General features: G+C 36.5%; 1 protein-coding gene and 1 pseudogene across 2 annotated transcripts; both read right to left on the bottom strand.

Moving 5' to 3' along the window:
• Nucleotides 1-2886: 2886 nt before the first annotated feature.
• LOC114098483 (protein tyrosine phosphatase type IVA 1 pseudogene) lies at nt 2887-3489 on the bottom strand (annotated as a pseudogene).
• Nucleotides 3490-12304: 8815 nt separating this feature from the next.
• On the bottom strand, nt 12305-50703 carry Ccdc81 (coiled-coil domain containing 81). Of its 2 annotated transcripts, XM_027942780.2 has the most exons (15): nt 50625-50703; nt 43936-43997; nt 42420-42573; nt 38357-38613; nt 35999-36078; nt 33767-33885; nt 32272-32389; nt 25892-25985; nt 25344-25490; nt 24557-24661; nt 21711-21883; nt 20421-20499; nt 19982-20202; nt 14753-14878; nt 12305-12446 (listed from the first exon to the last, which is right to left on the bottom strand). In XM_027942780.2, exons 1-15 carry the CDS (start codon nt 50701-50703, stop codon nt 12305-12307), a joined length of 1956 nt encoding a protein of 651 aa, XP_027798581.2. The 2 variants fall into 2 exon arrangements, with proteins under 2 accessions (XP_027798581.2, XP_071473259.1); XM_071617158.1 differs by lacking the exon at nt 38357-38613 and having other exon boundaries at nt 35999-36080; nt 42435-42573.
• Between the last annotated feature and the right edge of the window lie 21386 nt (nt 50704-72089).

Raw genomic sequence — 72089 nt, 5'->3', positions numbered from 1 at the left:
AATCCTTGGGACTTGAATTGAGGAGAGTTCTTAGATGTTATTTTAAAAGCATGATTCATAAAATGAAAAGTGGTATATGTCACCAAAATTTAAAATTTCTACACTTTGAAGCATAGCATTAAGAAAAAAAACAGCAGAGTAGGAGAAAATATTTCCAATTCATGTATCTAATATAGGCATTAGATCCGTAATTTATAAAGAACACTTACAACTCAATGATAATCCAGTTTTTTAAAATGGGCAAAATATGTGTGTATGGCTAACAAGCACATGAACAGATCATTACTCAAATGAAAACTAAAACCAAAATGGAATACCATTCCACAGACACCACAATGGTTATCATTTAAAAAATAATAATGTATTGAGGTTGTGGAGAAATTGGAATTTCTTCCAGTGTTCTCTCTTAAGCACTATGAAATTAAGGGAATTTTCATTCTAGCTCCTCAGCTTCCGATACATAGCCCTAGAACTCAACAAGTGTTGTAATATAATGGATGCTGTGGTGGCACCACTAAGGTCTGAAATTCTCATAACCCCACTTAAATCACTAGCTGAGAGCTCACAGCTGCATCCCTCTCTGGGAATTGCTCTTACTTAGCTAAAGGAAGATGCTTCCCCCAAGGTTATGCCATCATTCCCAGTTGTGGCCTGCATCCATTGAAGGGCTGATTCTAAAGTTCAAAGGACCTCAGTTGCAGATGTCTCTAAGTAGCCATCCCATTTGCAGAGCTCCCCATGAAAGGGAATGAACTGTAACTATGTATCAACCATTCAACTTCCTAAACCCACTCTGCTTCTCTCAATTCCTTCACAGGTGTTATCCCTGAAAAGACTCCCCAATAAATCTCTGAATGCAAATCTGAGATTCAGTGTCTGTTTCCTGAGGAACTCAACTTAAAACAGATAGAAGAAACTAGTCAGGCTTTTCAAATTTCCAAATTTTCTGCACTAGTACCACATGACCAAAAGCTTTGCTAGATTTCTCTTTACCTCAGGAGAGAACTTCTGCATAAACCAAGCCTGATCCTTTTTAGTCCATGTCCAGAATCAGTAAATAATGCAGAAAAGAAATTTTTCCTGAGGTGGATTACCTCGGGAAGGTTCCTCCCTCTCTGGAATTCCTAGTCACCTAGTCCTAATTGCTTTCATAACTCTCACATATCTTTAAATCTGAGTTTTGTAATTTTTCCACATTTTTCTGGTTGTTGCAGTGTGCGCCTTGGGCTTCCATAATGTAATAAAGCCTAACTAGAAGTGAAAGTCTCTAGACATAGATTTTTCAAAATTACAAATGTATGGATTTGGTTTTTGTTATTGTTTTTTGGAGGTGTGCTGAGGATTGAACCTACGGCCTTGTGCATGTGAGGAAAGCACTTTACCAACTGAGTTATACCTGCAGCCCTTTCTTATTTAATTGACTGATGGTCCGAAAAGTTGTTCTGAATCATTCAAATATTTTGAAATTTGCTTACAAATTTAATATTTTTTTAATATTTCATATATCTTTTAAAAAGAACACATTCTCATACTGTTGAATGCAATGCTCCTTCAATATTCATGGGATCAAACTTATTGGTTTGTTCAAATCTACATCCTTACTGATTTTTGTCTACTTGTTTCTGAAAGTTATAGTAAAATTTCCCACTGCTATGGTAAACTTTTTCTATTTTCCCTATAGTATTCTCCATATTTGCTTTATGTATTTTGGATTAATGTTATTAGATGCATAAAGTTTAGAAATGTTGTAATTTCTCATGAATTCAAACTCTTGAAGCTTTCAGTAATGATTTTCTTCATATCTAGAAATGCATTTGCTGCTACTTTTACCATTAACATACCTATGTCATCTTAAAGTCTTTCTCTTGCAATTCTTTATTTAGATATATAAACTCTTGTACTAGCTGACAAGTTATTTCTCCCACAGAACTCTACCATTTATTCCAAGACAGTATGAAAATATGGTTGTACTAACATTAAAACACATCACCATTTTATCAATATCATAATAAAAGTAATTATCAAGTATCCCAATATTATAGTTCAAAAAAGCATATAAAATTTTAAAGTTCTAATTAATTCATTAATAGAAATCTACTTTTTTTGTTGGGAAGACAAGGAAAAATATCACAGTTCAAACTAAAATAATAGTTAATAAGTAACTTCAATGGGTATGGGGAAGAATTACAAGATTTTCAGAAATTTTATAATTAAGCATTGTTTACCTTTTCTTTTTAACTAAAGAGCCTACTGTCTACTTCCTATACAAGACAAAGGCAACATTTACTAGAAATATTTCATATTCTCCTCCCATTCTGTCTGTCTTCAGGTCCCCAGTACAGGCATCCCAAATGTAAACATTTACTATAAAGCTTCTTTATCTTAAGACATTAAACATATATGCTTCTGTACAATGTGGATTTTGCATGAACTTTTAACCAGAAGTTGATTTTCCAAAATGGAGGTTTTCATAACATAAAATGAGATCTACAGAGACATAAAATAATCACCATGAGACTTGTAATAATTGAACAAAATCAATTGTTGCACAAATCTGATGTATACCCATACACAAGTGAGGTGGTAAGCATAAAGAAGCAAGCAAATAATTATATAGACCCTACTTGCAATGTTGAAATAACTGAAGGAATAAATCACATAAGGTCTAGAGTGCTTATAGTTCCTGGGATTTTAATTCTGTATAACTAAAAATATACAAGTATTGTGCTGGGTATCTTGGTACCTCATATCTCACTAAATTTCTTATATATTGTTTCTGGCATGGGATAGTAGTAAGAAAAACAGAGGTTGCAATTTTGTCAAGCTTGTGGCTTTTCAATTTTCCTATGGAAGCTTCATTAGACTTATATTCACTAAGCCTATATGATGACTAACATGTACGATAAATTAAGTCCTGTCTCAAGCTCCACTTTCAAGGCAATGGCATCAGCCAGCCAAGTTTTATTGAACGCAACAGTTGTTTCTGTGACCATTGGAGTCTTTGAAGCGCAGCCGCATTTTAGAACGATATTTCTCCAAATATAAAAGTTGCTTGCTGTTAAAAGCTCCGCGCCGCTTTTGTCTTATAAACTGTACTGCATCTTCATTTTTCATTCCACTTTCAATTAATGCTAAGGCAACAAGCACTGGAGTTCGCCCAAGACCTGCAACACAGTGAACGGCAATACAACAACCAGGTTCTTCACGAAATTTAATGTTTACAAGACTTAACCAGTCATCAACAATCTGGTTGGATGGTGAGGAACCATCATCAAAAGGCCAATCTAGAACCTGGATGCCTTCTTTCTCCATAAGAGCAGTGTCATAAGTTGCTTCACACACTCTTACTATTGTTGTAACTCCATATTTCTTAAGTTCCTCTATAAATCTGTTTAAGGTTGCACTGGTCGGGTTGTGTGTAATAAGAAATCTCATGTTCCTGTATGTGACTTCCACAGGAGCTGGGCGATTCATTGGAGCCATGTTAATCTAGTTTTTCAAAAGTCACGGAAAAAAATTACAATTTTTTGAATACAGTATTGGTGTCAGGAAACTGAAGTCTACTCCAACGTACTCCAGATGAAATTCTCAGCGCTCAGAATATGAAGTTGGGAGTGACAGGAAACGAAAGGAACCTCCTAACAAGCCACAGCAGCTCTTCAAGTCCTTAAAACGGAGTCAATAGAAAGGAAGTGCACGGAGGTTTACCCCATCCAGTCAGAACTCTTGTAAAATGCTCAGATGACTTCAGCACTTCTGTGTCCAGGTTACTGGCTTCCACTAGGGCTTCCTGCCGGAGTGGTAATATCTTCCTACAGTTCACTTGTCCTCGTAAAGGTCGTGCTGTGCCTGGCAGTAATCTCCAGGGCCCTTCAGAAACTCCATAAATGCGTGACCAAGAACACCACAGAAAAGAATATGTTTACTCATGAAAAATTGTGGCCTAATCATACAGCCAGTCCCGTGGCGGCGACACAGGCGGCAGCGGCGGCTGCAGGCCCAGAAGCGGTAATGGGCGTCGCGGGGCGGCGGCGAGGGCGGGACACCTAGCTCTACCCTGGCCGAGCGGCTCGGAAGAAAAGCCTCGAGGGAGGCAGTGCGCGCGCGCCCGGCCGGCCCTGCGTCACAAGCCCTCCCTTTTATAGCCGGCGCGACGTGCGAACGCCCGCACCAATCGCGGTCGAGCGGACCGAGAGCCAATGAGCGAGACCCGTCCCCCCCACCCTGCAAACGTCACCACGGCCGCTGCTCGGTGAACCTGTGCGGAAGGAGAAGCGCCCAACCTGCATTGTCTCCTGCTCCTGGCAGGAAAGAGTGGCGCAAAAGGACGCAGGGAGGTGGGGCCGAGTTTGGAAGAGGCTGAAGAGAAACGTGGGTGACAGGAAGAGAAGATTCCCAGCTACGGAGTCTGTCAGCTTCGTGTTTTGACTATCTCTTGGGAACGTTTTTTTTTTTTTTTTTTTTTTAAGTCTGACAAACTTTGTGTTTAAACTAAAATATTTAGTTATCATTTTTGCCCTATTGTTTAGTAATGTTTAGTAGTGGTAGTAGCGGCTGCAGGTTATCAGAGCCCACGAGGAGTAGACAGTATTCCCTACTAAACATGTAGGGACGGCAGTAGTGATCAGAGATTACCCACGAGTTCTTCAAGTACGACGTGAAAAATAATAGGAATCGGGTTTTTTACTGTCAGAAACAGGAGTTACAAATATGGAAAGGAAAAAAAGTAGAATTAATTCTGATCTTAGATTGAAATTCGTGGTATCAGTGTGGATTCCCATTTTAGAGATGGGAATAGAAATATTGTGTGTGTGTGTGTGTACGTTTGTGAATTCCTTAACTTCCTCTACAGCAAATAAAGAGGGCCTGAAGCAATGACCGTCCCATAGCAATGAACACAAGTACTGCCCCATAGTGATTTTTAAATACCACTTTCTATTAAAAAATTACAAGTCTCCGTGGAGAAATCATTGAGTCCAGACCCGGGGCAAGGAAAGTACAAGAGTAGCCCTGAAAATCTTGTTATGACAGAAAGTAAGGAAGTATTCAAGAATGAACAGAATATGAAAAACAGACATACAAAACAGACCATAAGAGGCTATGGAGACATGACAGCTGTAATGTGGTATACTGGATGCAATCTTAGAATAGTACAAGGACATTAGGGAAAAGTAATGAAATCTGAAGTGTAAAATTTAGTTAATAGTTCAATTTCTTTAATTGTGACAAATGTATCATAGTAATATAAGCTGTTAACAATAGGGAAAAATGGATTAGTATATAAGAAACTCTCTTAATATCATTGCTACATTTCTGTTTATCTAAAACATCATAAAAGCCAGCTTAAAGGGCTCCCACTGGCCAGATCTCTATCTAAAAATTATAGGAATGGATTATATCTCATCAAAATAAAACAAATCCATGAATCCATACTGATATAAATGAGAGAAACAAAAGTTTTGCCTTACAGTAGAATGTAAACTAAATAAATATAGCAGAAATGGTGGAATTAGAAAAATGTTTATTTAGCAATCATAAAGAGTGTCATTTGTTTAGCACAGAAACATCACTTATGTAAGACTAGGGGTGAAAGTTGATGTGAAATTGGATATTTATTTTCATAAATGCCTACCACCAAAAAAACTAATTTGTCACCAAAGAAAAAAACCAAAACAGTGGGAAAACTTACAGACACAAGCCTTAAATGATCAAAGTTAAGATAACCAGTACCAAGACAAACTGAATTGTGTACCTCCTGAGAGGATGGAGTACAAGGAACATAGCATCACATCTGTGATATTCCTGCCCAAAAATATGTTCCTGGAATTTATGAGAAAAAAAATCAGATAAATCCAAACTGAACTGTAATCTTTGAGAGTGTCAACAATGAAAGTCAAGGAAAAGTTGAGGAACCGTTCCAGGTTGACAGAGATTAAAGAGCTATGACTACTAAATGTAATATGTGATCCTTTTGCTTAAAGGATGTTATTGGGAAAATTAGCAAAACTTCAATGGACTCTGGATTATATAGTACTAATGAATCTATGTTAATTCTATCATGGTTCAGAGGAGAACGCCCTTATTTGTAAGACATGTATCCTGAGGTACTCAGGAGTAATGAAAGATACATCAGACACCTGCTCCCATATAGTTCTGAGGGAGAAATTATTTTTACTATTTTGAATACTCTTTGTAAGGTTGAAATGAAAGTTTATCTTTTAGCATTAATTTTTTTAAAAATGTCTAGGTCCAGTAAAATGAACTGGACATAACATTCCTATGTTCATATATGAATCCCACAACCAGTGTAACCTCATATCATGTACTACCACAAGAATGGGAAGTTATACTCCATGTATGTATAATATGTCAAAATACATTCTACTGTCGTGTACAACTAAAAAGAACAAATTTTTTAAAAGATCTAGGTCATAAGAAATCAGCTGATACTCTCTTTTCTGGAATCTTGCTCTCATTTTTTGCCTGTTTCTGGAGACTTTTCTTGAAGCTTTACATTTTTAAAATATTTTAGCCAACATTATTAAATATCTTGTAGCTCCCTTTCCCCATAATTTCATATTATGGTGGATGGACAGTTGCCACTACAAGCTATTTTTTCCTAAATTTGACTTGAATTCCCTAAATGTTCCACTGGACACAGGCTATTGAGCTAAATACTCATTTCCCAAACTTCCTTTGAAGTGTGGTGTGCCCATGTGACTAAGTTCTGTCCAAAGAGACACAGTAAGAAATAGGGGGATTCCTTCCAGATCATACCCCTAAAAGAAACTCCCACATGCTCTCTAGCCCCCGCCTCTCTTTTGCTTTCTTTCAGCCATGAGGTGAGCAGCTTTGTTCTACCATGCACGCCCCACCATGATGTACTGCCTCACCAAAGGCACCGAAATCAATGGAACCAACTAAGCATGGAAACTGAGCCAAAATAAACCTTTCCTCCTTTTAAGTTACTTGTCTCAAGTCGTTTGTCACAGTAACAGAAATCAAACACAAATGGACACAGAAAATATGGTGAATATATATATATATACACACACATACATGATGGAGTATTATTCTCCATAATGAATGAAGTTCTGTCAATTGCAGCAAGATGAATTGAAGTAGAGGAAATTACATTAAAATAAGCTAGACATGGAAAGAAAATAGCATATGTTCTCTCTCATATGTACTATAGAAGCTAAAAAATGTAGAATAGTAATTACTAGAGATTGGAAAGGGTGGAAAATAGGAGGTAGGATCTGGTCAGTGCATGCTGGATGCATGTATGAAAATGTCACACCAAAATCTATTAGTATGTACAATTAATACATATTAATCAAAAATTTAAAGCTGGGTATGATGGGTCATAAGGAGGCTGCAGCAGGAAATCACTTGAGCCCAGTAGTTCAAGGTCATGGTGAATAGCATAGCAAAACACCATCTCCAAAATGTTTTTTTTAAAAAAAATCAATAAGTCTGAACACTTATTAATAGAAATTCATATTTGAAAAAGAGAGAAAAGGGGGTTAAAATAATGAGTAAAACCTCAGAGACCTTTTGGACTATATTAAAAAGTTTTGTAATTCATCAACGTCCCTAAATGAGGGAAGAAAGATACTGGACTAATTCCAAAATTTAGTGAAAGACAAATTAATTAAAAAAACTCAGTGTGCTCTAACATAATAAACTTTTAAAAAGCCACACCAGGGGCTAGGGTTGTGGCTTACCAGTGCTTGAGGCACTGGATTCCATCCTAAGCACCACATAAATGTAAAATAAAGATATTGTGTTCACTTAAAACTAAAAAATAAATATTTTTAAAAATTAAAAATTAAAAAGCCACACCAAAAAAAAAAATACATCATAAACTGCTGAAAACCAAGAAAAGGAGAAAAACATGAAAGCAGCCAGAAAAATATTACATTACCAATAAAGAACAATGATTTAAATAACTGGATTCTTTTTTTTTTTTTAATCAGAAATCATGGAACCAGAACTGTAGGCTAACAATTTTAAAGTACAGGGAAATAAAAACTGACCACCTAGGACTCATATATATCCAGTAAAAATCTCCTTCAGTAATAAAGTCAAAATGAAGACATTCTCAGATGAATGAAAACTAACAGATTCTGTAGCCACCAAATCTACTCAAAAGAAATGCTGAAGGAAGTTCTTCAGGATGAAAAGGAAATCATACCAGAAAAATAACTGGACCTTCAGGAGTGAAGGAAGAGCAAAAGAAATAGTATCTAAGCAAAAATAATAGATTACCTTTTTCCTTTTTTTAAATTTTTTTTAGTTGTCAATGGATCATTTTTGTTTTATTTATTTATATGTGGTGCTGAGGATCAAACCCAGGGTGTCACATATGCCAGGCAAGCGCTCTACCACTGAGCCACAACTCCAGTCCCCACCTTTTGTTTTTTTAACTACATGAGTTTTAAAGCAAAAATTATAACATTGCCTTTCGGGGTCTTCAGTGTATGTAGTTGTATTAAGTCGTGTTTAACCCAAAGAAAGGATAAAATGGTCAAGTAATTTATGTGATTATAAAGCTGCTAAATGTTACTTGAAGAAATAAACAAATTTAATCAGTGAAAAAATAGGGTTCATTCCTAAAACAACCACTAAAAAACAAAATCAAGAGATTTATCCCACAAGAATCCAAAAGATAAATTAAAATAGCATACTAAAAAATACACAAAGGGGACAAACAAAAGAATTCAGTGTCCAAAATCCAAATTTATCAATAATTACAAATGACAATTTAATAAAAATAAGATTGTCATATTGGATTTTTAATTGGATTTGTATGCTATCTATAAGAAATCCATTTAAAATATAATGCCATAAATAGAATAAAAGAATCAGCCAACCATACTGGCACACACCTATAATTTCAGCTATTCAGGAAGCTGAGATAGGAAGATCATAAATTCAAGACCCTATCTCAAAATAAAATAAAAAGATTGGGGATGTAGCTCAGTGGTATAGCACTTGCCTAGCATATGTGAGGCCCTTGGTTTGTTCCCCAGTACCAAAAAAAAATGGAATATACCATTAAAGCTTTATCATAATACAGCTGGAGTGGCTATGTATTAACACCAGGCAAAGTAGATTTCAGAATAAGGAATACTGGCATGGATAAAGGAGAACATTACATAAAAACAGAGTCAATTCACCAAGAAAACATACCAATCTTAAATGGTGAGCACCAAGCAACAGTGTCAAAATATGTGAATCAAAACTGATAGCACTGAAAGGAGAAATAAACAAATCCACAATCATACTTGAAGATTCAAGCACTCCTCTCTCAGAAATTAAGAGAATAATTAGAAATTTAGCAATGATATAGAAGATCTATATAACACTATCAATCAACCTGACTTAACATTTATAGAACACATCACTCAATACATATTCTTCTCAAGTACACGTGGAATGTTCAGCAAGATGTACTGTATCCTAGGTTAAACAAACCTTAACAAATTTAAAAGAATTAAAATCACACATTTTTAAAAATCACACATTCAATATTTAAAAACAATAAAATTAATTAGAAATCAATAATAGAGTATCTTAAAAGTTCTCCAAAAATTTAGAAATCAGCAATGTTCTTCTAAATAAGCTATGAATTAAAGAGGAAGTCCAAAGTCAAAAATTAGAAAATATTTTGAATTGAAAAAAAAATGAAAATGAATTACATCAAAATTTGTAGGCTGCTGCTAAAGCAGTGCTTAGAGGGAAGAAAATTTATAGCATTAAATCTTTATATTAGGAAAAATTTCAAATCAATAATCTGAGTTCCCTCCTAAAGAAGCCAGGAAAAAGCTGGATGCGGTGGCACACACCTGTAATCCCAGCAGCATGGGAGGCTGAGGCAGAGGAATTGCAAGTTCATAGCCAGCCTCAGCAAAAGCGAGGGGCTAAACAATCCAGTGAGACCCTGTTTCTAAATAAAATACAAAAAAGAAAAAAAATAAACAAATTAACCCAAAGCAAGCAGAAGAAAGGAAAGTGTGGGAATCAGAAAAATGGAAGCAAAAGTTGACTCTTTGAAAGATCAATAAAATTGAGATAGCCCTAGCTTGCTTTATGGAACAAGAAGGACTCCACCTTGCTGGTCCATAACAATCAATGCAGAGTGCTACTAAGTTTTTACCTTGTTATATAAAGCTTCTATCACATCTCACCTCTGCACTAGACAGAGCTCTGAAAGCAGGAAAGGACTGATGAACTGGGTTTTGTTTCTACACAATTTTTTTGTTTTTACATATACATGACAGTAGGGTGTATTTTAATACATTTTATAGGGAGCACAACTTCCCATTCTTGTGGTTGTACCTGGAGTTACACTGGTCTTGTCATAGGAAAGTTATCCCCCCTCCTTTCCCTTCATTCCCCTTTGTCTAATCCAATGAACTTCTATTCTTCCCTCCCCCATCTATTTTGTGTTAGCATCCACATATCAAAGAGAATATTCAGCCTTTGGTTTTTGGGAATTGGCTTATTTCATTTAGCATGATAGTCTCCATGTCCATCCATGTATTGGCAAATGCCATATTTTATTTTTCTTTATGGCTCAGTAATATTCTATCATGTATATATACCACATATTTCTATCCATTTTTTGAAGAGCACCTAGGTTGGTTCCATTGCTTAGCTATTGTGAATTGAGCTGCTATAAACCTTGATGTGGCTAAGGCATACTATAGTATGCTGATTTTAAGTCCTTTGGGTATATACCGAGGAGTGGGATAACTGGGTCAAATTGTGGCTCCATTCCAAGTTTTCTGGGGAATCTCCATACTGCTTTCCAAAGTGGTTGATAAGGTCTTAATCTCCAAGTCACCAAAAATTACCTTAGTACTTGACATATAGTAATAGTACTGCTACTCAAATTATAGCAAATTATAAGTTCAGTTCCTCCAGTAAAAATGTCATAGATGTTCAGTCAGTTCACTGTGACATATCAAAATTGTATTTTTCCTTAACTAAGCAGTCTATATTTTAGTTAATATTAAAACAACATCACTATTATAATAATTTATTATATACTAGAGACTTGTTTCACAGGTACACAGGTTTGGGTTCAGCAGATGGAGCAATCTTGGTAAAAGGCTATTGTTTTAAATATAGCTTGATGATGCTTAGACCTCCATGGAGTGATCATCAGAAAAAATTCAAGGAGATGGCACTGTAGGAAAGTTGGGGAAAAGAATTCCAGTCATCAGCAGGCATGTTTGATTCCATCCAAAAAGGTAACATTAGCAATATGCACGAACAAGTTCAGCTTGCATCAGTATTTTCTCTTTAACTATTCAGAATTCAATATATTCCTATTTTGCATTGTAAAAAAGCAAAAGAAAGTTTATAAACATTCACAAATGTCTCCTCATTTTCTAAGGGACAGATGTGGCAGGCAGAAAGCAAGTAGTATAGGAGACTTTCTTCCTGGCATTTGCATTTCAGAAATTCAGATGTCACTCTAATCACTGGGCAGAGGGAGAAGAGGTAAAATGGTAAAGATAAATGAATAAATTCTTTGAACATACTTTACCAGGGAGGTAAGTCCTCTTCAGTAGCTCATAAAGAGTTAAGAATGGATACAAGTGAAGCAGTGAGAGAAGATGACACCTGCCAGGCCAGGCACTCTCCTCATGGTACACACACATTTATTGCCATAATAAATGTATGGTGTAGAAATGGCTGGACAACAGAATGTTTGATTTGGAGGTCACCAAGGGAATTATATTCCTTGGGGACCTGACAGAGTCCCAGTTTGTCATCAATTAGAAAACTTCAGTCACATTGTTCTGAGCTTTTAAGGCCAACAGCCTAACCTACCTGTGATGTCTACACACACAGTCCTCTAGAAAAATAAAGGGTTGGGGGTAAAATTATGAATTATAATGCACAGTCAAGCACTTAGAAAATATTTATTATGACATTGATTCATTATGGATGAAAAAAATGAAATTTATGGCAGGGTTGTGTCAGCAGTCCCTCAGCAGCCAGAGCAAAGTTGGGTTCCGTTCCCAGGGCCTATGGCGATGGGTTCCAGTCCTCAGAGCAAATCAGTTTCATTGCCATAGAAGGGAAATTACAGGAATAAGTAGTGGTGGGAAGGCAGGAGGGAAGAACCAGCCAACCTGAATTCAATGAGAGGCTAAATAATCTAATGAAAGCATAGAACCTAAACAGTAATTTTTTTTCCTCTGAGGTAAAAATATGCAGTTTCAAAATCCCTCCAAACATGTAAAAGATTTAAATGTTCCCCAGGAAACAAAAGTCAAACTGAGTTTTATACAAGCAACCGGGAGCCTTGCAGGAACTTGTTCATGTACCACAAGTTGCTCTTGCCTGTATTGGACATGCACCTCTGGCACTGTTTGCAACGCTGATACTTCTTGCACTGGTCCAAAAGGAACAGCTTGTTGGAAGCCCTGAGGAACAGGAGAGGAGAGTGAAAGCAGCAGTTAGCAGTTGTTATGCAAGACTCTGGAGACCCCCATCACATTACTGTCTGCAACTCAAACCCTGTCCAGGCTCTCCCTGCTTGCAAATTGCCACTGTCTCCTCTTCAGTAAATCTAAGCCCCTGACTTGGTACCTTCACAGCAACAGTCTGCCTGACCCTCTTTTCCAGTCACACCCACCCAAACCCACTGAGAACACAGTGCCCAAAGTCACACAGTCAGCAAAGAATGGCTTCAAAGCCTCTTTGTTTGCTGTTTTGTCACTTGGATGCACCTCTCTTTCCTGGGCTCCTGGAGACAGGAGACAGCATTTGAGAGAGAGATCAGGCCATTAAGCTGCTGGTTAACAGCACCTGTGGAGCACTTACAATGAAATATCTCAAGAGGCCAGAGCTTCTGGAGAGTTAAGGGCAGGACAGAAAGTGAAGATAAGTAGAGGGACAAAATTGGATGGCATCAGAGAGGAAGGGGCAGCAGTGACTGATCTACCTTGACAATTCCCAGTTATGCAAGCCAGTCCCTAGTTGTTCCCCTACCCCATCAACAGTGTCTACAAGGGTAGAATTCTGGACAACCCAGAGCATCAGAGGCAGTCCTAAAAGGAGAAAGTGTAAACAGCCTTGAAAGTGGGTAAGGAAGACCTACCTTGCTTGCCTTGTAACAGGACAGATTGCATGTGCTAACTGCATGCATGTGAATCGTGTTTTTGCCTTTGTTTTTTTTTTTTTTTGTCCTGTCAACACTGTAGTATTTGCTATGATTTCTTTTTTGTTGTTGTTATTCTAATTAGTTACACATGACAGAAGAATGGATTTCAGTTCATTGTACTTTTGAATTTTACATCAACCACTTCGTTCTTCCTATCTGATGCCTGCTTCAGTATCTACCCACAACTTGGCCTAGCCTAGGTCCTCAGAAAACAAGTCTGCTCCACCATGTCCCAGAGCAGGTTGGCCAGCCTACACTCAAGATTAGTTCCTGTATATCCTTTATCACTGTGTTGACCAAGCATTTTACTAAATCCAAATAAAATTTCCCCACCATTAGTCTCACTGCCTTTTACCTGCCTTTCTACAACACTGAAAAAATGGCTTGAGCTCTCCAATTCCCCTTTCCTTCCTCTTCTCTAGGCCAAGCAACTCCATTTCTTCTTTGGGACCTATTTTCCACATCATCCCTCATACTTTCATAGTCTTACAATATGTTTCACACATTAGGAAAACAGGTGAGAGGGCTGGGGTTGTGGCTCAGTGGTAGAGCACTCGCCTCGCACATGTGAAACACTGGGTTCGATCCTCAGTACCACATAAAAATAAATAAACAAAATAAAAAGGTATTGTGTCCATCTACAACTAAAAAAGAAGAAAAAAATTAAAAGAAAAGTAGGTGACAAATGACTTACAAGAAAGTCTAAAAGAAAAGGAGTTACAAATCAAGATCATTGTAACAAAATTTACCCATGATAAAAATGAGTTGGCAATTGAAAGTATTATTTTGATATATCTGGGGTTGACTTTAATATGTTGATTGTGCAGACTTGGTCTGTTTCATCAAATTCCTCGTTCTATTAAATCCTGCCTTACATTTTTGAAGGATTTTAATTTCTAAGAGTAACCATTTCCCATCTCCTTAATCAGTCTCTAAAACTTCTCTGTTAGTTTGGTCAGGCAAATATTTACTTTCCCATTTTACACATAAGAAAAAATAAGACAAAAAGATTAGCTGCCTCTTCAAAGTAAGTGATAATTATCAAAGCCAGGACAAGAATCCATATTCCCTAACTTAAATTATAAATACACCACTGGAGAGGGGATTAGCTCTATAATGGGCATCTCATCTTTCCAAGTATCAATCTTACTCACAATCCCTTGACTCTGCTCCTAAATGACTATTCCATAAGCATTGGACATGTTCAGATCAGACACTCACTGTCCTGGCTTTCAATTAGTTTTTTCCAAAAAGAATTTCTACCACCTTCCACAAATTGAAAATGAAGACATCCTAGTCAGAGGCACAGATTGGGGCAGAATTGGTGAACACATGACATACAACACAGCAATCTTTAGTCCCTTGTTCATGGCAGACATTTCTAATCAATCATAGCAGCATTTCCCACTGAACACAGACTTGTTTTCTCCATTAAAGCTTCTAGTCAACCACCACTGATCAACTAGAATTGGTGCTTGAAACCTGCCATCTTAGGACTAGAGGAAAGTAAATAAGGAACAGGGGAAATTTCTTCAAAAAGAACTTCTGGTTCCAATCAGATGTTACCGTTCGAAAGACTTTTCTTCCAGGTCCTTCTCTTTCTTTATTGCAATGCTATTTTCCCAATCCTCCTGCAAGCATTGGTTCATTTTGTTCACTCTCTCCAGCTCTGCAGTTCTGTCTGCCAAGTACCTGGAGAGAAAAGAGCATTCTGACTCCATTCTTAATATTTGAAAGAACATGCATTAACCTTGGGCACCCCATTCCTTTCATGTAAAATTAAACAGAAAACTTTCTGGTTTTGTTCACTGTTCTTTGAACTATATACTAAAAGGCATGGACACTGTAAAAGCATAGTGAAACTTCTGGCTGTTAAATATTATGAGTCTAGGACCTTTCATCTTCAATAGTAATTTAAATTAGCAGGGTTGAAACCTTTTTCCAATTAACAACTTTGGCCTTTAAAGTCATTAATTTCCTTTGAAGTTAATTTAACTCATCTGAAGAATCATTCCAAATGGATTTCTTATACTCTGTTTCTTTGCTTTTATTCCAACTTCTCAGCTGTCAGTAATCAGCCTACTGGTTGCTACAGGCATTCTGCAAGCAAAGGCATACAAATCAAGGTCTAGAAAGGGATAAAGGAACACAAGTGACTACAGCAAGACAAAAGGAAATCTAGAAAATATCTAATGCTATGCTGTGAAGAAGTCAGGGGAAGGAAAAGAAATGTTTGGTGAACCATGGTTAAATTAAAGCAGTGACTGCCCTGCAATCTCTCTTAAAGTCTCACTAATCCCAGAGTTGCGTTTCCACCACTGGTCTCCAAATACACTGACGCTACTGTTGTGAGCCTGGCTCAAACTATTTATGTGTGTCTATTTCTTGCTAAAAGGAAACTTTTACTGCCAGTTTTCACTGAAGTCTAGAAGAAGCATCACTGAATGTGACTGCTGACCGCCTACTCTGAAGAGACTTGTGCTGTGGTGGCTACAGCCACTAGGTGTCAGAATCCTCCACTGAAAATCAGCACTGTCCCCTGGTTCACTTTTTCCTAGAACAGCACAGCCACCTTTTTATCTAACCAGCATTAACTGCACAGCTATTATGTGGCAAAAGATCAAATGACAAAAATATAAAGTGCTAATGCCCATTAATAGTGGGAGTTCACTGAATGAATGGAACCTTCTTTTTCTTTTCATAGTTCTTTTTAATTATGGTTTTTAAAAAAATCACCATCTTAACCAGTTCTAAGTGTTGGCAAGGATGGAGAGGTGATAAATATATCCAGACTGTTGTGCAACCAATCTGCAGAATTCTTTTCATCCTGAAAAACTGAAACTCTATACCATTCAATTCATTTGTCATTCCTCTAGTCCCTAGCGACTACCATTCTACACTCTGTTTCTAAGAATCAACTTTTCTAAATACCCTCTATAAATGGAATAATACATATTTGTCCTTTTGTGACAGCTTATTTTACTTAGCATAATGTTCTCAAAATTTATGTACACTGTAACATTTGTCAGAATTTCCCCCTTTCAGATTTGTATTCAAAAGAACTGAAAGCAGAATCTTAAAGAGATATTTGCATACCCATATTGATAGCCGCACTATTCACAACAGCCCCCAAGAAGTAAATGCAAATGTCACAGAGGAAAAAGCAAAATATGATATGTACATAAAGTGGAATATCTGACATCAAAAATTAATGAAATCCTGTCATTTGTGGCTGTTGCCACAGGATGGAATTAGAGGACATCACATAGAAGAGACTGGAGTAGAGGGTCATTAGAGTCTAAGAAGGGTAGGGAGGAAGGGGTGACAAAGAGAAGTTATAAAAATGTACAAATATATAAAAAGGAAAAATAGTTCTACTGTTCTACATCACAGCAGAGTTACTATAGTATACAACAATTTATGGTATGTTTCAAAATAACTTTAAGTCTTCCAACTAATACAAATGATAAATGTTTGAGGAGACAGAAACACTAATTATCCTGATTTGATCATTACACATTATATACATGATTTGAAATACTGAACTATATCCCATAAATATGTACAATTTATGTGTCAATTAAAAATTTTTAATTATATCTCAATAAAGTTTTTTTAAAAAAATAAGAAAAAATCATCAGGAAAACTATGCCTTCCCTCAGGCATGTTTGTGTTTTCACTAATCTTCTTAGGCTGCAACCATTTCTCCTCCCCACCATCAAAATGCCTGCAGAGCCTTTTATGATTACTATATTATAATCCTTTAATCTGTAAGCGATGTAACTTATGATTTCAAAACCATAAAATCTGTTGAAAATAAAATAGCATGCCCAGGGGAAAACTAGAGTAAAAGGGAATATTTAATGCAGAATTGTTATAACAACAAAATACTAGGAAACAAAGTGAATATGTTCACCAAAAGTGCAAAAGTTAAATTATATTATTTTAGTACATCCATTAGAGAAATGCAAATTAAAGCATGAGATACCACTATACACCTATTAGAACGGCTGAAATTAAGAAGATTGATCATACCAAGTGTTGGCAAGGATGGAGAGGAACTGTCATACACTAGTGGATGAGATTAGAAAATAGTACAACCAAATTGAAAAGCACTTTGAATTTCTTTAAAAGTTAAATATGTATCTGTGATATATCAGCCATGTTATGCCATGCCTAGGCATTTACCCAAGATAGAAGGAACTATATGTCCATACAAAGACTTACACTCAAATGTTTAGAGTAGTTTTATTCACAATCACCAAAAACTATAAATAACCCAATGTCCATCAACAGACAAATGAATAAACAAAATATGTTATGTATGTGCAATGGAATACTCCCCAGCAATAAAAAGAACTGAGATATTGTTATATGCAAAAGCGTGGGTGAATTTCAAAATAATGACTCACATTGAAAGAAAAAAAATAAGTATACTTCATGGTTCCATTTGTATGAAAACCTAGGAAATGCAAACTAACCCATAGTGACAGAAGGCAGATTAGTGGTTGCTTGAAGATAGGGTTTGCGGGAGGGATGAGGGAGGAATTATAAAGGACACAAAGAAACTTTCTGGGATGATGAATATGTACATTATCTTGACTGTAGTGATCCTTTCAATGGGTGGGTGCATACTATATCAAAACTTATCAAGTTGTACACTTTAAGCACATACAGTTTATTGTACATCAATAAAGTTGTTTTTAAAAAAAGGAAAAAAATCATCAGGAAAGCCGTGCTTTCCCTCAGGCATGTTTCACAAATCTTCTTAGGCTGCAACCATCACTCCTCCCCACAACCAAAATGCCTAGAGAGCTTTTTATGATTATTATATTATAATCCTTTAATCTGCAAGCAGTATAATTTGTGATTTCAAAACCATGAAATCTGTTGAAAATAAAATAGCATGCTCAGGGGGAAAAATAGAGTAAATTTTATAGACTCTTCAAATTGTGACACAGGAGGTAGAGCCAAAATCATGGGCATAATCTCACCCCATGGGCATTTCCAGTTATTTATATAATAGAAAGCAGAGTGCCATCTCTTCACCCCACTGCACTCTGTCCTGCTGTCAACTCCTACAGCCACACCATTACATTACTACCCTACAGGGACTGAAAGCCTACTGTGACATTTTCCACAACCACTTTTATTCATTATCTCATGAAAAGCTTTTAAAATATTCAGAATCACTCAGAGTTTATGTTCTAAAATAAGTAGAATGAGTAACTAAGTATCAGTGGGGAGCCAGATCTAGGGAAGACCCCAAATAAGGCGATTTCCATTGATTTAAGCTGATGTAATAGAGAATAATTATGTCAATTTATAATCCAGAAAAAGAAAAGCTCTTTCTTCTTTTCTTTTTCTTGTAATAGTAATAACTACCCTTGAGGGAGCACTTAGGCTGAATCAGATACTATGTTATTTACAAGGATTATTTAATTTAGCCTTCAACCACCTAAAGATACTTGTATTATTCCTAATTGATAAGGAAATCAACATCTTCAGAGATAAGTAACCTGTCTAATATCACACAACTCATAAAATGGTAGAACCACACCAACCATTCAGAACAGATATTGGAAATGGTCTGGAGTTCCCAGTATGCATCATTTAGGTGAAAGAACATGGGAATATGGTTTGGGGATACCAGAGGGTTTAGGGAAGTATAGACAGAATAGGTATACTTGTGGGCTTGGGGTAATCACCATCAAATAAATATAAAAATATATAATACTTTAGCAAATATACAGACATACACTGCTGAGAATATGCAATATCTATCCTATGGTGGACTTCACTCCAGAAATTATGTGTTTCACCACTTCCACCCCTCTCTATCAACAATCAGGTCCCACCCTTATCACCATAACCTCCATCTACTCATGTTTGTAAATCTGGGCCTACATGGTATAGATCACAACAGATACATGCGCTATCTCTATGACCACTTATAAAGTTTACAAAAATTTAATAAATAATTTTTTTTATAAATACAACTGACTTCTGAGATTGAATTCCTTTGGACATAGCCTTTTTGGAACTCCTTGTACCTTGACATTTTTAACTGAACAAGAATAAGAATCTAAGACTTACTGAACATCTGCAAAAAAGAAAACTAGAGTTCCCTGTAGCAATCTGGGTGAATAAGAAGCAGGAGATTATGGATGATGGAAAGACTAGGGAAGAACCATGGAGATGCTGTAAGACTGAGAGCCAAATAGGACCTTTAAAAATTCCCCATTGGTGCAGTGACCAATTGGGCATTTTAAGAAATGGGATGTCTGATGTTTGAACTGAAAAGTATGTGCACTGATACAGTATAAGTCCTCCTCAGCCTACCCTGACACCTTCCACACACCTTCACATATGGAGGAAGGTTAGTGGAAGTTGAGCAAGACCCCCTTCCAAGTGTCATGTCTGGATTTACTTGAGCACAACACCACACTTGAGGCTCACATCCTACTTCCAATGGATACTGCTGGAAGGGACAACCCTTTTAAGAAGTTAAACTGTAACAGGAAGGAAAAATATGAGGAGGGAACTGAAGGGAGAAATGAAATCAAGAGAGGGCTTTTAAAGTTATTTATTTAATTGTGTTTTCTTCATAGGATGGATTGTAAAGATAAAATGAGATAAAGAATGTGGTTAACTTAGAAAAGTGTCTTTCACAATTAACTCCTCAATGTGTTATCTATTATTCTTACTTTTCTGCTGTTGTTTGAGAGAGGAGAGAGGAAGAGGAGTAAAAATAAGAAGCCAGGGAGGAGAAGAAAAGATTCAAGATCTCCTTACTCCTTTCTTGTCCTCTGAAGCATCTCCAAGTCCCGCTTCTGATCCACCAGTTGGTGCAGAATGGCTTCCCTCTTCTGGTTAGCAGCTGTTTCCAGCTGGTGCTTCATGTAATCCTGTTCCCGCTTTCGCTTTTCCACCAGCCAGTCAGTCTTTTTCTTACCAAAGATGGGCTCAGAGGAGTCCGGTTCAAACACAGGTAACTGAGAGGGTCTGTTCTTCATCTGAAATGGGAACAAACATATGCAGATTTTAATGCTATCATGGAATAAACTTTATGCACAACTCTGTAATATGGTAAAATACCAATACCTTACAGGAAGGTTCACACCCACCAAATGTGTAACACCAAGAGTGTCCATAATATTAGAGTATTTATATATTTTATGCTTTTGAAAAACTGTATAATTTTAAAATAATAATAATAATACTTGGCCCTTACCTGAGCATCCAAAGCTGTCTTGTAACACAGTGTTTCTTCCATTTTATCTTTTAAATATTTGGCTCTTTGTGCAGCAAGTCTGATATTTAAGAACAGGAGAAGGTGGGAGAAGTTTTAGAGTCTTTAACAACACAGATTCGCATCGTTGAAACATTTTCAGTCAAGTATTAATACTGAGACATCATAAATAAAAATTATTGTTTCATTATGGGATATTTCATCTTAAGAAAGAAAAAGTAGGGCTGGGGCCATAGCTCAGTGACAGAGTGCTTGCCTAGCATGTGTGAGGTGCTGGGTTCAATCCTTAGCACCATATAAAAAACTGAACAAATAAAGGCATCTGTCTATCTATAACTGCAAAAAAAAAAAAAAAGAAAGAAAGAAAAAGAAAAAGTAGTTCAAATCCATAGGCGAGTGGGCATCATGTAAACACAGGACAGATAGGATAGGTATAAGCAGGGGATAGAACCATATTGTCCAAATACTATTGAAACAGCAGCCCCCCCTTCTATACTACCCTGCCAATTCTTCAAAAAATCTAGATATGAAAGCAGTAAGGGACTATTCACCTATCAACTGATTTATTGTAAAAGTCCTTTTTAAGGAAAGTAATCCCTATTGTAAATTATAACTTCAGGAAACACATATGATCTATTAAGTGAGTACAATGGAACATTATAGAACATTTATAGAATATACTTTTCAGTCAATTGCTCTCCTGACTTTAGTAACAGAAATATGGGCCTCCCTCCCCTGTTTAGGCACATATGAACTCCATATACCTAACCCTATCCAAGGCCTCAGGTAATTTAATCAAGACCAATCAGATCTCTTTCCTGAAATTTGAAATTGAAACTAACATTCTCCAAGTCTGAGCTGGAAAAAAAAAAAAAAAAGAGTATGTCAACTAAGTATCTGTGTGTAAGCAGAGAGAAGGCCACTGTACAGGCCTTTTCAGTCTCTGGTTCCATTCCCTCCTGGGTTCCCATACATTTCTTCACTCAGTTTCCATGGGACACCCTAGTACTGGTGAGCAAAAAACATATAAAATGATACTCTATAATAATTATAGATTGGCAATCATTATTATAATCATAATGATGGATCTTTCATTATTGTAATTAGAATACCATCTAATTCTAATGAGGGTATTGACTGCTAACTGGATTAGCTTGTTGCTCAATTGATTATAGTGGTGCTAATAAAACTATCAATGCTGGTTCAATCTTACATAAAAATTCACACAGAAATTCTGAATCCATTTCACAGAGGACGTCTGGCTAGACTCACTCCTCTGTGAGCTGTACTTGTTCTAGGTGGTCCATCAACTCTCTGTTTTGTCTTTGCTTTATTTCCTTTTCCCGTCTGTTAGCCATTTGTCTCAAGAGACTTTGGGAATATTCCTCTTGCTTAATAGCATTAATCTCAGGACTAAGTGGCCGTTTATCAAACAGGAAGGATTTCTAGAATGAAAGAAAAGCAATTTATTCATACTAGAACACAGAAAAATAAAGTTAATGATTCAGAAGAATAAAAATTAATGAGAAAGTATTTCTTACTTTCTAATATGCCAGCTAACATGTAAGAAACCTACATAACAACATGAGCACATTCGATAATCAAGCTGAGCTAATTGAGCTCAGAACCCCATTTCTGAGACAGAGATAAAAAAGAGTACCATGGAGTTGTCCTGAGCTAGTTTCTTAGAAGGAAGAAAGAATTCTGAACACCTTTAAAAGCATGAGCAAGCAGACAGAGGTGGTGTAAAGAGAGCACCAAGTATCTACTATGGGCCCAGCCATTCTAGACTTTCCAACAATGACAGAGTTCAGAGATCCTCAGGTTCATCCAGCCTGCATTCAGGTGCCAGAGACAAGTAAACATTAACAAGTAAACAGTTTTTCAAATGTAGCCTTTATCCTAGCAAGTGACTAGGTAGGAATAGGATTAGATCGGTTGTTTACTAAAGAAGGCTTTTCCTTGTAGAAGACTGAATCGCTTCCACTGTAAATACCAGTGGGATCTGTGTCCCATAAAGAAGGAACAGCAAGTGTGAAGACATCAGATGGAAACAAGTGAGGCATGTTCAATGAGCAGAAGGGAGGGCTATGTGGCTGAGGCACAGGGAGGAAGAAGTAGAAGTAGGCAAGTAGAGTTGGAGGAAGGTAGGGACATCTGGCAGGGTCTGATAGAGCAAAGCAAGTTCAGCTTTCAGTTCAATTCAGTAGGATTCCATAGAGGAATTAAATTCCTAGAGGAATTAAACAGGAGAGTGGTATGTTTGGGTTAAGAATTGTAAAAGATCATTTTGGCTCCTGTGTGGAGAACAGATGTTAGGAGAAGAAGATGCAAGACATGAGTCCGAGGAGAGACCAACTGAAGAAGCTGAACCTTATGATGTGTCTTTGACTGGGGTGGCAACATAAAAGATAAAGAGATTTGTGTTTTGTGGGTTGTTTAAAGAAATTTGTTTAGCTCACAGTTTTGAAGGTGGGAAGTCCAAATGGCATGGTTCTGGCTCTGGCATGTCCTACCTGGCTATTTCACCTCACAGTAGGAGCACAGGCAGGAAGAGGGAGGAATCATATGACAAGACAGGAGCCAGAGAGAAACTTAGAAGTCAGCCTAACTCTTTTATAACAACGTGTTCATATGAGAATTAACTCTAGGTCCCATGGGTACTACCTTGATTCCTTTCAAAGACAGTGTCCCAGTGACCAATTCCCACCAGGCCTACCAATTCTCAACATTGCCATGCTGGGGACCAAGCTTCCAATCCTGATCTCTTGGGGATACACTAAAACATATGCAAACCATAGATATGCAAACCAATGCTCTTCTGGAAGATGAACAGATCTGAACAGGTACTGAGTACATTTAAAAGGTAAAAGCAGCTGGACTTGAAGATGGTCGGATGTGGGAGACAAAGAAAGGGGAACCTGAGATCACTCCTGTGCATCTGGCTGGCTAGAGATGCCACTTACCAACTGGGGAAGCAAAGAACAGGTTGAGGAGGGGATCAACAGTTCTGTTCTGTTCTTTTTAAGATATCTAAAGATATACCAAAGAGGAGCTACAAAGTAGGCAGTAATAAATGTAATCTGGAATTTATATATAGGAAGCAAGAGAGATCATAGCTAAATGTCAAAAGCCCCATGCTCTCTCCCTCCCTCTTTGCTGCCCCTGACTGAAATGTTCTTCCTCCACTTACTTCTTTACCTAACTCTTATATGCAAGGAGTCTTCCCAGATCTCTGGGCTACACTAAGTGACTCGCCTGTTACTCATAGAAGGCCATTTTCAAAGATGTTATTACAGCAGTTATTATATCACACTCTTTTCTCTTTTAGTCCCTGTCTCCCCTACTAGACTGAGACCTCTTTAGAAAAGGGAACTTGTATTCCTAGCTGCCAGCACAGTGGCTGGCCTATAGGAGTTCCATAAATCTTGGATAAAGAAAATATATCTGATTAGATTTGTGTGCAGACTGTCAGACTACCTAGATAGTGATATAAAAAGAGAAAGAATCAGGCAGAGATGAAAGTAGGCACAACATGATTAAAAGCAAATCAACAGTGAAGCAGGTAGCTTCTTCCATCTGAAGCTGGCTTCTCAAACTTTAATGTACATACAGATATTCTAATGTAGATCCCCATTCTGGAAGTCTGGTATAGGGCCCTAGATTTTGCATTTCTAGCAATCCTGTCATGATGCTGGTTTTCTCTTTAGCTTCCAGGGCTGGACTTCAGTGTACTCCCCCCACCACCTGTCCTAGGACCTGATTGAGAATGGTTATAATTAACAAGAACTGCAGTTACTAGTAGTTACTCTACTATGACTCTGGATGATGTGGAGACAGACACTGGGAAGCACCCATCCTAGAAGAAAGTTTCAAGCCTATGGAGCCCACTTTTCAACTCTGTCACTTAAAAAAAAAAAAAAAAAAAAAAAAAAGTTACAACAGGCCTGAAGGTGTGGCTCAGTGGTAGAATACTTGCCCAGCATGTGGGGAGGCTCTGAGTTCAATCCCCAGCACCAAAAACTATTTTAAAAGGCACAACCTGCAATACAGGGAGTGGATCTGAAGACAGTTGGGGTAGCTGCTGTTAGCAACAGAAATTTCAAAAGGACTCTTACATAAAATTCAGGTTTCTCATTCTTGTGACTTCTTATAGCTTCAGCAACTCCAAGATTATAGGCAGCATTTTTCTGATTCTGTTCTCTAGCAGCCAGACTTTTAATCTATCATAAAACATTTTTTTTTACATTTTAATCGCAAATTGGAATACAGCCTTTAAAAATTTTAACATTATGATATTCATTTAATCCAACCATGAAAGAAACCTATTTGGAGGCAATGGTATTTTCTGATGTCTTCAGAGATTTAGAAAAGTGGGTTTGGGAGGTTTTTTTATTTCCTATTCTTGGACTTTAGGCACCATCACTACATGGCTCCTAAGAAGGAATGAAAGAATTCATCACAAATCAGGAGAGGGCAATCAGATCAATTATAGTGATCACAGAAATCTGGATAGAGCAAATATAATGGTGCCATTCTGTCCTTGCTCGCTTAAAATAGACCATGAATTTGAAAGGTAAAAGTTTTGACTAGATTTATATTTTATCATAAATCAAAGATAAAGCAATAAAACCTAGCAATTCCACCTTTAAAATTCAGTCCTTTTGGGGGCAAAAAACTAATGATACATGCAAGTATTCCACTACATGGATATCCATCCCAGTCTTATTTGTTATAGTTGAAATCTTGAACACTGCCTAAGTTTTAGTCCAGCAGTATATAAGTATATAACATATCAGATATGTTACAGAACAGGAGAAAATGATGGAATATTTTAAATGGAGTTTGATAATCATGTTCCACTATCCCACTTAAAACAGTTCTTTCACTGAGGTGTTGGACTACCTGGTGTTTGAAGAAAGCCTCCTGATCTTTCATTATTTGATGTTGCTGTATGAGTTGCTCTTCTTCTATTGCTCCCCTTCTCCTCTCCTCACTGTAGTACAACGGGAAATTCCGTTTTGCTCGTTGTAAACATACATAGCACATTTCCTACAATCCCAAATTTTAGGACAAATTAATTTTTTGCATTTTACTTTTTTGCCTTCACATTCCCTTCACAAGCTCTCCAAAGGCTGGGTGTGTCAAGAAACACACTTTACAAAAGAATATATTAGTGACAATTAGCAAAATGAGTAGACCCACAAATAATCAAAAGGATTTACTGAACTCTCAATCAGAAGTGTTTATTGCAACTGGAAAATAGAAAACATTTCCAGATCTTATTTCTGTGAAATAGTAGACTGTGATAGGTTTAGCACAGTCCAGGTTTGGGTCCTGAGTACTTGTGCCACACCCATATGTTATAATTAGGAAAGAGAGTCCCAGAACCATCTTTGAGAAACAGAAGTCAGAGGGAGATTCTAGGCTTTGTTTGTTTGAAGGCACTGTACCTGTCCCGCCCTTTTATGATCCTGGCAATCAGGGGCTAGGTCTGTTCTGGGCTTTGTTTCATTGTCATTTTTCAGAAAAGCTAAAGATGATGAGCTAAAAAAAATAATGCAATATTTATTAATGCTTAATGTACTCTGGCCTCGGAGCAATAACTTTAGAGGCAAGTATAAACATAAGACAAAGAAAAGTATCTGTTTTTCTCTAGAATAACTGTATATATCAAGGTTAAGAACTTATACTTTTTGTCAGTATAAGTTGGATTTGAATCCCAGCTTTTGTGTTTACAAAGTGACTGACATTGGACAAGCTGTGTCATCTTGCAAAGTCTCAGTTATCAATTCTGCATAATATAGATAAAATGTATTCATTCCACAAAAATGTACTGAGTTGTTTACCAAATGTGCACCATTCTAGGTACAGGAATAGCAAAACACACACTCTCTCTCTCTGTGTCTCTCTCTCACACACACACACACAATCCCTGTCCTTGCTGAATTAACATCCTGATGGGGATACTCAGGCAGTAGGATAAATAATTGAACTCTGTGGTGTGTCCCAGGACAACTAATGCCATGCAATGCTGGAGAAATGGAGTGTGAAATCATAAACTGTATGACCTGGGAAGTTCTCACCAAGGCTATATTTGAATAAATACTTGCAAGAAGTGAGAAACAAGGTAGATATATCAGATTCAAAACTCATTTCAAAAGAAAGAAATGAGTACAAAGTCCTGGAGGTGAGAGTGTACCTGTCTCAGTGTGGCTGGAGGGAGATGACTTAGGGGCCAGAAGTAGGAGAGAAGTCAGAGACCTGGTAGGAGGTTGAAGGTCCAGATAAGAACACTGACTGGTTAGCTTGAGTAAGAAAGGGAAGCCATGGAGGGTTTGGGAAAGTAGATGAAGCCACCTAATTTTCACAGGATTTCTTTGGCTATTGTTGAAAATAAACTGAATAGGAGGAATGGCAGAAGTGAGAGAGCCATTAGGAGACTGTTCCAATAAAACGAGAAAGAGAGACCAGCTGGGACCATGGTGGTAGCAGCAGAAATGATAAGAAGTGGATGCATTCTGGCTGTGTTGAAGGTGGAGTTGACTAAATTTTCTAACTGAATACAAGTGCTTTTGCTTCCTTCCCACGCCACTGGCAAAGAACAATTCCTGCTACAATCTCCTGATCAAGGGTCAGAAACACAAGTTTTATTCTGTGTTTTATCCCACAGACTCCAGAAACCTTCTCAGAAACCAACAACTAAACCCACACCAGACAAGGATATGGTGTCTAGCATGGTCCAGGTGGCCCGGAGCAAGGGCTTTAAATATTAATACAAATATTTGCCTAGGGTTTGTAACTGTGCATCCTGAATGTTATGACAACCACCTAACAGCAAGGCACATATAGGAATTCTCAAAGCAAAACTGTCAAGCATTTAAAGTCCTCCAGAGCCAAGATAGCACCTCTGTTGGCAGACCCAACAAAAGAGGTCATTTATACCCAAGGAAATAATGAAGCAACTGATGACAAATAAGAATTTTCAACAAGCATATTTAAAATTCACAGAAATATTAGAGAAACTGGAAAGAGCAGACCAATAATAAAAAGAAAACCAATTAGTCACTAAAACAGAGACCCTGTGCCTAATAAAAGAAAAAGTAGGCCCAAATCTTCACCATGTCAGCTAAGGAATTGACTTCCTTAACAAGACTCCTAAAGCACAAGAAGTAAAATCAAGAATCAATAAATGCGATAGATTCAAATTAAAAAGCTTCTTCTCAGCAAAGGAAACAATCAATAATATGAGGAGAGAGCCTAAAGAATGGGAGAAAATCTTTACCACCTGCACTTCAGATAGGTATATAAAAGACTCAACACCACCCCCCGAAAAAAAAAACCAATCAATAAATGGGCTAAAGAACTGAACAGATACTTTTCAGAAGAAGAAATACAGTTAATCAACAAATATATGAAAAAATGTTCAACATCTCTATCAATTAGAGAAATGCAAATCAAAACTACACTGAGATTTCCTCTCACTCCAGTTAGAATGGCAATTATCAAGAATACAAGCAACAATAAATGTTGGCGAAGATGTGGGGAAAAATGTTCACTTATACATTGTTAGTGGGACTGCAAATTGGTGTAACCACTCTGGAAAGCAGTATAGAGATTCCTCAGAAAACTTAGAATGGAACCACATTTGATCCAGCTATCCCACTCCTCAGTTTATACCCAAAGGACTTAAAATCAGCATACTACAGTGACACAGCCACCTCAATGGTTATAGCAGCTCAATTCACAATAGCTAAACTATGAATGCCCTGCAGTAGATGAATGGATAAAGAAACTGTGGTATATATACACAATGGAATATTACTCAACCTTAAAGAAGAATGAAATTATGGCATTTACAGGTAAATAGATGGAGTTGGAGAATATCATGCTAAGCAAAGTCAGCTAATCCGCAAAAACCAAAGGCCAAATTGTTTTCTCTGATATGCAGATGCTAATTCACAAATATGGGAAATGGGGGGGGTTGGAAAGAATAGAGGTCCTTTAGATTAGGCAGAGGGGAGAGAAGAAAGGGGAGGGTGTCTGGTAGTGGAAAGAATAGTAGAATGAATCGAACATTAATACCCTATGTGCATATATGACCGGTGTGATCCTAAATCAAGTACAACCAGAAGAATGAGAAGTTACACTCCACTTATGTATGATGTGTCAAAATGCATTCTACTGTCATGTATAACCGATTAGAAAAAATTTTTTAAATAGAGAAAACATTGTATTTTATATTAATTTCACTAAAATAAAATATAAGGTAATATATTATATAAATTCTTTTTTAGTCTTTTCTCTTACCACATCTGTAAATTCTAGAGGTCTATATCTTATGAAAATTTTTATCTTTCCAAATGTTGCATGTAATAAACACTTTGCAAATATCCAAATTAAATTGAAGATATGTTCATATATTATTTGAAGTAGAATGTATTATTGTTTCAAGTAATATATATGTAAACATTTTCCAACATTGTCAAAGAAACATTATAGTAATTTTTTATTCTGTCTGTGCAAAATGTAATTGAAACAGTAATGACTTGTAAAAGCCAAATTATTACTTATACTAATAAAAAACAATAGTATTTAAAAAAATACACAATATATAGTAATAAAATATATGATGTATAAAAATAATATATATCATACATCTTTATATATAATTATATATTATACATTTGTACATGTAAAATTTATTATGTATAAAATAAGTGTATATGTATAAAATTATTATAAATAATTATTAATTATTATAAATAATTGTTTATAATTATTATTAAAATATTATGGTAAAATATATAATATATAAAATAATGTATTTTATACATTTTTAACTCAATGAAGGGAATATAAATAAGTAAACTAGCCCATCTAATTCTATATTTCTTCACTTGAAAATACAACTGAGAACATCACCTAAAAAATAGCACAGAGAGGGGCTGGGGTTGGGACTCAGACCCAGAGACTTGCCTAGCATGCGTGAGGCACTTGATCCTCAGCACCACATAAAAATAAAGTAAAGGTTTAAAAAAATAGCACAGAGAATAAAGAAAATATTTTTAAAATAAGTTTAGAAATAAAGAACCAACTCAGAAACTCAAATATACATTTAATAGGAGTGCTGAATTAGGAAAGAAAGGAAATATTAAAGAATGCTATACTAGAAGATAATGGCTAAGAATTTTCCAGAAAGTCATGATTCCTACACAAAGAGTAAAAATGCAGAACATTACAAAAGAAGATTCTGAAAAGCTACAACAGAGAATGACAACCAGACTGACTCAGACTTCTCATGAGGACAACTGCCAGAAGAAAATGGAGCAATGTCATTAAAGTGCAGAGGGAAAATAACTACGAACCAGCATTCAAGAGTGACAACATACTAAGAACTTTTATAAGCGATATGAAGACTAAGTGCATTAAAAAGAGAACTTTGCCAAAAGAACCATTACGAGACACACCTTAATAAGAAGAAAAGTGAACCCTGGGGAAAGAGCAGGGATATAATAAACAATGGTGAGGAAAGACATTGATTAAAACATGTGGCATTTCTAAATGCACATTGGCCATACAATATTTTTTAAAGTTACACACTTGAAAGCAAATTGGAATAAAAGTTCTAGACAAGAAAAATACAGGTTTGGAAGAGGGTGAAGTTTGGAAAAAATTCAAAGCATGCTAAGGAAATGTGATCATTTCAAGAGAAAACAGAAAAAGAAGAAGAAGAAAGTTAAATGTGTGGCAAATAAAAAACAAAATAATATGATAAAAATAGGTCTAAGTATACTAGTTTACAACTGAAAATTCAAGTCTGTATTGAGTTTTTAAAAATCCAAATTTTTTTAGAAGAATAACATAAAATAATAAAACACACATTAACAAAGATGAAAAAGAATGGCATAAAAAGAGTATTCTAGATAAATACTAACCAAATGTGCATTGTTAATTAGAACAGAATTTAAGGCAATAGGTTCAATGTGAGCAATCTGTAGACAATTTCTCATTACTGCTGCTCAGAGGACAATTTGGTAAAAACTTCTTGAGAATAATGGCAACCTGTGTCAAAGGCATGCAAAATGGGCTTGCCCTTCTCCCTCAGATTTAACTTTAAAGTTTCTATCCTATGGAATACTCAGATGTGTGCAAGGGATGATGTATAATTATAACTGTCACATTATTTATAATATTTAAAAAACTAGAAATACATCTAAATATCCAGCAAGAGATTGATTACACAAAAGGTTAATATTTTATTAGGATGATAAACAATCATTTGTTAATGTTATAAAATATATAAAGCCACGGGGAAGACTTTACCACTTATTGTTAAGTATAACAAAGTTTCATATAATATGATCTCAATTTTATTTAAAATGTATATGTTTCATATATATATATATACATATATATATATACATATATATATATATATATATATATATATATATATATACACATACACACACACACACACATACACACACATATATATAGTATGCATTGAAATGAAGGATATACACTAAAACGTTAACAATTTTCCTTGATGTAGAGGGATTAGGAGTGATATTTTGTGTAAATTTTGCTTTTCTCATCTTCTCAAAATTTTTGTGATAAACATGCATTATTTTAGCAATTATCACAAAATATTTTTTGGTTAACTTCTACAGGAAACTTTGACTAACAACTCCAAACTTACTTTTGTAGTCTTCACCACATGTATTATTCCCCTAGTGTCAGTTTTCCTACAAAACTATTAGTATTATAAAAGTGGCTTTATATATCTTTTGGTGTGTATTTTCAGTACATAGAGTAGTACCTAGCACACAGTAGTGCTTTATGTTTGTTGGATTGAACTAAATTCCCACTAGACATTTAATTCTCAATTATCTTTCATAACATGAAATTATTTTTTTAAATGCCTAGAGTTTTGAATGTGACTTTAGGATCCCACAATGTACATAAATTGCACTTATGATAGCTGATAAATTATAATACATTAATTAATTGAAAAGTGATAACAATGCAAGGTACATAGGTGCTTAATAAACACTTGAGTATAGTTGACTGATTTGAGGTCTTGAAAAGTAGCCTACTTGAAGAGAAAAGGATAAAATAGACATCTTTTGACATAATACCACAGGAAGAAGACAAAACCATGATAAATTGTAATATATTCATTCGTTTAAAAAATTGATACTGAGAACTAAAGGTGTTTGACAAACTTACTTTATTTTTGGCAAAAATAAGAAACTGTTAGATCAGAATATCTAAGCATTCAGAAAGCAGCAAGGGAAGTTTATTGTAGAGCTGGAAAATAGCTTCCCAGATCCATAAGGAAAGCCACATGTTCCCTCCTCCATGCTACTTTGTTTCTGCCTCTATCACAAGATTTTTCCCACTGAACTGTCATCTCTCATTCTAGGTATGTCTGGCTTTCCCACTAGATTGTGACCCTTGGTCATCTCTATTATCCTCAGCACCTAACACACAGAATGTTCTCATTAATAGTGGATAAAAGAATAAATGAGCAATTATTAAAATTCCTTGCACCAAGAAATACCTCGAAATTACATTTACTTAAAAGCCACAGAAAAAGAATGTTGCCAGGGGCGGTGGCAACTGCTGCTGTAATCCCAGCAGGCTGAGGCAGGAGGATTGCAAATTCAAAGCCAGTCTCAGCAATTTAGCAAGGCCCTAAGCAACTTAGTAAGAACCTGTCTCAAAATTTTTAAGAAGTGGAGGGAGGACTGCGGATGTGACTCAGTAGTTAAGTGCCCCTGGTTTCAATCCCCAGTACCAAAAACCAAAAATATCAGTGCAGTACCTTCTAGAGATTACGTTCGTCCCACCATTCCCACCATGGTCAAACTGGTCTGGCAAGCTGGTTGATTTAGTTGGGAACATAATTTGTTTATCTCGAATTTTCTTGGGTGCCAAGGTTTCTGTAGAATAAAAAGCAAATGGAAGTGAGTTTTCTTTCAACTTTTTACCAAGACAAATTTCCATAAGATATCTATTCTGTTATCATTAAAAATGATTGTCCCTTGCCCTGTTGTGGTATTTTTAAAAAATGCTTTCACTGCATATATGCAAAAAGAGTACTGCTAGGCATTTAAAGACTACAAAGAGGCTAGTCTTTGCTCTTAAATATCACAATAGCTAACAATTGTACAGAAAAGTAATATATAAGCAAAGAAAGTGACAGCTTCTTTATTACACACTGACAGTGATGAGCCCCTTACATCATTGTGTAAATAGCAACTTAGTTTAAGGTTCTGATATGTTCAGAGAAGAGAGAAGCCACTTCAGAATCCATGATAAGAGTAGTTTTTATATAGGAAGTGATACGTGACTGAAGAGGGTGCCAAAAGGTGACAAGGACTGAGATGAGCTCAAGAAAAGGAAAGGCATTCCAGCTGGGAGGAAAAGAGTGAACAGGATACATTTAGGGCATACTAGGAGAACATACATAGGCAATTCTGCCCAAAGAAGTGTATAAAGGGAACAGAGGGGTAGGGTAGGAAAATGAAACCACAAATATCAGGCCAAAAGTTTACATGTGATTCTGTAAGCCACACTTTGAAAATTGACACCCACAAGCCAAAGTTTACCCATTAATATGTTTTGTTGGACCCAATCAGGCATTTTTTGTTTCAATATCAATTAGTTGTCAACATTCAGCAATTTTGTATCAAAGTCAGAATGTTTGCTTTTCTTGAAAAATCAGAAGATTTGATACTACTTGAACCACATTTTTACAAAGTACTAATATATTAGAGGAACAGTCCACAGGGCATGGTCTCTAGGACCCTTTCAAAATGTCTTCAAAGTCCTCAAATTATCTTCAAAAGCTTCAACCAAAACAACTTTTTACAACAAATTAAATGCATACACAGATAGGAGAATCCAGCTATCTTCTACCAACATTAAAGAGATAAAACTGCCACTTTTTTTTCCCATAAAAAGTGTTATTTATGTGTTTCCCTGCCTTCTTCTATACAGCCCACTTCATGCATTTGTTATGCCTTGTCCCTGCAGGCATCTGAGTTTTTATGCCTACAGAGATACAAAGAGATAATAGTCTAGAAGTCTGAGAGTCATGGGATCTAAGACACATAAAATGGTTAAGGTGAGATACAGGATTCCAGAAATAGAGGTTTGTTAGAGAAAAGAACACATTGATTATTCATGAATCTACCTATTTACATTGGGCATATGAGTTGCTAAGAAATATGGCTGGGCACACGAGTTGCTAAGAAATATGGCTGGGCACATGAGCAGTAAAGAGTGACAGATTATTCCCACAAATCATGGCCTACCCTTGACATCTCCTTTTTCTGGCTGGTCTTTCACCTTGCTCTTTGTTTGTCTATTCTCTCTACCTTCTTCTGCAATGGTCTCCATCGGTGGTTTGTTCTCCGTCTCTTTGTGCTCAATCCTAGGAAAAAGTCAAGATGCTTGTCCATTACACTGGACCTGGACTCTCAAACACTCGCTTGCTGAATCTGAAAAGAGCCCTCTTCCTCCTTCAAGTGAGTGAGTGTTCTGATTTGCTGAATACATGTCTTGAACTCACTCTCTTTGAGACTCATTCTGAGAGCCAACCAAGACCTGGACCCACTATACTGTGGGCTCAAAACAGCTTGTATATAAAGAAATTTCCTTGAAAGCCTCAGGTTAAGTTTTTGGTTTGGGTTTTAGTTTGAATTTGTCAATGTCCTTTTTAGTTCTGTAACTAGATATGAGGGTGATAGAGTTGTTGGCGGTTGTTGGATAACTTGAAGGCAAGAAATCACAAACAGGTAGACAGCATGCCTTATGCGAAGGACCTGAAAAGGTACACTGGGAGGGGAGGTGGTGTTCAGTTTGTGGTGTAGTTGTAGGTTCTTTGATCTCAAAGACCAAAGAATTAGGGATGGACTAGAATTAGGGCTACAGTGGTATTCTAAGTAAATTCAGGGGCCAAACTTCACATACATAAATACCAGCAAGCATTTTGAGTGTTTGAGTTCTCATGTCCACTTTTAGACTCTCAAATTGGCAAGCACTTCCATCTCTGTTTTTTGTTGGTTTGTTGGTTGGTTTGTTTTTACCCTCTGGAATTATTTTCCTCCTGGAGTGTATAAGCCAAAAATATGGCAAAGCCAGATTTTCCTTCCAAATGAATCAAAATAAAATGATTTTGAATTCATGAACTTATTTTCATTTATTTCTAGCATGGCTATTCATTACTTGGGTGGACATTTCACCTACAAGATGATGAGGGGGCTGGATTGACTACTCTCTAAGGCTTATTCTGGCCCTCATCACAGTTCTTAAGAGGTATGTATCAGACTAAGGTTGTGGCTCAGTGGCAGGGCACTTGCCTTGCACATGTGGAGCACTGGGTTCAATCCTTAGTACCACATAAAAATAGACAAAATAAAGATATTGCGTCCATGTATAATTTTTAAAAAAAAAAATTAATGAGATATGTGTCACAAGGCTCTTCCTGGATGGGGTTGCTCCAAATCAACAAATCAAGAAGAGGTCACAGACTCCAAATCTATGAGAAAACACTAACTCTGGAAAGCTGTTATTATCCACCAGAAATGCACAGTAGTTAATGTTATAGCAATTAAGATTAAGAAGATAATTAAGGACACATAATAAATGGGTGATAATCATACTGAAAAATAAAACCAAAGCCTCCTGACTCCCATTCTAATGTTCTGAGTAGTGCACCATGTTGCTTCCACTGTTTATATATTTTTTAACTAAATCAATTTAGAATCTCTATAAAATGGAGGAAATTATAACAGTTGCAGTGAAGAGTAAATTCGAGAACATTGAGAAAGTGCTTTAACAGTAAATGGCATCCAGTAGGTGCTATATAGTAACTGTTATTACTACTATCATTATTATCATCATCATCACTATTATAAACATTGTCAGCAGCAGACTTCAGCAACACCCACCATACCCCTTGGGTAAAGCTGTTCCCTGTTCTACCTTATCTTTTCAACCTGTTTAGTGGTAAGAAGAAGAGCTCAGATGGGAGATGGGCTAAGATGAGGGAAGAGAAAAGCAAAGGAAGAGGAAGTAGGGGAAATAGAGGGAAACCCAGCAGGGTCTGAGGTTTGTGGGGTCAGAATCTCCAGGTATTTGAGAGTAGTTTATAAAAGAAATAACTTGAAATTTATAAATTTCAAATTTTAGAAATTCTAAAGACCACTGTATACAAGAAACTCTTCTTTGCTGATTCTCTTGGGAATTTATTGTACTTATTTTAGTATGCTACTTCCTTATTTAAAAAAAAAAAAAAACTCTTTATGGGAATTCCCTTCAAAACTTTTTGTAGGCTATAGCATTTATTCAAAAATAATAACTGTATTTTATTCTGTTGTGTATATATATATATATATATATATATATATATATATATATATATACACATACATGTACATTAAAAGGAGTATGAGTTGTATAGGTTGAGAAATGCTGCCCAATCAGATCAACAGATGAGCAAGGAGAGTTGGTACCTAGAGAAACCCTCAGAGCAAAGTACTCACCTTGGAAACAAAAGGACACTACCAGGCCGCCTCTTCAAGGCCTCTCTGCTTGACAACACCGAGTCCACAGTGTTGGGCCTCTGCAGAACAGAGAGAAAGTTACACCTGAGCTCTCAAAGATGAGGCTACCATGATACTCTTTGGTTGTTTTGTTTACCATTTTAAAGTCCAGAGCTCAAAATCTAGTGTGGAATAATTTTATTCTTCAGAGTAGTCACGCAGGGTTATTCCAATGATGCTGCATTTTCTCAAACCATCTCCTCTTTGGAAATTCCTTTGACAACTGACACCTTCCTTTAGACATCCTTGAAGGGAGACTAGACTTCCTAAATTTATCGAGGAATTTTTGAGCCAGCTGGCTAATTCTACCTTTGATCCAAAAAACTCTAAAATATACAGTTTAGAAAAGGGTTTTGGAGTCAAGTGGGCTTATGTTCAAGTCCCTGCTGTGTGACCTTGGACACTAGGGTTGTGGGGATAATAATAGGTTCAAATTCATAGGATTTTCATGATGTGCTCTATGTGAGTTTATAATAAGCACTCAACAAGCAGCAGTTGTAATTATTACACTGTAAAATAACCACTTTATTACATCATCAGGATAGAATGATTCATGATTTTTTTTTTAGTACTTGGGATCAAACTTAGGGCATCACTCATGCCAGGCGAGTGCTTTACCATTGTGCCACATCCCTAGATCCAAAAATTATCATCATTTTTGAATGAATGCTACAGCCTTTAAAAGACTTCAAAGGGAGTTCCCATAAAGAGGTTTTAAAATAATCAAAAAGGAGCATCACTGAAATAAATATAAAAGCTCCCAAGAGGACTATTCCAGGACAATTCTCAGGTTTAAGTTACAGAACATTTGAGAATAAAACAACCAGCGTTCATAGAGTTAATGAACTACTTATGAGTTCTCTGGTTACTACAGTCAAACTGGTTGCTTTACAGCCAGACTTCTCAGCTCCTTTAATGTGCTGATGGGCTCTGGGCCTCACCACTCTGTGTCTATGACAGTGATTGATATAATCAGCAGTTCTCAATCTCTTTTGGCCTCCAAACCCTTTTATCAAATAATATCTTCTCAGGACTAGTTCTTTCAGAAAATGTTCCTTAAAAGTTATGCTTTAGAATTCAACAAGCCAAGTAAGATTTTATCTTCTGTCTTGTAAACATATAGTGAAGCTCTAAAGTTCAGTAGAATGCCTCAAGGTTAGAGATGAGCTAGCCACTTTGGCCTTGCTTACAGATTTGCAAATCTTGCCTTATGTTTTTGTGGAAATGACAGTTTTTTTTTTCATGTGTGTTTCTACTTTCTACACTCTTAGCAATCCTGTAAAAAACCCAAGTAGTGTAAAAAACACCAAGAGGCTCATTATATACAACCCCATCTCCCAAATCTCCATCCCAGAACTATATGAAGTGAGAAATGAGTAGAACTTAGCCATTTTCATAGACTCTTTTTTAAAAAATATAAATTTTTTTTAGTTGTTGATGGAATTTTATTTTTATTTATTTATATGTGGTGCTGAGAATTAAACTCAGTACCTCACACATGCCAGGCAAGTGCGCTACCACTGAGCTACAACCCCAACCCCCTAAACTTTCTTTTAAAAAAATCAGACTTTTGCTATATGCTATTCTGTGGTAATTCAATGAATCATGTCAATTCTGTTAGTTCTCTAAGAAGTACATAAGGCACAAATCCTGTGGATTGACTTTAAACTTTTACTGCTATGTCCAACTTGGCATAAATTTCATGCCAGACACTTAATTGTTAACAATGATGATGTCAGTTACAAAATTTCTTCTATGTATGGCAAATTAAAAGCTAAAGACACATTCCTATGACTTGAATTCAATTTTGTCATAGATTTTCTTTAAACTAAAAGAATATATGTAGCAAAACTAGGTAATGAGGAAGTCTGAGCTCAAGTCCCAGGGACTGCACCACCCGCACCCTGACCTCAGGGCTCCCACACAACCTCTGGCTCCCACTTTTCTCTTGTAAATCAGGATGATCATGCTATGATGCAGCTTTTATAATGTTTTGAGACAAATGAAATAAAATATGTGGAAGAACTTTTGAACTATAAGGTGCTATAAAATATCCAGAATTATGTTTCTATTACTGGTTATATTTCTCATTTGGCACTGACTCAAATTTAGTTTAAAGCTTCCTTGCCCTTCTTGTATTTTTCTCACAGAGTTAATCATCTATTGACAGGCATGTCCATGAACTTGGAGAAACTTACACTTAAAATATGTTAATATGTTTTTTCTTAATGATGTGACACCTAGATGATTCAGACCTACTGTTGGGAGAGGGGTTAGCAGAAGAAAACATTAATTTACGTTTGCTAGGGCTTTGATCAAAGTCCCACTTCCATCCATGTTACAAAGGAAGTCCTTATAAAATTTCATCTTCACTTTGCCATCTTTGATCACGAGGACCCCAATTCCTTTGAATGTAAACTCCACATTTTTTTTGATAGAAATGGATCGTGATAAAAAAAGTATTGTCTCCTTAACACATCCTTCCACTGTGTCCCTGTTAAATGGACTCTCCAGGGATATCATGATAAAATTAAGTGGAACAACTGGGATATCACCTAGAGGAGAAAAAGACAGTTAGGGTGGGAGAAAGGGAGTGGAGATTACAAACATACCATAGATACTCACAAATAATTATCTGATTCTCTCTTAGTACTCAATAATAGAATTGTCCATGTAAAATATTTATTTGTACCCAACGTGATATTATTATTGCAGACAACTAACACAACAGGTTAACACATATTAATCAGTACAATTTTCCCAAAAAGTATACTGTTTTATCTTCAAAAGAAGAATAATTAGCTTTCTAAACATCACTCTAGACAAGCTTTTGGTTTCTTTCTAGAAGACAGCAATAATTGCTCAGCTTCATCAGAGTTTTCTCAAGTTTTCAGCCCCCTTATCTCCCAGGCCATGCTGCAGTAATATTTGCATATCTCCTTCAATTATCATACCATTCTTAAATGATTATAATATCTCTAAAGTCTGTTTTGAAAAGATAGATTCAATAAAAGTTATCACACAAATGAAACTGGGTCTTATATATACATATAACTGAGAGATAGATAATCTCCAACTGGGTGAATTGAAGAAAGCTTTTCTTCCCTAATGATCCCATAATTGGCATTGCAAAAGAATAAGTTTATATCTAGTTTGAAAGGAAGCACAGGATCTATTTGACCTGAAGAGATGCAAGTCCCACAGTTAAGAAAAGGGGTAAAACCAAAAAAGCATCAAGATGATAAAGCCAAAGAGAGATAATAACAAGGCCCATTGATGGAGGAACAGGACAGAAATAAGATAATAATATTCTAAATGGTCATTCTGTAAAAACATGAATTAGATTTTCAAATGTCTAGTATTGCTGAGTAACAAGGGTTAAAGCTCTACAAGACAAAAGCTTCACTATACTAGTGACTATATTGTGTCTCCCTCACAATTTAATAATTCTACTCTACCTCCCTCCATTTATTTCTGTTTTTAAATATAAATTTCTTAAGAGAAAGCCAGATTTCCTGCCTCTGGATTCTCCCTCCACTCCCCTCACCTCTCTGCAGTCTATCTTCCAGTGCTCTCATCTCAATAAAGACACTATCTCTCATGAGAGACAAGCCAAAGGATACTTGCAAATCTCATCTCTCCTGTCTTCTCTGTAACTCCTGATGCCTGCACTCTTTTTTCTCATACCTATGACATCACGCTTGCTTCTCTGGTTTCCTTCTCCTTGGTCTCCTTTGCTGGCTTCTCTCCTCTTCTACTCCTTATTATACTTAGGGTTTGGGGTTTGGTTTATTAATTTATTTTACAGTATTTTGTTCGTATCTGTGTCATCTTATTTTATATCCTTTCTCCTAGGTAAACTTATTCAAATCTTGATCTCTGGTCTTCACCTTTCTCCTAAGCTCTGGAATTATCTCTACCTAAATATCCCTAACAAGAATCAAAACTTAGCATGTCCCAAAGCAAATGCATTGTTTTATCCACCATCACCACCACCACCACCTGCCTTTCATCTTCATTTCCTATGGTGATTAACAGCATTAGCATCCATCTGTTCTCCAACCAAGAAATCAGTTGTCCTAAATACCACTCCACCTCTTGCTATCCATTTCTCTCAATCAGCCCTGTCTGTTCTACATCTGAAATGTCTCAGGAATAGAACCCCTCATTTCCCTCCTGATGTCACTCCCTCCATTCAAGCTTTTATCTTATTTCACCATAATCAAAAGAGCTACCTTCCCAAACTAAAAACTGGAACAAAACTGAAAATTCTCTGCTCAAAACCTTTCAATGGCTCTCAGTGCCTACAGGATAGATTCTTAAGTCGTTATAATAACACAACTATCTGCCATTTTTATCTTACTGCTCTCCTTCTGCTCCTACTCAGATATGCCCATTACTTCTTTAATGGGCTTTACTCTTTCCCATATTCTTGACTTGTTCACACCAGTCCTGGAACTGGAATATCTTCCCATAGCTTCTCTGCCAGCAAAAGCCTACTATCTTTTTTTTTTTTTTTTTTAGTACTGGGGATTGAATACAGGGGCACTCTGCCACTGAGTTACATCCCCAGACATTTTTGGTATTTATTTTGGGACAGGGTCTTGATAAGTTCCTAAGGCTTTACTTGAACTTGTGGTCCTCTTGCCTCAGCCTCATGAGTTACTGGGATTACAAGTATGGACCACCACACCCCACCATCTTTTAAGCCTCCTCACATGTCATCTTAAACCACGCTTCCCCAAGCAAAGCTGGGCATGATCTCTTCTGGGCTCCCATAGTGTCCAATCCCTTTCTGATCAGTGCTGCTCCCTGATCCTGGTGCTGGGGATTGAACTCAGCATTCTACCACTGAGCTACATCCCTAGTCCAGTGCTGCTTTTATAACATTTAATCATGCTGCATCATTTGCTAGTATATACTTATCAGCTATGATAAGATCTTGAGTGCTTCAAAGCAAAAACCACATCTTACTAATCATTAAAAACGAGTAAATGTTTGATTAGTTATCTGATTGATGAATGATAAGGAATCATAACACCAAAGCTAAACTGTAGACAGAAATGTTCTTTTGAATGACTTCAGTTCATTACATTTCATTAATTCCAAAATTCTTCACCCTCTAAAAAATTAATTCTAAAAAAGTTAATTTTTTCACTATATTAAAATATCAAAGATGGAAAATAAGTTCTAAATCTAAGGCACCATTGTTTTCGCAAAAAAAAAAAAAAGAAGAAGAAGAATAAAAGGAAAAAATGACTTTATCTTCAATTCCTTTGGTAGGTTTTTGATGAAATATATTTCTTCTGTTATAAATTTTAGGCAAAAATGGCTTTAAAGTTTATCAAACCCACTGTAGTGAATATATTCTAAGTACAGTGTGTTGGTATTTTGTTTTTTCATCAGGAAAGCCATATATTGAAAATTATAATTTTCAGAAAGTTATAGTTTTTCACCTCTGTCAAGGGGGATAGAACACATCTCCGTTTATCCATCTCTGAGTCTGATGCAGGAGGAGATAATAAGTGAGGTCAAAAGGAACACAGCTGGGAATCAAGAAGTAAACCCCAAAGTTTGCTAACCAATCATGGCATGACACCCACATGCTACAGCTAGATACCTGTCCTGTGGAAGGGATTGTGTCTTTTTTGTTTACCATTATAGCTCAAGCACCTGCAACAAGGCTTGATACATAGTTGGCGCTCAGTAAATGTTTGCAGAAGGAAGACTGTTTTTTTTGTTTGTTTGGTTAGTTTTGGTTTTGTTTTAGTTTTTGTTGTTTGCAGTCCTAGGGATTGAACCCAGGACTTCACACATGCCAGGAAAGTGCTCTCCCACTGAGTTACAGTCCTAGCCCCCAGAAGGTTGGATTTCAGGATATGAAAAAGGTATAGAAGTTATGCATAAAATATGGAATTATTCAACTTCTAGATTTGTATAACAATAATTTAAGTTATATATGATAGAATCACATTTATTTAACTTTTTCACAGCTAATACTGACTCTAATCCTGCCAACTGGAGACCCTAATTAAATTTCTCTTTATTATAATCACTCTACATTTCTTTGGATCTGAAATACAAATAAGAGTCTATACAACTCTGTGGCATGGTTTTCAGGTAAATTTGCCTTCATATCCCATCACCTATTCTCATACCTGCCTCTTAAGTTACTGGGGTTTAAAATGACCTGCAGAAAGACACTATCATATTCCCATCCCAGTCACTACCAAAGGTACCATGTGAAATGTGAGTCCCTCAAACTAGAAACCAATGAAGCAGCACTGGCCAAGCTTTGCTCTTTCATTTTTATCCCAGGCCAATAACATTCTGGGAAAGTCTTAAATATAATATGATTTACCAGGAGAATAAATTTTGTTTTGACTGAGCCCATGAGTCTGCAATAACTTCTCTGCCATGATAAACACAGGCCTCTGAATTAGAATAAACTTGTTTCCCATTTCAAGCTTTTGTCTCGTGAAAGTGAAAGTTCCAAATCCTGAAATATGAACTCCCTGAAAGAAAGAAAGAAGAGGGAAAAAAGCAATAAACATAATTAATTGAAGGAGTAAAGAAAAATAGTCCTACTGTATCTAAACTCATGAAGAGAATTTAAGCTTAGGCCTTAAAAATCCAATAATCTCTACAACCCTTATAGCAGCTGTAGCATTTTAAGATTCTAAATTTCCAAATAAATTTAGTCTAAAGTGTAAATATATTGATCCATAATGTTTTTCAGACATCAGATGTCTCATCTCCATATCATGAAAAGGCTGTGAGGATTATGAAAAATTGCATTAAAGCCTTATCTTTTTGAAATCTATATCTAAAATTACTCTTGTCCTAAATTGGTATGACTTTTAAATTTTAATCACTTGCCATTTAAGGCTTCTCATTCTTTCAGATTTTATGTCTCCTACTTAAAAGCAGACAACCCAGCATTCAAGGCATATGCTGCAATGTAGTGTGGTCTTGGCTGACAGATAGTAGCAAATGTTTTTGGCCCTCAAACTAGGTTTTCTGTCTCTAGGGAGATAATATACATCTAGGATTACAAACTCTACTGCCTCATTACAAACTCTACTGCCTGCGGGAGTCATAAAAGAATGCAAAGGAGTCTAACTAGCCAGCCAGGGGACTGGAAGTGTGGAGTGTAGGCCTTATCTGAAGAGGAGAGTCCATCATGGGCTCTAACCAAGTGTCATCTGCAGGAATGGAAGACTGCTGCTGTTAAATCTACTGATTTTCAAGAAAAGGGAGGGGAGAATTCAACAATTTATATAAACTCTCCCAATTTTAAATGATGATAAGTAATTCAAATTCTTAAACCAAATAATAATAATAATAATAAATTTGAAGGGCAATTCATCCAATGGCTCTAATAAAGTTCCACAGCTTCCTCCCAAAACTTTTGTCAGTTCCATGGCTTCCAAACCCAACCTGACAGGAGGAAGTAGTCTAGCCCTGGGCAAAGTTTCTTATTTTTGGCAAGTTTTGTTCCTGAATGTCTTCATGTAATTCAATTAAAATCCATTCCCCGTAAGGAAGCAAGACAAGAAACATTATATCCTTCCACAGCTGTGTGGGAACTATCAGGTCACAAATAGAACAGGCCTAGTTTTACACAAACCCAGGCTGATTGGCATTACACGTTGTATCACTAGAACAGCAGAACTTAAAAAATCATTACCTAGGGAAAAAATCCACATTTGTTAAACCTACTCTCCACAAGCCCTAAGTGTGAACATCACAAAATCACAGCAATGACAGTTAAATTGGGTGGCTCTGAAGCCTACATTTATACCACTCCTGGCAAATTATACAAGACTACGTAAGGAAGAGCCTTCAAATCCCGACATTAAAAGTATAATTCCTACCTTGTGCAGGGCTAGCTGCCGCTCCACAAACTCTGAAACATTCCCCCAAATAGTAGAGACTTCTGAAATTCAAAAGAAACCAAAATACTTTGTGAGCAACCATGTGATAGGATCTTAGTGCTAACAAATAAAGTATAAATATGAAATGCAGAATCAAATGACAGTAATTCCTAATTAATCTAGAATTAACAGAAAATAAAGTAAGTCTCCAAAGTTAGTTTGGCTAGTAACTCATGCTCACCCCTTTAGGTGTGATTTTAATAACAAAAACAATAATAATAATATAGATTTTTTAAAGAAAATTTTTCTGGCATAAAGGAAATAGTCACACATTTCCTTTTATCCTAAAAATGAAGTTAACCAACCATAATCTAGTTTTTTCTCAATGACTCATTCAAAAAAACGCTCATTATATGTCTACTCTGCTATCTAATTAATATAAAAAGTTATTCTCATACCATTCTATAACATGGGAATTAGGCCAAGGGCCACTTAGTCAAGAGTGGCTGTCATCTGAGTATTATCTGTGCCTACACTTCTACTTTTGTTAGATTCTCCAATCTAGTGTACATTCTCATTTTTCACAGTGAAATTGCCAGCTCTCACTTTTCTCTACGGCTAGTGCTCTGCAGACCCCCTGCCAAGTTCTAATTCACTGCTTTTAGTCTGCTGTGTTCTGAAAACAACAGTATACTAATATTATGTCTAGAATAATACTTTTTAAAAAAACAGACCTTGGAGAAGGGCCCAAGGGTTTTGCTTTAAGTTAATGGGTAGATTTTGCACTATCTACTGTGATCAGAAAGACACCTTCTATGTTTATTTTCTTGTCTCATGTTGTGGTTTAAAAAAACTGTGGTAGAAAATAGGTAGTTACCAATAACTATAATGTTAATGAGCAATATAAATATATGCTCTGGATATGTTTAAAAACATGGAAAATTATGTCTATGTTGACATCTCCATTTCCAAATATAAACTTGTGCTTATTAAAGACACTTTCCAATGATGAACTCTACGTGAATCTAGAGTATTACGTTTTAATCCTCAAAGTAGAAGATCAAGAAAGGTGACATTCACCAGACTGCCACTTTGGGACATACATGAAGTTGGTGACAAAAGCCAATTCTTTCCTCACTTTGACAACTGCTTGATTTATTGGTATCATTTTTTTCCTTACTGGTTTAAAACACTAATTAAAGCAGGGAAATTGCAACCTTTTAATCCTAGCAAATAAAGGTAATAAATATTTTCATTATTATTCGAGGGAAGGGGCAGGTTAACTGGACGAGAAGTAGCAGTTATTCTCATGGGAATAAGTTTGATGTTGGAAATTTAATCACCCGCCAATGAAACCAGGGCTGCATGCCACAGCGAGCACAAGGGCAAAGATCCTGCCCTTCCTCTAAATCTTGGATGTGTAGTTTCTATAACTAGGTGTTTCCCACACTCTGTCCACCCTCCTACTGCTTTCCCCACTCCTGCCTGCCCCTATACCCAAAAGAATTCTCCTGCTGGCTGCTAAGAACTAAGAAGGTCTTTCAACCAGGCCAAACTGTATACTGGGTTATAATTTTTATTCTAATCAAAAATGTCATTAATTCACTAATAAAAATCTCAGTATCCAGATTTACTCAGAGAATTTTCAAAGTTATTAAGTCAAAACTTAAAGTTTATGACTAAAAGTCTTTCACCTAGACATGCAGCTCAGATTTCAGGAAGCTAACAACAGAAGAAATGACTTATTAAGGCCAGGAGAAACTGCATAGTTTGCAACCAAACCCTAATGAAAAGAATTAACTAAGCTTTTCGTTTGCATGATTTGTTTAAGTTCCCCCTTAATGTTTTACTCCATGAAATATAAAAGGCAAAGTTGTACAAAAGCAGACTTAATTGTTTTAACTGAAATTTGTTATTTTTTCACTGAACAAAAAAGGAAAACGTGTATCCACACTCTCCTTAGGAAGTTTTTGACCCCTATAATTCAATTGTGATAGATTTGTAAATTATATAGATGGTGATTTATTCTTACACTCCAAATTTTCAGAGAGGACATTACTAAATCTCAAAATGAAAAGAATCTCAATCCAGTCTAAAAAGCAAATTAAATAATATACTACTCTTTTATATTTTAAGGAAAGCTGGATTTCTTATTTGTTTTAATCATGAAATACCAAAAATCACTGTTATAGAGAATTATTTCTTACATATACCTTTCTGCATTCAATTCAACCTTCATTTCACTTCAAATTATAAATAGTTTATAAACTTAAACCATATTTTCAATCACAATGACAAGTATCTTATCATTATAAAACGGACTAAGCATACATTATGTAAATTGAAAAATAACATATGCCAGAATAGATATTAATATCAAAAATTTTTAAATATCAAAAAATTAAAATACAATCATCTTCTAAAATTAAAATATTCATGTAAAAACAGAACAAAATATTCAATAATATTAAATACTATGTCACAGAGCATAGTACAAAGAGCCATATGCTGCATGTTAGGCCTAAGCCTTCCTGCCTCTGTGGAATTAATGGTTTCACTCAGTTTACCTTTGTAAAATCATGACAGGACCTTGTAAGCACTATAATTACATAATATTGAACTTTGGTGAAACACAAAAGCAGTTGGAATACACAGTGAAGAACAAATGCAATGATGAAGTTCATTCATATTTTGCTGAGGTTTAGAGTTTATCTTCCTCTCTTTACAATGCACCATTTGTGGAATATTAACACAGTTATTTTGATTTTAGCTCTGTCATACATCCAATAAAGCCCTTGCTAAAATCACCACTGGTCAATACATTCAATGAGCATGTCGATTGTTCATCTCTTCTGATTCCCTCCATCAGGTCTGACACTATTGATCACTCCCCTCCTTTAAGCAAACCTCCTTTTGATTGTCATGTCACACTGTTTCCCCTTGTTTCCTCTTACCTCTCTGGCTATTTCTTCTCAGTCTCCTTTTCAGGCTTATCCTCCTCAAGGATGATCCATTAAATGATGAGGTTTTTCAAACTAGGACCCTAGGCTGCTTCCCCTTTATATATTCTGCTTAAGCATTCACATCCATGCCCAGTATGATTCCCAAATGTTTATTTATAAGTCCAGATTCCTCAAACCCCTATCTCTAAGGTTATGAACTTATGTATTTGATCCAACTACCTACTTGGGCAGCCCACAAAGTCCCTTCAACTTGTCCAAAATCAGGATCCTTGTCTATAAGAACCCCACTTTAAAGACATAGATTAAAAGTAAATGTATAGTATTATAATATGTCAAAATACACTCTACTGTCATGTATATCTAAAAAAAAAAAAGAATAAAAGTAAATAGCACTAAGTCAAAAAAGAAGTAAATGAATAGAGAAAAATAGATCATGCTAACACTAATCAAGAGAAAATGAGTAACTATTAATTTCAGATGGAGAAGACTTCAAATCTAAGAAAGCTATAAGGGATAAAGAAGAGCATTATATAATAACAAGGTCAATCATTCAAGAAGATATAATAATCCTTACTATGAATTTCCCTAAAAACAGAACATCAAATTATATAAGGCAAAACCTAAAAGAACTGTAAAGAGCAAAAGATTAATCCACTTTCGTGCTAGGAGATTTTGAATCTCTTCTATCAGAAATGGACAGAACCAGCTGGGTGAGGTAGCATACACCTATAATCCCAGAACAGGAAGATGGCAGATTTAGCAAGGCTAGCCTCAGCAAATTAGCAAGACCCTCAGAAATTGAGTGAGGCCATAAAAAACAGTGAGACCTTGTTTCAAAATATAAAACAATGGCTGGGTTTGTGGCTTGGTGGTGGAGCACTTGCCTAGCATGTGCGAGGCCCTAGGTTCTATTCTCAGCACCAGAAATAAATAAATAAAATAAAGGTCTATTGACAACTGAATCTTTTTTAGATTTTAATTAGGTATATATGACAGCAGAATGCATTTTGGTTCATTGTACAAAACTGCAGCACAACTTTACATTTCTATGGCTGTACACAATGTAGCATCGCACTATATGTGCAGTCATACATGAAACTAGAGTAATGATGACCATCTCATTGAGCATCTTTCCTACCCCCATGCCCCTTTCCCACCCCTCCCTCCCCTTTGCCCAAAGTTCCTCCATTTTTCCCTTGTCCCCCACCATTATGGATCAGCATCCACTTATCAAAGAGTACATTCCGCCTTTGGCTTTTGGGGATTGGCATACTTCACTTAGCATGATATTCTCCAACTCCATCCATTTACCTGCAAATGCCATGATTTTATTGTATTTTAATTCTGAGTAATATTCCATTGTGTATATATGCTACAGTTTCTTTATCCATTCATCTATTGAAGGGCATCTAGATTGCTTCCACAGCTTAGCTATTGTGAACTGAGCTGCTATAAACATTGGTGTAGCTGTGTCCCTGTAGTATGCTGATTTTAAGTCCTTTGGGTATACACCAAGGAGTGGGTTTAGCTGATCAAATGGTGGTTCCATTTCAAGTTTTCTAAGGAATCTCCATGCTGCTTTCCAGATTTTTTTAATTTAATTTTTAAATAAACAAATAATAAAATAAAAAACAAAAAGGGCTGGAGATGTAATTCAGTGGTAAACTGCTGCTGGATTAAATCACCAGTACAAGGAAACAAAAACAAAAACAAAAATGAGCTACCACCACACACACCTAATAGAATAACCTAAATCTAGAATGCTGTGATAGTAAATGCTGGTACTGACATGGAACAACAGAAATTTTAACTGATTGCTGCTGGAGTGCAACATGGTACAAACCCTTTGGAAGTCAGCCTGGCAAATTTTTATTCTCTTACCAAACATTCTAGCAATCATCCTTCTTGGTATTTATCTAAATGAACTGAAACGAATATCCACACAAAATCCTACACACAGATGTTTATGGTTGCCAAAACTTGGAAGCAACCAAGATGCCTTTCAACTGGCAAATGGATAAAACTGTACTGCATTTGGGTGACCAAATATTATTCAATACTAAAAAGAAACGAGCTAGTAAGCCATGAAAAGACATGAAGGGAATTTAAATGTATATTGCTAAATGAAAGAAGCCAGTTTTAAAAGGCTACATACTATATGATTCAAACTATATAACTTTTTGAAAAGGACAAACTATGGAGACAGTAGAAAGATCAGTGGGTGCCAGGAATTGGAGGCTGGGGTAGGGATGAATAGGCGGAACACAGAGGACTTTGAGGTCAGTGGAAAGCCTCTATATGACACTCTAATGATGGATACAAGTCATCTTACATTTGTCCAAACCCATAGAATGTATAAGACTGAACCTGACTATGATGTATCAATGTAGGCTCATCAGTTTTAACAATTGCACCACTTTCTGTGTGGGATGATGATAACCCAGGAAACTATACATGTACAGGGATAGAGGGATGGGAGAAATCTCTGTACCTTCCTCTAAATTTTGAAAATTTTGCTTCAAAGTTAAAGCTGTTTTTAAAAACAGACTAAAAAATAAAAGATTTAGAGCTGGAGAAGTAGACCAGTGGTACAGTGGTACAATACTTGTCTGTAAGGCTCTGAGTTCAATCCCCAGAACTGAGGTGGGCTGGGGGGACTTCTTATTGTACCATTTTTCCTCTTCATAGCACTTTCCTCAAATGTAAATACACATTTATTTGTATGATTATTTGATTAATGTGTACCTTCCTCACTAGATTGTAAATTTCAAGACTTTTAGTCAACATCAGTTCTCTAGTGCTCAGTACATAAATAGGATTTAAAAAAAGTATACACACACATATATATATAATTTATAAATATGGCAAATATTTTAAATCCAAATACTATCTTTAATACTTCTCTTAGAATTATTTTGATGGGAAAAATTAGGAGTGATTCAGGAAAAGGAAAAAGAAGAAGAATTCATGACCATTTATTTTGTCCCCTAAAATCATTTGGTTAAAATCTGGACAATATGTCTAAGTTACACTGGCTTGATAATAATAATAGCTTCCACTTCTGGAACACCTTTCTTCCAAAGGGCTCCTATTGCTTACAGACAGATCTCAAAGTCTACTTTGAGGCAACTAAGAAACTACAGTAAAAACAGATTGTGTTGCCACTAACCAAGCTTGGAGAGTCTTCTATGAAAAGCTGCCCAGGTCCCCTTTCAAACAGTTATCAAATATTTTTTATGATCATTTCATTTTCTTAACAAAACTGCAAGATGTCAACGACAGCAAAAGCAACGGTGCCTTTGCATGAACTCTGAAAAGGAGCCATCTAAAAGTTCCTGTGCAACAATTTTTCTCTAGGTATCCACAAGGGTTTCCATCTGTCCCAGTAGATGAAATGGGATGGTTGTTTTTAGCTAGCATTTATTTGTGGTAGTTCACTAGCTAAATACTGTGTGTGTGTGTGTGTGTGTGTGTAAAATACATATAAATATGTATTATTTCGTTTAATCAAAACCCTTATCTGCCTCCATTCCCTGCTTAGGACAGCCAATTAAAAATAAACAAATGGTTAATGTGATACCTAGCTAGTTAACAAAGTAACCTAGCCACTCCAAGTCAGGCTGGAGCCAAGGAATAGAAAAATAAGTATTCTACCTCACCACTACCCCACGCCCCAAAACAGGTGAAGGTCCAGTGTCTCCAGAGTCCCCACCCCAAGCCTCTTACCCTCCTGGCTCAGCAAGGGCAGCGTGGGCAGCACCTGCCTGCTCAGGTCCTGAAGAGCAGGAATGATAGTGTCCAACATCCTCAGTTCCCAATCAACTGGATACTGGGTCCCTGATTGGTCTCTTTTCTTCCTTCGTTATATGGAGTTTGTACCAAAATGATTTTCCCACCTTTCAGCCCTTTCTCCCCGGAGCTTAGGATAGGCTTTAAAAATTAAAATTTCCAAAATCTTGAACTTCGTTGATTCTTTTTCTTTGTGTCAACTTAAACGTTGCTTCTCGCTGTCTCTGCCCCTAATCTGGCTCTCAGGCTGCTCCCACCACAAAAAGAGCAGAAAGGCAGCCCGGCGCTGAGCCAAGGGTGTGGGAATCCGCGGCCACCCGAACCGTGACGGACACCGTGAGAGGGTGGGCGGGGGCCTGGAGAAGCAGAGGCCCTGCTGAGCTCAGGGAAGAGCGCGTTGCTAGGACACGACAAAGGGTTGCCCCAGCCGGGACCTCGACTCCCGGACTCGGCCCAGCCCCCTTATATGAGCCGGCTTCTAGGTTGCCGGGTAATTCCGGAGCTCGAGTAAGCGAGAACTGAAAGAAACTTAATTTTTAACTTTGTTTTTTTCCTCCTTTTCTTACCCCGGCAGCGAAGAGCCTTCATGGTTAAGGTGGTCACTTTCTTAACCAACGTGGGCAAATCTGGGAATGCCTCTGGTCAAGAGCGATGTGCATTCGAGTTGCCAGATCTGCAATGAGAATTTGTTTCTTGGTTTTATTTTTTGCTGGGCTCCCCTCTTAGGAAATAGAAAGTTGGAGAACTGAGGAAAAAGGAGTTACCTTTTTTCTTTTTCTTTTTTTTCCTTCTCTAGATCTCTTCCTAGAGAATTATGTTTATGCTCTTGGCTCTGCTGGTATCACAGAGTGAACCTACCCAAGTAAATCCCATCCAAGTGAAGAGATAGAGCACTATCAGTACCACAGAAATGCAGCTCCATTTTCCCATCCAATCATTATCCCAACAAATACTATAGATTGGCTTTGCCAGCATTTGAAATTTGGAAATCACATAGCAGGGACTCTTTCGTGTCTGGTTCTGTCGCTTGTGTTGTGAGACTCATCCATAGTTTGGGTTGTTTTTGTTGTTGTTGTTGTTTTGTTTTGTTGTAGGAGCAATTTGTTCATTTTCACTTTTCATATTATTTCTTTGTTTGAATAGACACGATTTACTTATTCCACTGTGAGAGGCACTGTAGTTGTTTCCATCTGGGCCTATTAAGAATATTGCAGCTGCAATAAAACTTTTGATGAATATATGTACTCATCTTGGATGTGTATACAACTAGTAGATTGGTGGGTCAAAGAAAATGAATGTGACCAATTTTAATAGATAATGCCAAGCAGATTTCCAAATTAATTGTTATGAAGGCAGGAAGAAGAACTGCTGGAACACAGTGTGGACAGAGACCAGGAGTAGGCAGGAAAGCCCCACAAAATAAAAATTGTTCCACATTCTCCACCATTTAAAAATTTTTCACCACACTTCCATGTAAGGAAAAACAAACAAAAAAAGGTTGCTTTAGAGCCTAGGAAACAATCAGGTTTTCATGTAAATACAATCAATCTCAATATTACTTAATTTTCTAGGAATTCAAAATCAAAGTTCTCCACTATTTAGGAAAATTGTATCATCACCTTCAATGAGGCTGGTGGTGGATCAATAGCTCACACACCCAAACCAGGCTGCATTTGTAGCTGTTGTACTCATAGGATTCTTCTGTAGATATAAGTTGGGTGACATAATTATACCTCCCAGTATATTCATACTTGGACAAACACATGATATATACATATAATCATTATATATATATGGATATTAATATATATCCTTTAATTTTTCTATTGTGCTAGAGTTATGGTTTTATGTTCATCTTTAAATAATATGAATAAACTGTATGGCTCATAAACCTCATTTCAGGATAATAAAAAGGCATTAAATTTTTTTAAATATTTTTTAGTTGTAGATGGACACAATGCCTTTATTTATTTTTTCATGTTGTGCTGAGGATCGAACCCAGTGCCTCACACGTGCTAGATGAGCACTCTACCACTGAGTCACAAACCCAGCCTTAAGATGGTTTTTATAAAAAAAAATAATCCCTGGGTCTAATAGGACTGAGAACTTCTGTGATAGAAAATGCAGACTATAACTCAGCCACTTTCTCTAACTTGGTTAAGAAGATCAGAACTAAGTTTTTGAGTTTCACTCAAACTAGTTCCTTGATAATCTAATTTCCTCCCATTCTCCCTTTTAAAACCTAACTTTTGTCCTATAGTATGTTGATGATGTTTGGTCTTCACGTTTTTCAGAGTAGACTTTCTCAAATCATTTAAGGAAATAAGCAGAGAATATTGTCCAAAGAATCAGCAGCAAAGTAGTGGACAAAATCTTTTCTCATTATTGTCTTGAGAGCAATTACTAAGCTAGATAGTTTATTTTATTTTTTTATCTATTTATTTATTTTATACAGGGGATTGAACCAAGAGGTTCTTTACCACTGAGCAACATCCCCAGCCATCTTTATTTTTTATTTTGAGACAGGGTCTCACTAAATTGCTTACAGCCTCACTAAATTGCTGAGACTGGCTTTGAACTTGCAATCCTCCTGCCTCAACCTCCTGAGTCACTGGGATTACAGTCATGCACCACTATACACACAGCAAGCCACTTAATTTTGAGTGTCAATATAAGCCTTATTGTTCTACATTAAGATAATAATGGAAATATAACTATGTTAGTTTCTTAAATTATATTGTGAATTAAATATGGTGATACCATTTTTAGTCTCTAGAAATGTTGTCTTCAGTTTCAGAAAATGGCTATTAATGCTAATTATTAATGAATTGTAGATGGCAAAGGAGGCTCTAAAAATAGTAAAGATAAAGACTTTTCTTCCAAGGTCCTTTTTTTTTCCTTAATTGTCTCTTGATAATAGAGGTTATGGAGACATATATAATCATGTTTACTAGCAACTTCCAAGGATCTGTAAATCTTACATATCCTGAAAATACATACCTTTCAGTGGTAAAAAAGCTCAAATGAACTGTGCAATTCCATGGAGATGAATATTCTCTTTGAATATACTTGCACAATTCATACGAAGATATATGTATATGCAACACTGTTTGGCATGTAAAATCTTAGAATTAATCTGTCACAGAGATGTTAGTTAGCTTTCTGTCATTATGACAAACTACCTGAGATACACAACTTATAAGAAGGAAAGATTTGCTTTGTCTCATGGTAGCTAGCTGAGGTATCCATCAATGGATGAATGGACAAAGAAAATGTGGTGAGTACTCAACAGAAACTTAGTGAGAGATCCAACATGGCGGCGGGCTCGGAGAGATCAAGTCTCTGACCTCTTCAGCTGCGCGGGCAAAGGGAGTCGTAAACCGTCTAAATGCTGTTTGCTCAGGATCACTAGGCAATGCTGAGCTGACGTGGATCTGGGGCGAACAGTCTGGGCCTCTCAGAACACACACCGAGCCCGGATCCGCTGAATTCAAGCTCCCGTTCGCCTGCTTCTCAACAAACTGCTGTGACTCAGCACTAAACAATCCCACTGAAACAAGGTCGGCCCTTCTGATTCTACCGAGGTTAATGCCAACCGAGCCTTCATAGGCAGTGGCTACAGGATTGAAACGGGGCTTGGGAGAGACAGTCAGGACCCACCCGTTGCATTGGTCACCTGGCAAAGGGAACGAACTGTCACCATTTGCATGGGATACCACCATGGCAGAGAACTGACATCACCAGAATGCGGCGGAGGAGATAACATCATTGAAACCAGTGGCGACAGGTGTGTAACCCCCTAGCCTTCCCTCTCCACACAGCAGGGAAACCTTAAGGGCCCCTCCCAGCTCTCCCATGAGCGCGATAGCCAGACTGAGGGAATCAGGAGTGGCGCGGGACCCGCGGTGCGGAACTCCCGGCTACCACTCCCACCAGTGCTGACAATTGAGGTCTCTTGCACCAGCTACAGGGGGCGTGGCTACCGGAGGGCAAGCAAAATTCGCTGAGGATTCTCAGCCCCAAGCTCTACAAACTTAGGGTGTGAGGGAATGGCAAACAGGGAGAGTGTGCCCAGTCGTTCATGAAAACAGGGCTCCCGGGAGCAGCAGACCTGGTATGTAGCCAGTATTGTAGTGAGCGTCACTGGTGAGTGGGGCCTGGCTTGAGGAAAAGTGGGGAAGTGACTAGACACAAGATAAGGCCCTAGGCACCCAGGATTGGAAACCCACCCAGTCTGGGAGGAGGAGCTACTGCACAGTGATCGGTTCCCCCATATTGAGAGGAGAAGCTTGGCCCGGTGGGCACAGCTCTACCTACTGGAAGAGAAGTTAATCAAACTCTAAGACTGCATTTATTAATTTTTTGTTTAATTTGGGTTTTTTTTTCATTTTCAGTTTTTTTGTTTTTTTTAATTTTTTTTAAATTTTTTTAATTTTAACTTTAATTTTTTATTATTTTTTAAATTTTTTTTCTTTTCTTATTTTCTATTTTTTTTCTTTTGTCTTTTCATTTCTTTTCAATTTTCTTATTCCCCCTTCCTTGAATTCTACCTGCTTACTCTCATTCTCTTTAGTGACTTTTTCCCTTCCCTTCTAATACCTTTCCTCCCAAGCATCAAATAAATTTACAGGAGTAAACAGTAACTCAGCAGTCAAACAGAACAAGAAGTAACATGAGCAGCATGAAAAAGCAAGGAAGAAAAGGAGTACAAACAATGCAGGACAGCCTAAATATTCAGGAGGACCTAGAGTCATCAGAAAAAATGGTCAAATAAAGAACTCAAGGAATACCTTAGACAGATGGAATGGAACCTTAAAGAGGATATGAGACAGCAAATTCAAACAGTGAAAGAACACATTGAAAATGAATTACATAAACAGATAAAAGAAGAAGTTAAGCATCTTTATCAGGAGATAGAGATTATAAAAAAAAATCAAACAATAATTCTAGAAATGAAGGAAACTATAAACCAAATTAAAAACTCAAATGAGAGTATCACTAACAGAGTGGAGCAAGTAGAAGCCAGAACGTCAGATAATGAAGACAAAATATATCATCTTGAAAAGAGTCTAGCAAACTCAAAAAGGCTGGGAAAAAATCACGAGAAAAACATCCAAGAGATATGGGATAACATAAAAAAACCAAACTTAAGAGTCATCGGGATAGAGGAAGGTATAGAGATTCAAACCAAGGGAATGAGTAACCTGCTGAATGAAATAATTACAGAAAACTTTCCAGAAATAAAAAAGGAAATGGATATACAAATTGTAGATGCATACAGGACACCGAGCATACAAAATCACAGTAGACCAACGCCAAGACACATTGTTATGAAGATATCCAATATATAGAACAAAGAGAAAATATTAAAAGCTACAAGAGAAAGGAGGCAGATTACATTCAGGGGTAAACCAATAAGGTTAACAACGGATTTTTCATCACAGACGCTGAAAGCGAGAAGATCCTGGAACAACGTATTTCAAACACTGAAAGATAATGGATGCCAACCAAGAATTCTGTATCCAGTAAAATTAAGCTTCAGGTACGACAACGAAATAAAAATCTTTCATGATAAACAAAAATTAAAAGACTTTGCAGCCAGAAAACCAGAATTGCAAAGCATCTTGAGCAAAACACTACACGAGGAAGAAATGAAAAACAATAACCAAAACCATCAGTGGGAAGTGCCTCAGTAAAGACAAAGGGCGGGGGGAAAGCTAATCATGGAGAAACAAACTAAATTTAAAAAAAAAAAAGATAAATAATCAAACATAGCTGGAAGTACAAACCATATATCAATAGTAACTCTAAACGTTAATGGCTTAAACTCTCCAATAAAGCGACATAGGCTGGTAACATGGATTAAAAAAACAAATCCAACAATATGCTGCCTCCAGGAGACACATCTGATTGGAAAAGACATACACAGGCTGAAGGTGAAAGGTTGGGAAAAAATATACCACGCACATGGTCCTCGTAAGCAAGCAGGGGTGGCCATCCTCATATCAAATAAAATTGACTTCAAGACTAAGTTAATCAAAAGGGATAAGGAAGGACATTATATACTGTTAAAAGGAACCATTCACCAAAAAGACATAACAATTATCAATATTTATGCACCAAATAATGGTGCTGCGACGTTCATAAAACAAATTCTCCTCAAGTTCAAGAATCAAATAGACCACAACACAAAAATTATGGGTGAATTCAACACACCTCTCTCACCATTGGACAGATCCTCCAAACAAAAGTTGAATAAAGAAACTATAGAACTCAATATCACAATCAATAACCTAGACTTAACTGACATATATAGAATATATCAACCATCATCAAGTGGATATACTTTTTTCTCAGCAGCACATGGATCCTTCTCAAAAATAGGCCATATATTATGCCATAGGGCAACCCTCAGTAAATATAAAGGGGTGGAGATAATACCATGCATTTCATCTGATCATAATGGAATGAAACTGGAAATCAATGATAAAAGAAGGAAGGAAAAATCCTACATCACATGGAAAATGAACAATATGTTACTGAATGATCAATGGGTTACAGAAGACATAAAAGAGGAAATCAAAAAATTCTTAGAGATAAATGAAAATACAGACACAACATATCAGAATCTATGGGACACAATGAAAGCAGTTTTAAGAGGGAAATTCATCGCCTGGAGGTCATTCTTCAAAAAAAGAAAAAACCAACAAATAAATGAGCTCACACTTCGTCTCAAAGCCCTAGAAAAAGAAGAGCAAAACAACAGCAAATGTAGTAGAAGGCAAGAAATAATTAAAATCAGAGCAGAAATCAATGAAATTGAAACAAAAGAAACTATTGAAAAAATTGACAAAACTAAAAGTTGGTTCTTCGAAAAAATAAATAAGATCGACAGACCCTTAGCCATGCTAACAAAGAGAAGGAGAGAGAGAACTCAAATTACTAACATACGGGATGAAAAAGGCAATATCACAACAGATGCTACAGAAATACAGAAGACAATTAGAAATTATTTTGAAAACCTATATTCCAATAAAATAGAAGATAGTGAAGACATCGATAAATTTCTTAAGTCATATGAGTTGCCCAGACTGAGTCAGGAGGATACACACAATTTGAACAGAGCAATATCAATGGATGAAATAGAAGAAGCAATCAAAAGACTACCAACCAAGAAAAGCTCAGGACCGGATGGGTATACAGCGGAGTTTTACAAAACCTTTAAAGAAGAATTATTACCAATACTTTTCAAGTTATTTCAGGAAACAGAAAAAGAGGGAGCTCTTCCAACATCACCCTGATTCCGAAACCAGACAAAGACACCTCAAAGAAAGAAAACTACAGACCAATATCTCTAATGAACCTAGATGCAAAAATCCTCAATAAAATTCTGGCGAATCAGATACAAAAACACATCAAAAAAATTGTGCACCATGATCAAGTAGGATTCATCCCTGGGATGCAAGGATGGTTCAATATACGAAAATCAATAAATGTTATTCACCACATCAATAGACTTAAAGATAAGAACCATGTGATCATCTCGATAGATGCAGAAAAAGCATTCGACAAAGTACAGCATCCCTTTATGTTCAAAACATTAGAAAAACTAGGGATAACAGGAACTTACCTCAACATTGTAAAAGCTATCTATGCTAAGCCTCAGGCTAGCATCATTCTGAATGGAGAAAAATTGAAGGCATTCCCTCTAAAATCTGGAACGAGACAGGGATGCCCTCTATCACCACTTCTATTCAATATAGTTCTCGAAACACTGGCCAGAGCAATTAGACAGATGAAAGAAATTAAAGGCATAAAAATAGAAAAGAAGAACTTAAATTATCACTATTTGCGATGACATGATTCTATACCTAGAAGACCCAAAAGGGTCTACAAAAAAAAATACTAGAACTAATAAATGAATTCAGCAAAGTGGCAGGATATAAAATCAACACGCATAAATCAAAGGCATTTCTGTATATCAGCGACAAAACTTCTGAAACGGAAATGAGGAAAAACACTCCATTCACAATATCCTCAAAAAGAATAAAATACTTGGGAATCAACCTAACAAAAGAGGTGAAAGATTTATACAATGAAAACTACAGAACCCTAAAGAGAGAAGTAGAGGAAGATCTTAGAAGATGGAAAAATATACCCTGTTCATGGATAGGCAGAACTAACATCATCAAAATGGTGATATTACCAAAAGTTCTCTATAGGTTTAATGCAATGCCAATCAAAATCCCAACGGCATTTCTTGTAGAAATAGATAAAGCAATCATGAAATTCATATGGAAAAATAAAAGACCCAGAATAGCAAAAGCAATTCTAAGCAGGAAGTGTGAATCAGGCGGTATAGCGATACCAGATTTCAAACTATATTACAGAGCAATAGTAACAAAAACAGCATGGTACTGGTACCAAAACAGGCGGGTGGACCAATGGTACAGAATAGAGGACACAGAGACTAATCCACAAAGTTACAACTATCTTATATTTGATAAAGGGGTTAAAAGCATGCAATGGAGGAAGGATAGCATCTTCAACAAATGGTGCTGGGAAAACTGGAAATCCATATGCAACAAAATGAAACTGAATCCCCTCCTCTCGCTATGCACAAAAGTTAACTCAAAGTGGATCAAGAAGCTTGATATCAAATCAGAGACTCTGCGTCTGATAGAAGAAAAAGTTGGCTCCGATCTACATATTGTGGGGTTGGGCTCCAAATTCCTTAATAGGACACCCATAGCACAAGAGTTAATAACAAGAATCAACAAATGGGACTTACTTAAACTAAAAAGTTTTTTCTCAGCAAGAGAAACAATAAGAGAGGTAAATAGGGAGCCTACATCCTGGGAACAAAACTTTACTCCTCACACTTCAGATAGAGCCCTAATATCCAGAGTATACAAAGAACTCAAAAAATTAGACAATAAGATAACAAATAACCCAATCAACAAATGGGCCAAGGACCTGAACAGACATTTCTCAGAGGAGGACACACAATCAATCAACAAGTACATGAAAAAATGCTCACCATCTCTAGCAGTCAGAGAAATGCAAATCAAAACCACACTAAGATACCATCTCACTCCAGTAAGATGGGCAGCCATTCTGAAGTCAAACAACAATGAGTGCTGGCGAGGATGTGGGGAAAAGGGTACTCTTGTACATTGCTGGTGGGACTGCAAATTGGTGCGGCCAATTTGGAAAGCAGTATGGAGATTCCCGGGAAAGCTGGGAATGGAACCACCATTTGACCCAGCTATTGCCCTTCCCGGACTATTCCCTGAAGACCTTAAAAGAGCGTACTACAGGGATACTGCCACATCGATGTTCATAGCAGCACAATTCACAATAGCTAGAGTGTGGAACCAACCCAGATGCCCTTCAATAGATGAATGGATAAAAAAAAATGTGGCATTTATACACCATGGAGTATTACGCAGCACTAAAAAATGACAAAATCATGGAATTTGCAGGGAAATGGATGGCACTGGAGCAGATTACGCTAAGTGAAGCTAGCCAATCCCTAAAAAACAAATACCAAATGTCTTCTTTGATATAATGAGAGCAACTAAGAACAGAGCAGGGAGGAAGAGCAGGAGGAAAAGATTAACATTAAACAGAGACATGAGGTGGGAGGGAAAGGGAGAGAAAAGGGAAATTGCATGGAAATGGAAGGAGACCCTCATTGTTATACAAAATTACATATAAGAGGTTGTGAGTGGAATGGGAAAAAAAACAAGGAGAGAAATGAATTACAGTAGATGGGGTAGAGAGAGAAGATGGGAGGGGAGGGGAGGGGGGATAGTAGACGATAGGAAAGGTAGCAGAATACAACAGTTACTAATATGGCATTATGTAAAAATGTGGATGTGTAACCGATGTGATTCTGCAATCTGTATTTGGGGTAAAAATGGGAGTTCATAACCCACTTGAATCTAATGTATGAAATATGATATGTCAAGAGCTTTGTAATGTTTTGAACAACCAATAAAAAAATAAAAACAAACAAAAAATAAAGAAAATGTGGTGTATATACACAATGGAACAAAATTCAACCTTAAAAAACAATGAAATCCTATAATTACAACAACATGGATGGAACTGGAGAACAAGGAAATAAGTCAGGCACAGAAAGAGAAAACCGCTTGTCCTCATTTATATTTGGAAGCTTTAAAAAGTTGATTTCATTGAAGTAGAGAATAGAATAGTGGTTATAGAGGAAAGAAGGAGAGAGCAAAGGAGGCTAGAAGGAGGTTGGATAATGACTACGAAAATATAGTTCAATAGGAAGGATAAGTTTCAGTGGCCTAGAACACAGTAGAATGACTAGTTAACATTTTATCATATACCATATAAAGAACTGGAAGACAGGAGTTCAAAGTTTCCCAATACAAAGAAATGATAAATGTTTGAAGAAATGGAAATGCTAATTACCCTGAATTAATCATTACACATTATATGCTTGTGTTGAATTATCAAATTCTAATCCATAAATAAGTCAATTAAAGATTAAAAGTTTTCTCAAACCAGGTCTGGTGGCACATGCCTTTACTCCCAGCAGCTTAGGAGGCTAAGACAGGAGGATTCCAAGTTCAAAGCCAGCCTCAGCAATTTAGTAAGGCCTTGAGGGACTCATCGAAACCCTGCCTCTAAATAAATACAAAAAAAAAAGGGTTGAGGAAGGATGTGGCTCAGTTGTTAAGCATCCTTGGGTTCAATCCCAGTACCAAAAAAAAAAAAAAAGTCTGCTCAAAAGAAAGCTATACATTTACCTGGTGATATTGAAAAAGTTTCAAGATGTGCTAAGTGAAAACCAGTTGCAGAATAGTATTTATATATGTATTTGATTTACTTCAAATAAAGAATACATATAATATGTACACATACTCAGTATATACTTGTGAATACATGGAATATTTGAGGAAAGATACACACACAAAAAAAATGTTAACCATGGTATTTTCAAGTAATGAGAAATTGTGGACAGAGGGAAAGGAGATCTAAGAACTTTGATTTTCACTTTTCTCCTTTATTTATTATTTATCAAGAACATGAATTACTTTAATAATATTTAAGGTAATTTACTAAAGAGAGTAAGAGATAGAGGTATAGGCAGAGTGCAGGAATTTATGGCAGTACTGAAGGAAGCAAACAAGGCCAAAGTTTTCCAAAGTACTGTACTTGTACTTTTATGAAAGCTTCAACTTTCCTTGCAAACCCACAATGAACGGGCAGTCACTTTTACCCAAGCCCCAAGGTGCACACAATATTTAGTGACTTATATTTAAAGAAAGTTGGAAACCGACTGAAAATAAAACATTTAACCCGGGTTCCATGGCTCACGCCTTCCCCAACTTAGGGAAGATAAGGTAGGAGGCCCACAATTTTGAAGTCAACCTTGGCAATTTAGCAAGACTCTGCCTTAAAATAAATAAAAAGGGATAGGGATGTAGCTCAGAGGAAAAGCACACCTGGGTTCAACCCCTAGTACTGCAAATTAATTAATTAATTAAATTGTTTTTTAAATTATAACATTCATTACACAGCACCAAACTAAAATTTTGCAATAAACAATTTAACACATATCCATTGAGTTCCTAATCTGAACTACTTTGCTAGTTGCTAAAAGGAATATAGACATATACTTAATTCTTACACATGAAAAGTACACAGTTCACTTTTCACCACTTGACAAATATTTATAAGTTTCTAAAATCAGGGTTGGGTTCCAAAATCAAAATACATATTGAAAATTGGTGAAAAACAAAACTACTCAAAAAACTCTTCTCAGGAATGTGCAATGTTGAATACCCATATATAACATCTCTCCATTCATAAATTCAATACAATCAGCCTTTCTTTCCAATATTGGAGAAGATCACTTTATTCCGGTCAAACTCAGTGAAGCAGTTGAGTTTTATTTAGGAAAACAATCTTGTTTGAAAAATTCAAATGGTAGATTTGCACTCAGCACTGTGAGATGCTTATACTTGGGAACTGAGGCAGATTGAAAATAAAACTGATGCATATCCTTAGTCCCTTCCTTATTCAAGGACGCATGCAGAAATGGACTTGTGGTGGCTTTGTGCTGTCAAATAAGGTGGAAGGAAACTGCGTTTCCCTTCCCTGTATCATTCTAGGCAAAGAGAAATGTGTGACATTTGGAAGGCAGAAGTAAAGCAGCAGACATTCTTGTGCTCTGAAAATCCCTGAGTAGTCACTGACCTGCTGGCTTGCTGTATGGGCATGGGCCTACAGCCTGGCCTGATCTCAATCTGATTCTTTAATTCCTAGATCAGATAGGTGAGCAGCAGTGTTGCCAAGGACTGCCTTATCCTGCAGGTCACTCATATCACTAAGTTTGGATGTACAGAGAAACAGAGACAGGTTGCAATTTATCCTCACAAGATCTTATTTCCCTTGTCAGTTCTAGGTTATTCTCACCAATTCTGATCTTTCCTTGCTCTCTCCCATACTACAACCATCTTTCTTCCTGGATGTTGGTTCTGCTGACTTATGGCCCCAAATCAGACACAAGGGCCAGCACCAGACACAAATGACTTAACCAGCTTCTATAGCTGTGTAAGGAGCTAATGCCAGTAATAAATTTCATGTTTTCTATCACTCATATGGGACCTGCTTCTTTGACTGAACTCTTATACAGGACTGGTGGTTAAAACTAAAGTATTTAAATTATTCTCTTTTGATTTTATTTGGATTTGAATCAACATACGTAACTGCTATGCACTGCAACCTTATGGTAAATATGTTTTAAGTGTTATGTTCAAGATAAGAAAACAGTATCTCAAGAAGGGTCCCAGGGGAGGGAAATGACTTCTGACTGGGATGATTGATTTGAATGCTAAACAAAGGAGTTTGGACTTTATTTGGAAAGTGTGGAATAATTCCCGAAGGCCTTGAATAAGAGGCTGTCCTAATTATCATTTTATTCTCTAGTCTTATATTAAAGAGTTTGAATATCACAATATGATTAATATAGTAGAGTGATAGCTGTTCAAAAACTTTTGACAAATGAAACTACATTTGTTTTCCTTGCAATACATTAAAGAAAGGTAAATGTAACTAATGTGACAAATAAAATGACGTTGAAACTAAGCTGTGGAATTATCTCCCAAAAAAGAAATAAAAGAATACTCTTGAAGTTAGACTATTTAAAAATAGGTCATGTCAAGTAAGAGATAGCACACTGTCATCATTCTGCCTGGACTCTGCAGGATAAAAGTCATGCAATGGAACTTTCCCATGTTTAATAGATGTGGTCTCAATGAATAATACATGTGATATGGATACCCATATATAAAACATTAGGCATCTAGGAATAGAAGGCAAAGTTGATATTTAAGTCATGTTCACCTGACCTGCCCCTCTGACATTTTGCACATTTCTTCCATTTCACACAAGCTGAAGTGAGGAATTTGGTATTAAAAAACTTGAATTTGGGGCTGAGGCTGTAGCTCAGAAGTAGAATGCTCACCTAGCTCATGCGAGGGCCTGGGTTCGATCCTCAGCACCACATAAAAATAAAGATGTTGTGTCTAGTTACAACTAAAAAATTTTTTAAAACTTGATTTAAGCCTAAAATTAACATAAATAAGTGTATATGGATAAATGAAATATTAATATTTCTGGGCCTCAATTTTTCATCTTTTTCTATATTACTGGTTTGTTGTAAAGGATGCAAACATACATCCAGAACATAGAAGCTTTTTGTCTCAATACTTATGGCAAATAAGCCAACAAAGAAGATAAAAAGTTATTTTTAAAAATCCAAAATAAGGCAGAAAAGAACAAAGGGGATTAAAAAAACAGATACACAGAAAAAAAATGGGAAACTTAGAGAACAAGGATTGGTTAAGGAAAGCAGTGAGAATTTCTAGAGATATAACCAAAGTGCTTATTCCAAACAGAGGGCCCAGGCTTCTAAGGTCAAGTCATAGATTCAGAATTGAGATGATTCCAATAACAAAGTAAATAATAAAACAAATAACCATAGTTTAAATCTATAAATATACATTTCATGCCTTTTTAATACTCTTTTCTCCACATGGAATACTCTCCTTCTCTCCATTCCCAATTCACTACTTGCAAGGCACCGTGCTTTCCCAAGCTGATCTGGCTATAGTGATTCTTTCTTAAACTTGAATTCCCCTCCCAATCTCTAACCTGTCCTTGTGCCCAAGCCTCAGCTGTTATTAGGAAACCTTCTTCTGCTTATCTGTATAGCTAATTTAGGTGACCTTCCTCTGGGCTCACATTTCTTAATATTTCTCAGATGATAGTTAACCAAGCTTTGTGGTGCAGTGTTTGGAAATTCCCCAGGATCCATGCCACCCTAATCTAATGGAAAGCACCATCTGGTGGTAAAGAGGGTGACTGTTCTAGATCCCCAAGATATGCTATCTGAGCCTTCAGAGAGCTTTTAAGACTGTATTAGAGTAAAAAAGATTATGATGAGATTGTTAGAGAAAGAAACTGTGATGACTTATACACAGTTATACATACAGTTAAAAATAACTCTTATTGAGAGAATGCTTCCTGCTTTTACTCACTCCCACTTTTTTTCACCCACCCACATTCACTCTTTCCTTATTTCTCAATCCCTTTCTCCTGCATTTCAACAGTGCTTTTGAAAACACAGTTGTGGCTGGTGTTCATTCTGTTTTGGCTGCCCTAACAGCATCCAGATTTCCTTTTGGAATTCACACATCCACGTTCTGTGTGATCTAGACAGGACAGTTATTCCTGATGACCACATGCCATTCCCAAAGGTGAAGGAAACAGATCCTTGCCCTTCTTGACTTAGCCCCACCAGGTACCAGGCATGCAACCCAAGCTCAGTTGTCAGAAGCTCATTCTGGGACTCAGGCCATTAAATTGGTGACATACAGACAACAAGAAAATCTGGAAGATATTCATGCAAGGATGAAGGATGGCAGGCACTTCTCACAACCCCATTTTAAGAAAATTGGGGCTGGAGTTGTAGCACAGTGGTAAAAGTACTTGCCTAGCATGTGTAAAACACTGGGTTCAATCCTCAGCACCACATAAAATAAATAAATAAAAGATAAAGGCTTCCCATCTTTAAAAAAAAAAAAAAAAATATATATATATATATATATATATATATATATATATATATATATATATATATATATTTTTTTTTTTTTTTTTAAAGAAGAAAATAACCAAGATGATTTGTTTGTTTGTTTGTTTGGTACCAGGGATTGAACCCGGGGGCACTTAACTGAGCCACACCCCCAGCCTGTTTTGCTGTTTTGTCTCCTTTCTTCCTCCCTTCCTCTCTCCCTCCCTCCCTCCCTTCCTTCCTTCCATTTTGAGACAGGTATTGCTGAGACTGGCTTTGAATTTGCAATTCTCCTGCCTCAGCCTCCCAAGTCGCTAGAATTATAGGTGTGTGCCACTACAACAGGAAAAAAAAAAAGAAATTACCAAGGTTCTTTTTTTTTTTTTAAAGAGAGTGAGAGAGTGAGAGAGAATTTTTTAATATTTATTTTTAGTTTTTGGCGGACACAACATCTTTGTATGTGGTGCTGAGGATCGAACCCTGGCTGCACGCATGCCAGGCGAGCACGATACCACTTGAGCCACATCCCCAGCCCAAGAGATTGCCAAGGTTCTTAATGTCTGGCCCTCATCAGCCCCCTTGATTCCTGCCCATTTCCAAATCTGATTTCCCTGGCCCCCATCACTCTCTGGGTTTCCCAATAATCTTCTGATAACTCCCTTCTGCTTAATTTAGACCAAGTCAGCATCTATGTTCTTGCCTGCTTATATGTTTACAAAACAACTGAACTTCAGACTAGTGTAATCGAATAAAAGGAGACTATCATAACTTCTTATAATCATTATCAAAAAATAAGGATTAAAAAGAAACATTTAAATCCTAGCTTTAGTTATCAGTGGACTCAAGCAGTTAATGTGAGGATACTTTGAAATGAAAACCAGAAAAAGAACAAACGTTAACAGGAAGATTAGACATTTCTAATGTAGATGAGCTCACGTAGTCCTGGAATGGAAATTAATCCTCATAATGGCACACTGATTTGGTTCCGTTAGGAAAGCAGCTGCAGCTGGGAAGCACTCAACAGACAAGCCTGCTCTCCCCCCACTTTGGAGAAGTTCTCCCTGCAGAGACAAATGGAGATGAAGCAGAGGGAATAAATGTCTACACCCAGTGGGTATATCAGGCAGGAGAGTTTATGAGAAACACAAGAAAGTAGGGGCTGAAACATCATGCTGGGGCTGAGGGTGACTTGCTTAAAAGAGAAGAAGGCATTGAGAATCACTTCTGAGGTACCCTGTCATTTGGTGACTTATGCAGTGAGGTCCTCAGCTCTCACATATGGCAAGGGAGAAACCAGACCAAAAGCCAAGTACCTGCTTCATCTGTGGTCTCCAAATGAATTGGAAGCACTTGCTTGAGCCATTATTAGAGAATAGCTTGAGGTTCTAGTAAAGTCTGGCTGTACTCAGAGGAAAGAATCTACCCGGAAAAGGGAGGCAAAACTCCACTCCTTGGTTGCTAGCTGGCCTCCCTTCACTGTAGAGCACTTGAGGAGGGATTGTGCAGCTGATTCCTTTCTGATTCCCTGGGCAATCCATTTCTCAGAAGAGACACTGCCCATGAGAAAGGTGACACTAGAAAATAAGCAGAGCATACCCAAGGGCCTGTCACCACTCATTCTCTGTCTTAAGCTTTATCCAAATGTTCTTGTTATCTGAGTCTTGAAGGCATCAAATTTTTGATCAGAATGAACTTCATTGCTCACTTAGGTATGTGATAAAGTTCATGAAGACAGGAAGTAAAAATAACAACAACTACCAAAAAGAAAAGGGAAAAAAAAAAAACCTGAAACTTGTAGATTCTCTAGGTTAGGCTCTGACAAAATGACCAGTTATGACCACCTGTTCAGTTGTGCTTAAATATGTCATTATTAATAGTAAACATCATCAGATAAGCAAACCACTCTAGAAAGTGAAAAAAGAACAGGTATAAAGCAAAGTAATATTATAAAAGTATAAAATATTATTTTACTTTTAAATATACACACAATTATACTTCACAATGCAAATGCTACAAAGAATTTTGAACTTTTGTGAATTTAACATAAAAGCCAATAAAAATGAAAACCTTCCAAGTTCTAGGAAAAACATAAACTGAAAATAGTTTAATGCCCTATGTAAAGTCATTCTTTTAATTTCATCTGTGTATCTTACTACATAAAACAATGATTTTTTTTCAAATTTCACATGTAAAATATTATAAGATTGGTACATATGAACCCCAAAATTCAACGTACTTAAAATTGAATTCAATATCTTCTCAAATTAAGTTCCTATTTCTGCTGACTCTTCTGAATATCTTTTTTCCTTATCTAGTGAAACTTCGACCATCCTCCTAGATCAGGTCAAATGTTACCTTGTGTAACATGTTTTTGGCAGTCTCTAGAAAAACACTTCAAAAAATAATGTCTGCTCTGGTGAGATTACTAAATGCCAGGTCTTGGTTTTGAATAATGTTTTCCTGTGATCCCAAAGGACCTGTTCATACCTCCTTCACTACTCTTACCACATTATTCTCATTGCAGCTGCTTTCCACACCAGACTAGAAGCTTCTTGAAGGGAACTGTGTCTTCTTCATCTCTTCATCTTTGTATCCACATCCCCTTACCACAGTGTCTGGTATATAAAACATAATCAAATGTTTGTTGGCTTACAGAACTTTCCTTAATTAAATTCGACAGAAGTTCTTTCATGTTATATAAATGTAAGTACCACCTACAGATCTGAAATCTTGGCTATTATCCTATCAAAAGTTCTGTCATTGGAGGTTATTAATCTAATTTGCAGGGTTTATTTTAGAGCCATCAACATGCAGTTTAAATGGTAACTTTCTTCTTAGATCATTTATAAATATCTCTTTTACTGCTACCACAAATTCAATGTCTTATTTACAATATTGAGAGGATTTCTTTAAAATGATTCTCTATATCTGACTTTCTCTAAAGGAAAATTTTGCATTAGGAATTCTGTCCCTTTCCAGAACTGATGTGTCTATGTCTCTGTCTCTCTCTTTCTCCCCCACCCTTTCCCTCTCTCTTCATAAGTTGTAAGAACAGATTTGCATGATATGTCCTACTATGCAGAGGTATAAATAAGGATCACTGATTTTCCATTCATGAAGACGGCCATCACTCCTGCGGTTGGCACACTCCTCACCAAAATTTTATTGTCAGGCCCTTTCATACTACATATGGAAAAGCTTCCATTTGAAGGAGCTAGTATTATTTCCAACTTGGCCTCTTTCCCAATTATCAGAGGTCTCCAAGTACAACCTAACTATGAACAGCCACTTACTGTCCTCTGTCACTGTTAAAATCAAAAGAATGAATCCAATGTAGGGGAAAAACTAATACAAGGTCAACAACGGATAAGGCAAGAATACAAAACTAAGCTTTTGAAAACATGAAATTTTTTGTTGCAAACTATTTTTAAATTTTTTAATCAGCAAATACACAATATAAAATTTAGCTTTATTATTCATCTTTAAGGGTACAATTCAATAGTGCTAATTATATTCTCATTATTGTGCAGTCAATCTCTAGAACTTTTTATATTACAATATTGAGACTCTATACCCATTAAACAACTCCCCATTTGCTCTTCTCCTCACCCCCCAAAACCATAACAACCACTATTCTACTTTCTGTGAGTTGGGCTACTCTGAACACCTCACTCACATAAGTGGAATCTTATAGTATTAGTCTTTTGTAACTCGCTTATTTTATTTAGCATAATGTCCTCAAAATTTACACATTTTGTACCATGTTGTCAAAAATTCAAAAATCTGAAAAAATTCAAAATCTAAAACACTCTGACCCCAAGAATTTCAGATAAGGAGTATTCAACCTGCAATAATATATAGAAGAATTTTGCTGCTGTAAAAATTTTGTTCTCTGCCTATTTGTCCTCCTCTCAATTCCCATAAATCATTAATCTTTTATTCCGTTTATAGTTTTTCCCTTTCCAGAATGTCATCTAGTTAGTATGTAGCCTTTTCAGATTGGTTTTTTCCACTTACTAACATGTATTGATAGTTCTTTTCGTGGCTTTATAGCTTTTTTCGTGCTGAATAACATTCTATTATAACTATGTTTGGGGCCAAGCATGGTGACCATGCTTATAATACCAGCTACTCAGCAGGCTGAAGCAGGAAGATTACAAGTTCAAGGCCAATCTTTTAGTAAGACTCTGTCTCAAAACAAAACATAAAAAAGGGCTGGGAGGTGTAGCTTGGTGGTAGAGCACATTTGGGTTCAATCACCAGCACTGCAATAAATAAATGTTTAATTTTGTGAGAAAATGTCAAATTGTCTTCCAAAAGATGTGTACTGTTCTGCATTCCCATCAGCAATTACACATCATCAGCTTGGGTAGTGTCAGTATTCTAGATCTTAGCAATTCTATAGCTGTTTGTAGTGGTATCTCATTTTAGTTTTTCATATTCTATATGATATGAAGTACATTTTCATATGCTTATTTTGCATTCATGTATCTTTTGGAGAGGTGTGTCTTTGTTTTTCTTTTCCTTTGCATTGAGTTTTAAAAGTTTCTTGTATATTTTATAAAGCAGTCCTTTATTAGATGTCTCTTTTGCAAATATTTTTTCCCAGTCTGTGGCTTGTCCTCTCATTCCCTTCATGTTGTTTTTCATAGAACAGAAGTTTTTAATTTTAGTTCTTTTTTTTTTTTTTTTTCAATTTTTCCTTTCATGGATTGTACCTTTGGTTTTGTATCTAAAAATCTTTAGCATTCCAAAGGTAGTCCAGGTTTTCACATATGTTATCTTCTAGGAGTTTCATAGTTTTGTGTTTTGCATTTAGGTCTATGATACATGTTAGTTCATTTTTGTTAAGGGTATAAGACCTGTGTCTACACTGACCTTTTTTGAATGTAGCTGTTCAGTTGACAGCAAGATTTGTTAAAGGACTATCTTTGTTCCATTGCTTTGCCTTTGTTCTGTTATCAAAGACCTGTTGACCATATTTATGTGGGTCTATTTTTGGACTCTCTGACCTGTTCCATTAATTTTACTATTCTGTGGACAAATACTACATTGTCTTGACCAGTATAGTTTAATAGTAATTGTTTAGTTGAGTAGTGTCAATCTTCCAACTTTCTTATTTTCCTTCAATATTGTATTGGCTATTCTGTCTGGTCATAAAACTATAGAATCGGTTTGTTTGTATCCATCACACAGCTTGCTGGGATTTTAACTGGAATCACAATGAATCTCTAGACAAGTTGGGAAGAACTGATAGCTTGACAATACTGAGTCTTCCTCTCCTTGAACATAGAACATTTTTCCCTTTATTATTTCTTCCTGATTTCTTTCATCAGAGCTTATGAGGTTTTATACAGAATTTGTTAAATTTATACCTAAATATGTCACTTTCTTGAGTGCTAATTATATACTAACCTTGTTGTTGAGAGCCACAGCCGAAGGGGTCCAGCAAACTTCCAGCTGATTGGCTCACAGAGGCCCCAGCAAACTTCCAGCTGATTGGCTCACAGTGGCCCCAGCAAACTTCCAGCTGCCAGCTGATTGGCTCCTCTATGGTGATGCTCATTGGGCTGTTTCCCCACCCTTTCAGACCACGGAGCTGCTCATTGGGGGACTCTTTTGGCTCTGCCCATGTGACCCAGCCAATCGGCCTCAAGAGCAGGAGGAGTGGGGGGTTGAGAGGCTCCCTGGAAGCCGGTGGTGGCAGTTGGGCTCTGAGGGAATTCCTGAAGAGCTCTTGTGGTGCTGCATGTGTTCTAAAAATAAAGTTTGTTTCTGCTTGACAAGTGGCTCATGCCCAGCCAGACTGTGGCACCTTGTATCCAGCAAAATTACTATAACCATTTACTAGTTCCAAGAGGTTTTTTTTTTTCCCCCTAATTCTTAGATTTTTACACAAGTGATCATGACATCTACTCACAAAGACAGTTTGGCTTCTTCTTTCTCCATCTTCATACATTTTATTTTCTTTATTTATCTCACAGCATTAGTTAGAACTTCCATTGTGATGCTGGGAAGTTATGGTAAAGGGATGTCCTTGTCTTTTCTGATCTTAGTGGGACAGATTCAAACTTCTATCAAGTACAACTTTTAGGGGTTTTATAGATCTTTTTTTTATAAACTTACAAAAGTCCTTCATATTACTAAGTTTCTGGGAGTTTTCATGACAAATGCCTTATATACCTGAGATAAATCTCAGTCATGGCATGTAATTCTGTTTTTTAGATTTGATCTAATATTTTATTGAGGCTTTTGCATCTATATTCATGAGATATATTGGTCTG

Source organism: Marmota flaviventris, chromosome 9, assembly GCF_047511675.1.
Source record: "Marmota flaviventris isolate mMarFla1 chromosome 9, mMarFla1.hap1, whole genome shotgun sequence".
NCBI classification, from domain to species: Eukaryota; Metazoa; Chordata; class Mammalia; order Rodentia; family Sciuridae; genus Marmota; species Marmota flaviventris.
This window is presented reverse-complemented; position numbering and strand designations above follow the sequence as displayed.

What these genes read in the sequence shown, in the direction of transcription:
- Ccdc81 (XM_027942780.2), bottom strand. Translation starts at nt 50,703, where the DNA reads ATGTTGGACACTATCATTCCTGCTCTTCAGGACCTGAGCAGGCAGGTG. An exon ending in CAAGTACAGCTCACAGAGGA is followed by an intron (nt 20,500 to 21,710) that starts GTGAGTCTAGCC and finishes CTTAAATATCAG; the next exon opens with ACTTGCTGCACAAAGAGCCA. An exon ending in CTTCAGAGGACAAGAAAGGA is followed by an intron (nt 14,879 to 19,981) that starts GTAAGGAGATCT and finishes TTTTCTCTCCAG; the next exon opens with GTACTTGGCAGACAGAACTG.